Raw genomic sequence first — 72089 nt, 5'->3', positions numbered from 1 at the left:
CCATTCCTCCGGATCTCCAGGTGGGTTCCTGGAAGGAGTTGACGGGGCACCCTGGGTTTTCCCCACTCCCAGGCCAGGCCCGGACACTGACCTAGGGTGGGGCTTAGGGGGTGGAGTTTGATCTGGTGGGTGGTAGATAGCTGCTCAGCTATACTCAGGCTGTCACTGGAAATTTCATACCAGTCTACATTTTCAAAACCGCGCGGGGGCTAGCACCCCCGCGTGAACATTTGCTCCTCCCAACCATCAGTACCCCAGATTTACCCTTCTTAACTTTAGTAACACATAGTTTTAATCTCTGACCTAAGACATACAGTAGTTCTAACAAATCCCAGAACTATTTAGAAGGACACAAATTGAACACATATTGAACACATATATCTTTTGAATATTTTATGGGTTTTTTTCTTTAACTGATGTAACTTTCTATATATTTTTCTTCCATGATGTTTCTATCCACTTTTCATCTTGTCTTTTCTTTGTAAGCTGTTCAGTAAGGATTGTTGTTGGAACTGTCCCTCAGTTTGATGCCTATGATTGAACTATGTCATGGAAATTGCTGGTCTTGTTCCTATTGCCTCCAGATGCACCAATAACGCTTCATGGCATTGATCCTTGTTTGCATAGACACATTAAAATGGGAAAACACCATATATATAGATAAGTTCTTATCTAATAAATCTCAGTACAATGTACCTTACACCCTGAACATTGATATAATGACCTGGCACAGGCCTCAGAAGAATGGGCATCCTCCATTCACGCCGGAACCAGGCAAGCTATCTACGAAACATCCAAGATCTTTTATAGCAACAGCTGGATGCAGTCCTCTACCAGGAAAGACACCACCAAGGGTCTGACATCGACCCCCTAAAAAGAGACTTCCGTTTACACTGAGAAGACTTGACAACAACAATGACCTGCTCTACAGGATGGTTCTCTCTAGTGCCCCTTAAGTGTGAGGTGAAACGAGAGCATGCTCTGCACCACCCTGACTGCAATATGGGATATGCAGACTCCAGGATCTTTAATACAGAAGCATGATACCAACAACAGAGACTATGTGAGGAATGGAGGTGTATTGCCATTACAGACGATGACTTGAATTGGACAAACTAGTTTGCCTGGAGCCTAGAGTCAGTCCTGTGCCAGGAAACTTCAGGGGTAGGGTCTCCTTGTATTTAGACCATAATTTGTCTTTCCATGTCCCTTATGTTTTGGTGGGCCTATGCAAACAAATGCCACTTTAATACCGTTTTTTACTAAGTTCCCTTGACTCCAATCCTTAAGAAAAACAACCCACTAAAACTTTTGAGGTTAACTTAAACTAGTAAGCATGTGCATGGAACTAGAGAAATGTACTTCTCCCTCAATGTTTAAGGAGTTACATAAGTCTAATGTCTTTAGATTATATTGTGTGCTGCTAAGAAATAGTATGTACTACAACTGGGGATTTGAGGGACAAAGTAATTGTATTGTACATGGGTTTAGTTTTGTTTTTCTTAATGTTCTTTGGCTGAAAGTTCAAGGCTGGGATATCATCGATGGGAATACCATGAATTTTGTTTATGGGTGATTGGGCTTCCACTGTAACTTTACCCTGTCCTCTTTCTTTGCATCTTTGTTGTCATAATTAAAATAAAAAATAATAATAATAATAATAAAAATTCATATCTTTAAATCACTTCCTGATGACTTTTGTGTTTATTTGCGCTGTGAGGTAATGGAATTCCAACCTAGTTTAGAAAGCAAATCATTTTTATCAGACTAACTAAAGATAAAGTTCTTTACTTATAGTTTTTGTTCTCTTTTATTTTGTTTTGTTTGGGGAACCAAACCCAGAAATGCTCAGAAGCTGGCCCCACTTCAGTTGGGTGCTTCTCTTGGTTAGATTCTGCATGCAAAGTTTGAACTCCATCCTTTGGTTATCTCTCTCTGACCCAAAACCTAAGTTCTTGAACAGCTCATTCCTTGAGTATACTCATACAGTCAAGAATCTAAACTTATTCAAGTTGAAATAGTTCACATGCTTTACTCTATTACTTTTTTTCAACTCTGTCTTAAAGATTCAGGCACCTGTCTCTCAAAATGATCTTGATGTCGTTTGTTACTCAAGATCACCATTTTGTCCCCTGGTCAGTACCACTTCCACCCATCCATTCACAAAGTATGCAGCCTCTATGTGACTGCTAATTTCTCCACCTTCTTATATATCACCATGAGTAAATACATCCTAACTCTAGTCACCTACTCACACAATAACACACAAGAAATGTCACCAGACTTGTGCAAAAGTCACAATGGGAAAGTACTGCAGAACCCCATCATACTAGCGAGTGACAATGATATCCCTGAACATTCAATCAATAACAGCCAGTTATATAACCTCTCTGATTTAAAAAAAATAGTTTAGAGAAGAAATGTTGAGGATATAAAGGAGCTCAAAAAGCAACAGAACATATAGTCAATAAATTGAACTCCTTTCTGCTGCATGCAGGAAACACACTTAAATAATCAGCAAACACAGAGTCAAAGTCAAAGGCTGCAACAAAACAGTTCACTCAAAAATGATGGGGTTGCCATATACTAATATCAGAATATATAGACTTCATGTTGTTGTTTTTGTTATTGTTCTTGTTTTGGGCCACAATGACAGAGCTCGGGGATTAATTCTGACTCCATATTCAGGAATAGCTCCTAAAAAATTGGAGAAAACATATGAGATGCCAGAGATGGATCCCCTAGCCCCATGGCCTAGTGCAAGGTGAATACCCTCCTTGCTGCACAGTCTCTCTGACCCTGGAAGGTCAATTATTAATGATCATGAAATATGTAAATTATACAGAACTAACACTTCTAAATATCCATATTGCCTAATGAAGATCCAGCAACATACTTTTAAAAACTGATGATAGACCCGAATAAAGACATTTATTACAACATAGTTGTAGCTGAATACTTCACTGCTCTGTTACATCTTAATAGATATCAGCTCACACCACACAGAGGGGTGGTTGTAGGTAGAAAGGGACCTTTATTTACTGTTGATGGAAATGTTTATCCTTCCTGATAAACAATATAGACATTCCTAAAAGAAATCTAGGAGTTGAGCTTCCATTGACCCAATGACTCCATTTCTTGATGGATACTCCAAGAGCCCAGAATTAAAATGGTGAAGAGACATGTATACTTCAATGTTCCTTGAAGAACTCTCCACAATAGTCACAATATAGAAAGAACTCAAGTATTCAAGGTTAGATGACTAGGTAAAGAAAATGTTTTATGGGGGCCGGGCGGTGGCGCAAGAGGTAAGGTGCCTGCCTTGCCTGCGCTAGCCTTGGACGGACCTCGGTTCAATCCCCTGGTGTCCCATATGGTCCCCCAAGCCAGGAGCGACTTCTGAGCACATAGCCAGGAGTAACCCCTGAGCGTTACCGGGTGTGGCCCAAAAACCAAAAAAAAAAAAAAGAAAGAAAATGTTTTATGTAACACAATGGAATATTACTTACAAGAAAAGTTAAGTCATGCAATCTGCTGCTACATGGAGGGACCTGGGGAGTACCATGCTGAGATAGTCAAAGGAAGAGAGACAGACACAGAATGCTTTCTCTCATGCAGGATATAAAGAAACGTAATGGTGGTATAATGAATAACCAAAGACAGTGGAAACAAAGAACATTGATAGCTGGTGTTCTGTAGAAAACATGTCACTCGAGGGGTTTGGGAGATAGGTCAGGGAAAGAGAAACATCTACGGTGGAAGGAAGAGTTCAACCAGGAAGAGGAGGTGATGCGGAAAGGTAATAAAATGTTATGTAAGAAACCCCATCAGCAACAAAACTATTAACCTCATTAAAGAAGTTATAATTTTTAAAAAGTACTCTTTATGAAAGAATACTGGTGTGTAGGAAGCAAATGGGGGTAAGCGAGTAATTGGTGAAGGGACGTGAACACTGGTAAAGGAAACAGTGTTAAAATTTTGTATGCCTAAAATCCAATATTGGAATAAGTTTGTAATTTCTTTTTTTTTAACATAATTTTTATTTTAATTGTAGTGGCTTACATATCGTTCACAGTAATATTCCAGGTACATATTTACATTGAATCAGGGGAATTCCCACCACCGAATTGTCCTCCCACAACCGCTCCCATTCTGCCTCCCATATTCTCCACTCTTCCCCCCAGGGGCTGCTAGAATGCGTGGTCCCCTCTGTGTCTAGTTAACTACTTAGTGGGCTTATACCTGTTTGGTCTTGGTGCCTCCATTATTTCCCCGTCTAGTTGGGAGGCGGGGCTAGAAAGATCGAGTTATGTGGATTTGTTTGAGGAAGAGAAAGGCAATATAATGGGGTAAAAATCGACTAAGCCGACTATGAGCGGAGTCATTCTAGAGGCTCTCGTCCTTGGTTTGAGAGAGGATGGGGAAAAGAAGAAGGTGAAACACCACAGCAGTTCAAAAAGAGGAATCAAATAAGATATTCAGTGAGCACTGCAGCCATAAAAATATGCACCACATAAGTTTGTAATTTTATGGTAACTAAATTTGAAAAACAGATCTTGATTTGTTTTAGCCAAGTCCTCTTGCCTTAGGTCCATCACAATATATAATTTCCCTGATAATCTCGTGTCATATTCACACCAATGACCCTAAATTCATATCTCCTGATCTCGGCTTTGTCCTAAATTTTAAGACTGCCTTTCCTACTGTGCTAGCTTTGCTACTGTAAGATTCTCAAAGCATCTCCAACTCAGAATTTTCTAAATTGAGTCCAACCTTTCCCTAAAGATATATTATTCCTCATAAGCTGTTTTTATTTACAGTAAAATGGGATTTCTGTTGTTTAGCTAAGGAATATAGAGTCAACCTTACCAGGTTCCTTCCTCTCCTCTCTTTCAGACACCCACACGCACTCTGTCTTATGATTATCATGTTCTAAATCTCTCCTTGTCTTTATCTCTTCACCCTCAGCTAACACTTCCTTAGTTGAAGCTCTCATCCTATTCTACATGAATTGCTTCATTAGCTTCCATGTGATCTTCCTGGCTTCTCACCAGGGCTATCAGCACTGAGGATTTCTCCTATTATTGCAAGAGTTATTTCATCAAGCAGATTAGCCATGCCATTTCTTGGTTCAAAAACCACCAGTATTGTCTCATCATATCCCCTCTAAAAACACAATGTGCTCTGAACATTTCACAGTCCAGTCCAATCCTACCTGTCTCACCACCCTTGTTTCTCCCAAACATACAGTGCAACTATTTCTCCTCCAGAACATAATCTGCCATGTCTCTGTGCCTTTTCATGTACTAGATCAGGGGTTCTCAAACTTTTTAAACAGGGGGCCAGTTCACTGTCCTTCAGACTGTTGGAGGGCCAGATTATAGTAAAAACAAAAATTATGAACAAATTTCTATGCACACTGCATATATCTTATTTAGAAGTGAAGAAACAAAATGGGAATAAATACAATATGTGGCCCGCAAGCAGTAGTTTGAAGACCTCTGTACTAGATAGAGTCTTGCCTTTGCTTACAACTTTTCCATCTTCCTTTACTTCTTTAGTCCCTCTTCTCAGAATTGTGAAAGATGAAACTTTTGAGAGCCTCCCTTCTCAATACTGAGTCAGAATTCCCTGTTTGCTGTGAACCTTGATATATGACTCCAGCGTTTCTCAGCAGTAGCAGTCTGGAGAAAACATGTAAGAGCATGACCTGTCAGCGAAGAGGGCTCCTATTCTCAGTTTCCACCAATAAAAGTTAGACATTTGAAGTTATCAGGGAAGATAGCAAGGAAATAACATTCTGTAGTTGAATGTTTGAAAGACCTGTGACACAGAAGATAAAGATGCTTAAAGATTCCAGAAATAAAGTGATGGGTAGCAAGAAAATTCCTCCCAAAAGTGAAGCTGAGAATTTTTTCAGAGATCTAAAGGTGATTTCAGGGTTCAAAAAAACCCAGTATATTTTATGCCTTTCCTTGTGACTAACTTCACTCAATATGATACCCTTTAGATTCATTCATGTTGTGGCCAGACGTATAATTTTGTGCTTTCTTAGAGCTGCATGTTATTCCATTGTATAGACATGCCACAACTTCTTGCGATTATGTGCATGGAAAACTATCAACAGTACTGCAGAACTTCAACCTAAAGGGTATCATGTTAAGTGAAGTTAGTCAGTAAGAAAGGCATAGATATATGATGACCTCTCTCATATATAGGATTTAAAACTACACAGCAAGGTAGCAACATAAGACCAAGTAAGATATTTTGCCCCACTAATGGTGGGATTTCATAACGTTCATTCAAGAATGTGTCTGTTCTTTCTGCATCTGCTTTGCTCAGGACCTGCCCACTCTTGCATCTGCCAATGTCTTTCCACTCAGATTTGTACCACCACCACCACCACCAGGAGCATCCCTTGAGATGCCCCTAGAAAGTTCCAGGTGCTCCCTCTGATCATGTACCCACACTTTGGCCACACAATTATGACTACCAGGTCAAAAAAACAGTGTTCTCAGCCATGCCTGGAGATATAAAAAATATTCAAGTCCAAGCACTTTCCTTATGCCCAGGAACCCCCAGTAGGTTGACAATGTGGCACCTGGCAGCCATGATGTTCCCTTCTTCAGTGTCTTAGCTGGTTCTTCTCTTTGCTATTCCCCAGAGGTTCACTCTCTGGCTACCACTTCTCTTGCAGGGTCATTGCTCATTGGAGTCCTGGCTTCACCATCCCAATGCATCACATAGGACTTAACCACCCATGTTATTCCATCCACAATGTATGTGTGTCAACACACCATGTCCTCCTCCAGGGCCTGCTGGACCCACCCTGTTAGATCCCACGTGGAGGTTTCCAGAATCTTTTCCAGTGATATTACCTTGCAGTTGACCCACTCCAGGCAGGGAGATCGGAAGAGTGAGCACCAACCTCCAAAGGAAACACTATTTTTTGCTCATCCCTAGGCAGCATCCCAACCCTGCTCTGCAGCTCATCTCCCTCCTGGGCATTCTCCCCCCAAAAAACACTCCCCCAAAGAAGAGCGGTGCTTCTAAACCTTAGGCTGTGAGGCTGCTGCACCAGCCAATTCTTCATGGAGTCCACAGTGGGCCACAGGAAGTCTAATAACCTTCCATGAAGTTGCCTGCCCCATGGCCACTCCCAGGGTGTCCCCCCAAAATGATGGAGGCTCAGATTCCAGGCCCCTCTCTTGCTCCCAGCAAGAGTCTGCAACTGTGCTTATTCTAAGGCTTAGCGTGTCTTATCATTTCCTGAGGGAAAAACCTAATATTTATCGAGTGCTTCGCGTGACCCAGATTTTCTGTTCGATGCTTTATAGACTGATGTCATTTTATCTTCCTACCCACCCTCTGAGAGGGGATAAATCATCTCTGTTTTACACATCAGGAAATCACTCGCAGAAGTGCCGCAAAGTCCTGTCACAGGATCACAGGGCTAATGAGGGCTCAGACAGAATTTCGCACCCACCCTGGGTCTGACTGGCATCCGGTTCCCCCCACCCCACCCCTCAGCTTTGCTGCCTCATGTTTATTTATGTGGCTCCCTCCCGCCTCCACCCACTCCCTGTGAGTTCCTTCATGGCAGTGACTGCAAAGCCTCCCTGCCTATCCTCTGCATCTGTTCCAGGCTCCGTTAAGATTCAAACATTTTACCCAAGGGAAAGGGGTGGAAAGGGAATGGGTAGAAAGGCCCAGGCTCTACGAATTACCTTGCACCTCCAAAAGTGTGTGTGCGCTTGTATTCACCTGCGTGGGAATGTAAGGTTTGAGAGAAATCCTCAAAGGCTTCCCCAGATCCTGTTCATAATCTCTGGCAGGCAGGACTCAATTTCACAGCCTCCCCCAGGAAAGCCCTGGAACCCCCAGCAGGCAGGATGGGGCTAAAAACTCATATGGTTTCAGTTGCTATTGGAAAGGAAGTGGGGTGCAGAATTAAAGCACCCTTCATCATTTTTACTCAAGCACAAACGGGATGTGGGCAGTGAAACCCTTGCTATATTTTCTGATGCCTGATCCTCAGGCTCTGGAACCGGTTAGTGAAGGAAAGAGTTTCAATATGGGAAAAAGTCAAAATGATTAAGGGACGTTTCTCACAAGAGAGAAATAAGCTGACTTATGGAACTCTCCGCCAATCTTTCAATGTTATGATGCCATAATTTGGGTAACTGGAGACAGGAAAGAGGAGGTTGATGGAGGGAGGGAGCCAGCCCCTGTCTGTTGAGACACTGTCAGGGTACGAGATTATGGAGAGAATCTATTTCATTGCGCCTGCGCCCATCCCTAGCCATCCAACATAAATCAGTTCCTCATTTCTCTGAACCAGTCAATGTTTCCACGGCTTCTGTGGTCTTGGGTTGATGGTAGGGTAGGAAGCCCCGTGGAGCTCTGCTGATTTATCATGCACAAAGAGATCAAAGGGATGACCCAGTGGTGGTCTGATTTCAACAAATATTGGGGGAGGAGAGAGAAACACAGAGACAGAGACAGAGACAGAGAGACAGACAGAAACAGATAGAGAGAGAGAGAGAGAGAGAGAGAGAGAGAGAGAGAGAGAGAGAGAGAGAGAGAGAGAGAGAGAGAGAGAGAAACATTCGGACAGACAGAAAGAAAGACAGAGACAGAGAAGAGAGGAAGGCAGGCATAGTGTCTATTTCTATTTCCTCCTTTCTGCAAAGGCAATTTTCCATTTTCAAGACCTTATGAACTTTAGGATCAGAGGATTTTAGTAGGAAGGGAATTAGTTTTGCACAGAGTTGATCAGGGTTCTATCCCAGGCATCCCACCAGGAGTGATTCCGGAGTGCAGAACCAGGAGTAACTCCTGAGCATCACCAGGTGTGGCCCAAAAACAAAAAACAAAAACACACCAAAAAAGGAAGCATTAAAAAAAAAAAAAAGAAGGAAGTTCCCTCATTTTGTAGGTGGGGGAGCTGGAACAATGCCCACCCCTATCCCATTCAGACACACCCTAGAACAGTGCCAGTTCCAAGTCACCTAAGGCCAGTCTGGCTCTGCCTGGTCATTCAGAAAGAAGGACAAACTCTCAGAATCCAGCTCCATCCACTCCCATTAGTTCTACCGAAATCTCAGGCTACCATAATACTTGTTGGGAAAGAGATGAGGTAATTGCGTATATCAAAACTCTAAGAGCCAACACTATAGCAAACATGTGTCCCAGGCTCCAAGAATTAAATCCTAAAAATAAAATGAGCTTGATAAGGAGGTGGGGTGAGGGGTGGGAGGATCTCCAGACATTGATGGAAGGACACTGGCACAGGAGGTGGGTTTTTAGTCGGAACATTCTATGTCTGAAACTCTATTTTTAACAAATTGTAAATCATCTTGTCTAAATTTAAAAAAACTTAATTAAAGTTTCCCTTCTACGAACTCAAAATTAAGCATGGCAATGTCTATTTTTTTAGGATCTGTTTTGATATTAAGTGAGATAATAAATGTGAATAAAAATTATTTGGTCAATCTTAAAAATGAAATGAAATCCAAAGCTAGCCCAGAGGACTTAAGGGCATTATGCTAACAGCCTCAAGTTTGATCCCTGGCATGCCATGGCCAGTTCAAACACTGGCAGGTCTGTCCCTAGTGACCAACAGTTCTCACAAGCAATACCACATCATTGCTAAATCAAGCTTTGAACCTTCATCCCAATTTCTTCAAGTGAGGTATCCATGTGAGGTATCTTAGAAGCCCCCAGCACTACTGGGAGGTCCTGGGGAGGCAGATAGAATAAATGAGGTTATTGATGTGGAATAAATGTTATAAATCTAGTAAGATGCAGATAAGTATAAGTCTTATTGTTGACATTACAAAGTACTTACCTCAATTATCTCATCAACATAAATAATAATGACAGGGCTCACTTCATTATTCATGACTTCTTACTCGACATTTTCTTTCCAATCCACAAGAACAATTCTTTTGGGTTTCATTTATAAGTTCTTTTCTCTCATTATGCAAAGTAATATGTGGTCAGATGAGACCAATTTAAAATACCAGTAGATATAAAGAAAAAAATGTCAAGTGTAGTATCCAAATCCAAAGAAAATCACCAATAGTCCTCTCATATATTCCAGTCTACCTTTTCCAGTGATGATTTTAGCCCTTATGATCATATAAAATTACCTTATTTTTAATTTAACATTGCAACACATATTTTTCCATGTTACTAAAAATCTAGTATAAAATGTCATAAAGTCATAGACATTTTAAACTAGATTTTTAGTAACATGGAAATGTTAGTAAAATGTCTATGACTTTATGACATTTTATGGAGACTAAGATATTATATATATATATATATATATATATTGAATGCCTAACATTAAATTGACTGTTCTATCTAACCATTCCTTCTTCTGATACTAGGTAATTTCCTTTTGAAAATTATTATGGATGATATAGCCACTAATTTTGAATGATGGTGCTTCTCTATCGCAATCTACTAACATTTTAGGATAATTTAGTAAAAGCAGGAATCTTGAGAATAAAAATTTTCAGTTTTGATTTTTTTAATTTAAGGTTTTTATCAATTTCCCTTTATTCGTCTGCACAATAATGAGCACAGTGTGAGTACAATAATGAGACTGTGTGGCTTAAACAAACAGAAAGGTATTCAGTCACAGTTCTGGGAACCCAAGTTCAAATTTCAGGTTTGAGGATGAGGAAAAAAACACAAAAATCTAGAGCACATGGTTCAGATACAGGAGCCCAGAGTTAATCCCAGGACATGGTCCCCAAACACCAGTGGGAAAAGTCTCCAGCACTGAGATGGGAGTAGCCGCTGAGCATTACCAGGTGTGATTCCCCCTATCTCACACACACACACACACACACACACACACACACACACACACACATACACACACACACATCCCCTGAAAATAATCAGGTTTCAGCAGGCCATACTCCCTCAATCTCTAGGAAAAAGCAGCTCTTTGCTTCTAGCTTCTGGGGACTGGTAACCCTTGGTATATATCAGCATAAGTCAAATCTCAGCCTCCCTATAGACTTGACCTTCTTCTGTAGTACTTGTATGTCATCAGACCTCATTCTCTACAAGGACACCAGCCTTTGTGTATAGGATCCACCCTGTTTCTAAATGACCTCATCTTAACTTCATCACATCCACACAGACCCTGTTTTACCAAGTAAAGTAACAAGGAGTTAGGAACTCAACCTATCTTTGGAGAGTTGGTTTATCCCACAAGTGGTATGTGAGCATTCCATCTCCATCATTCCCTCCCTTACAACATCATGCTTCATTTCAACTCTTTCCTGGGGGGTGAGCATGTTAAAATGATTACTTTAGGGGACATTATTTTTTAGGTTAGAAGCTTGCTTTTAGTTATGTTAATTTGAGAATATACTAGAATGCTTTTGAAGTCTACCCTTGCTGTGTATGTATATGTTTGTATGTGTGCATGTGTTTGCACTGTGTGTAAATGTATATCATATATATATATATTTATGCATGAGTGTATATTTATGTGCTATGAACTTTGAGGCCAAGCCTACTGCAGACTAGGGCCCCCCCAAGAACCACAAGCAGGAACTTCTATTAAGAATCAGCCTCAACAGGAGCTTGGGAAAGACTTAAGCTTGGGAAGGAGACAAATCCAGATTCAAGTGTCAGCTCTGTCACTTAGCACTGGGACACCTTGAACGATATGCTTCAGTGGGTTTCCATTCCCTTTGTTTAATGAGAATAGAAAACACAGATGAGTCAAGCAATCATCCAGCACATAGCAATGGCTCAGCACCCATCAACTCTAGTTTTTCATGCTTATTAAGGTGGTTGCTGTTCATGAGTCTGTCATCTTACTGCTGACCCTTCTTGATGTTTGTGTAATGAGAATCTATTCCCCGCCTGGGCCTGCCAGTTTTAGGCATGGTCTTAGAACACAAGTGTATTTTCCTGAGAACTCATGCATTTTCTTCTTTGGAGGCAACAAATGGAGGCTTATTCCTAACTTTGCCACAGGGTTCAGTCCTGGTGGGAGTAAGGAGATTATATATAATACCTAGGATCAAACCCAAGTCAATTGTGTGCAAAGCAAGATGCCTTATCCACTGTACCATCACTCCATCTCGGGTCTCAAACATTTTCTGATCCTTTGCTGTGGTATCCATTTGAGTTCCTGCTATGTGCTTCAATTAACCCGACGTTTTCTGGTTTCCACCACCAGACCTGCCCTTCCTGGCAGTGGGCATCCTGTGTTATGAAATTAAACTCTCACAAGAGGGTTTCTCTCTTGTGTCCACTCATATCTTCCCTACAGATCTGACTGACACATCCATGTTTTGCATAGGAGTCCTCCTGCCTAGTCTGACATCAGACATTAGCCCTTCCTTTCTATTCAGTAGGCTACAAAATGATGTTCTAACATGTGATCGGTGCCTTTCATTTAAACAACAGAAACAGTTCGTTTCTCTTAATCTGTTCCCCTCTTTTCTCAGTTCAAGTCCTAGTTTTAGAAATGAACTTTCTTTTTTTATTTTTTATTTTTAATTATGAGAACAAATATGCAAAGAAAGAGGACAAGGTAAAGTTACAATGAAAGGACAATCACCCATAAACAGAATTTTCAGAATAAGTCCCCTTGCTGATATCTTAACTTTGAACTTTTGGCCAAAGAACATTAAGAAAAATAAAACAGAACCCATGTACAATTAGTTTGTCCCTCAAGTCACCAGATTGTAATACATTATAATATTTCTTAGCAGCACACAAAGCAATCTAAAGCCATAAAACTTATGTAACTCCTTGAACATTAAAGACATAGTATTTTTTTTTTACATTTCCATGCACATGCATATTTGTTTAAGTTAACCTCAAAAATTTAAGTGGGTTTTTTTTTGAGAATTAGAGTCAAAGGAGCACTGTAAAAATGGTGTTAGTGGCAATTATTGTTTGCATAGGCCCACCAAAATATGAGGGACATGGAAAGGAAAAGCCTTGGACTAAATATAAGGAGACCTTACCCTGGCATACGACCAACTCTAGGCTCCAGGCAAACTAGTTTGTCCAATCCAAGTCATTGTCTGTAGTGCCAACACACTTTTATTTTTCACACAGTCTCTGTTGTTCGCATCACGTTTCTGTTTTAAAGATCCTGGAATCTTCATATCCTACATTGAAGTCAGGATGTGGAGCGTCCTCTAGTTTCACCTCACAATTAAAGGGCAAAGCAGAGAGCCACATCCTGTAAGCAGGTCGTTATTGTTGTCAAGTCTTCTTAGTGTTAAGGGAAGTCTCTTTTGAGCAGGTCGATGTCAGAGCAGTGATAGGGTCTTCCCTGGTAGAGGATTGCTTCCAGGTGATGTTATAAAAAACCTTGGATGTTTTGTAGATAGCTTCCCTGGTTCAGGAATGAACTTTCTTACGAGCTTCTGCATTCCTAACTTTGAAAGGATTCTTCATGACTGTATATACCATATATAAAAACCATATAATATATAGATATATACCATATATACCGTATACATCATCTCCTCAAATCAAAACACCATAGTCCTTGACTGTGGCATTTTTCTGTTCCTCAAGTAGTTTATACTCAACAGAATTAATGCTGAGAAATGGAATGAGAAAAAAAGGGAGCAGTTGACAGTAAAGTGATCTGGGACTCTTAGATAGTGTTCATATACACTCCCTTTCTAATTGGTTGCCAAATTACTTATTTCACTTTAAAAAGGAAGGGAATTAGAAAACTCACCTATACATATTTCATCCAGTGTATTTATGTTACTTTGGGGTATGTGCTTACAGTAACTACAGTCAAATCCATTAAAGATGACTTTTTATATCTTCTTAATGTCAGGGCCATCTGCCTGACCTCCCCTCATGCATATTCATGGTCTCATTAACAGCCTGGCCTTGCCCCTCAAGATATCAGGCTTTAAACAATGGGTCCTTCATGACCTGGAATTTCATAGTAAAGATCACATTTCAAATGATGTTTCATATGAGTCAGCCTTCGCTCTTTTAGTCAGAAATAGCCTCTTCGTCCTACCATAGAAGAACTAAGTTTGCCTCCTGTGGCCAAATATTCTCGGGCTGGTAGAGGACAGTGAGTTTCTAGTTCTTCCCAGGATTTTGTTGGAATCCATCTCTTAATTAAAGAAAACATCCAGGGAGTTTCAGTTAGTGGTTTAAGATGTCAAGATTTTGTTTCTGATCAAGGCCAATCACTAAAGACCAATAAGAAAGAATGCAATATTAGGTTAGATTTTGTTTTTGCACTTGCTCATAATATGTAACCCAGAATTGGTGATCTTAGTTGAGAGGTCTCTCTGGGTGTCTCCCAGAACCTATGGAAAGACTCTAATATAACAGTCCCATACTCAATGACAATGGTGCAACTCAAGAACTGACCACATGTTATCAGGTAGAGTGATGATAGAGAATTAAGCATCAGGCTTTCCCTCTAGACCAGTGATCCTCAATGGGCAAGCTCACCCCCCAGATGTGCACTGTAGCAATAAAGGAAACAGAAATAGCTCTAGCAGAATTGTGGGGTGCTTTCCGGTGGTATCAGATACAGAGCCTTGAAGTCACCCCATCTTTAATATGAGAGTGACTCAGAATCCTGGTGGTAACAACCACAGAGAGTTTGAATTTAAGATAGTGCCAAGCTCAAATGCAAATTAACAACATAATTCCAAAGACTGGTGCCATAGTACAGAAAGTAGGACACTTGACTTGTATAGGCCAACCTGGATTCCATTCCCAGCATCACCCTAACTCCTATCAAGAATGATCCCCAAGAATAGAGCAGGGAGTAAAACCTGAATGATGCAGCTGGGGTTCTAACAATCTCCCCAAAAAGAGAGAAAATGGAAATAAAATAATTCCAGGTTGCAATTCTAGAAAACTGAGAGTATGATTTTTTTTGTTTATTTGTGGATAGTATTGCTACTTAATTATTTTTTTAAACAGCATCTCAAGGGAGATCAGATACCATGGAGATTCACTTAACTGAAAATAAGGAAAGCATAAGGAATAAAATGGAATTTAAACCTAACTTAAATTAGGACTAAATCAGAACCTGTTTGGGATTTGTTTGTTTTCTTTTGGGACTACATCAGGTTATGCTCATGGATTACTCCTGGCTCCGCACTCAGGAGTTACTTCTGTCAGTGCTCTGGGGACCTTATGGGATTCCAGGGATGGAGCTTGGGTAGGCTGTGTGCAAAGCAGGGAGAGCAGGTATCCCTAATTGTGGTGCTATTGCTTCCAGCCCCCTAAATTTGAACCATTTTAAATCTGACTAAGGTTAAAACTAAGGTGTACAGTAACTCCAAGACTACCTTTTCCCTCTTCCTGTCAATGTTGCTGCTACTTCTGCTGTGTTTAGAGAGTCACACACTTGGCTTAACTACTAAGAACTACATCAATGATGAAATCTGAGGCCTCACACATGCAAAATAGGTCCTCTACCAAGAACCCACATGCCTGGTCCAAGAATACTTAATTGTTTTCTAGAATAAAATTGATTTAGGCGAATAGTATAGAGGCTTAGTGCACCTGCCTTGCAAGTATTATATGATCATAAATCCAAACCCCTGGTATTACAGATTTGCCAAGTACAGTCCAGACACTTTACCATTGAGTCTGGCAGCTAAGCTTTCTATAATTTCCAACCAAATTTACTCCAGGTATATGCAAACTACACAAAAAGGGGTACTTGCAGCCCCTGGTGAGCACCAGAGCTTAAGGAAAAAACAAACAAACATGAGCACCAGGGTCAGAGAGTGACAGCCAGCTAACACACATGTAAGTACAATTGCCACCTTCAGCAAACACCACCACCATAACTTGGGAGTCCGATCAAAAGGGGGAGCCCAAGTAAGCATAGGAGCTGGTACAACAGCAAAAGAAGCCCAAATATCAGTGAACATTGTAAACACCACAACTTAATACAAGCACCATGTTAACATCACAACTTAATGTGTGACACACACACAGGCACACCCACTGAGAATCACAGCTCCTACCACAGTGTAGGAGCACCACAGCCAGTTAGTTGAGTGTGTGAGAGCCCCGCCAACATAACACCATCAACAATAGTGAAGGGAAGGGGGTCTCCATTCAAAGAAAAGGAAATAGCTCAATTCTGATGCATACGCAGTCAAGGAAGCAATTGTAGATTTTTGAGGAAGTGCTGGCGGAAGTGAGCTGTTAGTTCCCATCATGGAGGAGAATAAGGAAAAGGAGCTGGTCATCCTTCAAAGAATGAGGCCATAGAGCAGAAGTTGGAGCCAATGACAGATGGTGTCTTGGCTTCAGAGAAGGTCTGGGGAATGGAATGGGGCTGACAGAGGCTGCGGCCTTCCATCAAAGGGTACATAGTCCCACCCAGCATGTAGTGGCCTCACAAGTCAGTGACCCTTCACACCCTCTGGACCAAATCCCAGCCCTCACGCTGCTCTCTTGGCTCTGTCAAATCTTCCCTGATGCCTCTTTGATACAGTCGGGGGTACCTAGGGGGGTCCACTTCAAAGTCGAAAACATCATTTTCTCATGCCCCTGCCCTCCCTGCTCTGTGGTCGATGAAACGTGGCGCGGACTCTGCTTTGAAGCCAGTAGAAGCTTAAAGTCTGTTTCTGAATTTTCCACATTCTTTCTCTACATTCTAGTCTCTGCGACAGGAATCAAGTTTTCCTTTACTCTTGCCTTTCCTGAAAACCAGTGTCCATCCTTCATCCTTCATGAAGCACTTCTCAGGGTTCAGTGTGACTATGGACTGGCCTGAGAGAAACTTTGTGAAAACTGTGACCAGTTCTGATGCTCAGCACTATTCATTCCGTTGATCTTTTAGTCACATTCGTGTGTGTGTGTGTGTGTGTGTGTGTGTGTGTGTGTGTGTGTGTGTGTGTGTGTGTGTGTGTGTTGGGCCACACTCAGTGGTGCTCAGGGTTTATCCTGGCTATGTGCTCAGGGATCATTGATAGTAGGGTTCCTGGGACTCTCTGGGGTGTCCAGCATTCAAATCCAGTTCAGCTCTGTGCAAAGCAAGCTCCCTACCCACCTTACTTTATAAACCTTCTCACTGACCTGTGGGGGACAAATCAAGAAATACAAATATAATCTGACTCCTCAAAATATTCATATGCAGAAAAATAGGGGAGCTGGGATGTCAAGAAAGTTTAAGGTAAGTCAGAAATAGGAGTTTCTAGATAGTCCAGCTAATAGCATGAGTCTCAGAAACCTTGAGATTTACTGCTTAATGATTGAATTTTGGAAGCTAGATCGGCAGCACACTGGGGCAGGACATTTGCCTTGCACATGATAGACCTAAGTTCATTCTTCCAGCATTCCCTATGATTTTCCCACCCAGAACAGCACTATAAGTAATTCTTGGGCCAGAGCCAGGAATATCCCGAGCACCACCAAGTATGTCCTCCCCCACTCCTATACATTCTTATCCCTATACTAAAATTTCTATACATTCTTTCAAATGCTCTGATTTATGAAACTACAGGAAATTTCCCACTGGGTAGATGGTTCAAAAAAGAACAAAAATTCATTTCTGCAGTGACAGTTTGAATATAATGGGATAGCTTTCTGTGTTCTGTATTACAAAAATTCTATGTTGGCTATACCTCTGTGTAGAGAAAGTACCATGCCTAGCAGATAAAGATGCAAACAGAACAGTTGCATTTGTGTTCCAGATAAATGATGAATACAGTTTTTGGTATAAGGAGGCCCTGTCCAATATCTAGGGAATAGTTTTATTCAAAAATGTTTGTTGTTGAGCCCGGAGAGATAGCACAGCGGTGTTTGCCTTGCAAGCAGCCGATCCAGGACCAAAGGTGGTTGGTTCGAATCCCGGTGTCCCATATGGTCCCCTGTGCCTGCCAGGAGCTATTTCTGAACAGACAGCCAGGAGTAACCCCTGAGCACTGTCGGGTGTGGCCCAAAAACCAAAAAAAAAAATGTTTGTTGTTTATTTGGAACTCAAATTTGAGTGCATATACCTGTATTTCATCTGTTCATCTCAATATGAAAGCAACAGAAAAATACCCGAGCATTGTTCTGAAATTCAAGCATTCAAAGACTTACTACTACACTTTATATTTTTTTAGAACAATAAATTATAATATTCACAATTTAAAGAATTTAAAGCTATGTCTCGAGCCGGAGAGATAGCATGGAGATAAGGTGTTTGCCTTGCATGCAGAAGGATGTTGGTTCGAATCCTGGCATCCCATATGGTTCCCCCGAGCCTGCCAGGAGCAATTTCTGAGTGCAGAGCCAGAAGTAACCCCTGAGCACTACTGGGTGTGACCCAAAAACCAAAAGAAAAAAAAAAGCTATGTCTCTACTTCTTTTTCACCTTTTTTCTCACACCCTCATATCCTTCTAAATAAAGTCCTCCAAATAAAATTATTTTTACTTTGAAAAAAATTAAAGATTGAATAGTAACATTAAGGAAACTAGTAGTGAACATTAAAACTAAGTTTTAAAAATTGAGCCACAGAGGCCCGGAGAGATAGCACAGTGGCGTTTGCCTTGCAAGCAGCGAATCCAGGACCAAAGGTGGTTGGTTCGAATCCCGGTGTCCCATATGGTCCCCCGTGCCTGCCAGGAGCTATTTCTGAGCAGATAGCCAGGAGTAACCCCTGAGCACCGTCGGGTGTGGCCCAAAAACAAAAACAAAAACAAAAAATATTGAGCCAGAGAAATGCTCAATGGGGTGAGCTCATGCTCTACAAGCAGGAGGCCAGGGCTCAATCCATGGCATCATACATGCCCCCAAGCACTTATAGGATTAATTCCTGCTAATTCCAGGAGCAATTCGTGAATATCTCCACTTGTGACTCAAAAACAAAAAATAAACTTAAACTATTTTCTAACTATATAAATACTGTTACAATGCTAGGAGAAACTAGTATAAAAAATTTATTTAAAACTAACAGATATACTAATAACTTATAGTCTACAATCTTAGAAAATGTTACAAAAAAAGCTAGTACAATCAACATATTTCCTTTTATAGTGATCCCTCCATATTTTTTTGTTTTTGTTTTTGTTTTGTTTTTTGGGCCACACCCGACGGTGCTCAGTGGTTACTCCTGGCTGTCTGCTCAGAAATAGCTCCTGGCAGGCACGGGGGACCATATGGGACACCGGGATTTGAACCAACCACCTTTGGTCCTGGATCTGCTGTTTGCAAGGCAAACACCGCTGTGCTATCTCTCCGGGCCCTCCCTCCATATTTCTAAGTGCACCCCAGCAACCATGCAGAGCTGGGGATAAAACTCGGAGTCTCATAGATATTAGACATGTGTGTCGCCACTTGAGCTGTCCCAGAGGCTGGGGACTGTGTTTAGGCCTGTTCTGAGCATGTTTCACATAGTACAGCAAGGTTAGCAGGATCCATCACACCTCCTTACTTATTTTTTAATTTTTAAAAATTATATCACTGAAATCACAAAGTTACACTTAATCTAGATTAAATTTGAAATACACGAGGCCAGAGAAACAGCAGAGTGGTAGGGCTCTTGCCTTACATGCAGCCGATCCAGAACAAATGGTAGTTCGAATCTCAGCATCCCATATGGTCTCCAGGAGTAATTTCTGAGCCCAGAGCTAGGAGTAACCCCTGAGCACCATGGCCAAGTGTGACCATAAAAAAAAAAAAAGAAGAAGAAGAAGAAGAAGAAGAAGAAGAAGAAGAAGAAGAAGAAGAAGAAGAAGAAGAAGAAGAAGAAGAAGAAGAAGAAGAAGAAGAAGAAGAAGAAGAAGAAGAAGAAGAAGAAGAAGAAGAAGAAGAAGAAGAAGAAGAAGAAGAAGAAGAAGAAGAAAAATTCAGATACAAAATGTTCCAACACCAATAATTTCACCAGAGTCCACTTCCCTCCCTCAGTGTTCCCAGTTTCCCTCCTGCTCCCCAGCCAGCCTCTGTATCAGACACTATTTTTTTCCTATTAGGCCCTGTGGTTTACAATATTATTACCAATAGCAGCATCCATATCACTTTACATAGTTCAACACCCAGTCCTCATCCAGAGTGACCACTTTCCTCTGTCAATGTTGTAGAGGCTGCTTTGTTGATTTATCTCTTCACCTCCCCCAGTGACAAGCTGCCCACTAAACACCAGGTCCCCTACTCTTGGTGTCTATTGCCACCAGACTTGAGGGAAACAGAATCTATTCAGTGAGGCATCATGAGGGCTTAGAGACTGAGAAGCTCTTGTCTTTGTCTCTGTCCTTTGCTCTTATTCTAATTGAAGAGTCATTTGCTCCTTCCCCTTTTTTCCCCCTTATTAGACCTAAAAGAATGTAGCTAAGAGTTATCAACAATGATTAGGTTTCTCCATGAATATGTTCATTCCATCTGAGAAGTTCTCTCCACCTGAAAATGAAAGCATCTTCTTCTCCCTTCTCTTAACAAGACTGATTTATTAGTCCAAATACTCTAGGCCCATCCTAGATTTTTTTAGAATTTCCTGTCATGTAAAGTCTTCATATGTTTATTATCAAAAGGATGTTTCTGTGCTAACCCATCTGATACCATCTTGATGGCTAGTCCAACTTGAGAAAATTCCAGAGAAGTGGGGGAATTTCCTTTGAGCTCTTATGAGCACAAATCACCACAAATTAGCTTGAAACAACAGAATATGCCACCTCTCTATGCCAAGAACTACAAGGCTGAAAACAAGGTGCCAGCAGGGCTCTTTTCTCCAGTGGTCACAAGGAGGACCTGACCAATGTCCCTCTGAACGTCTGTGTTTCCAGCATACTTTGGCTTGCAGCCTCATCACTTTAGTTCTCTGTGGTGCTGTCAAATCTTCCTCTGCCTCCCTTTTAAATGAACTTATGTGATAGCATTTGATACCACCAGATAAGCCAGTATTACTGCCTCATAACAGGCTCAACTCTTACCTTCATCATCTGACCTTGTCATCAATTAATACTGGATAGTCCTTTATTTGATCTCTCTGTAAATTACAGATGGGTGAGATCAACTTGGGCTTGTTCTGCTGTCTCTGATTCTTTTCACTTTGCAGAAATGAAGTTGCAAAGCCATGGAGGAAATGAAGATGGTAAAGCAGAAGTAACAAAGGACAGTGGTAGAGATTCATAGACATTTTGATAGTGGTGAAATTACAGTGAGTAAGTAGCAACAAGGTTAACACTATTATAGCCATATTATCCGCACTATAATTTAACATGTTGACACCAGTGACTCACACCATTGATGGCTCACACCTAAGTATGACTTAATTAACACACATTGCAGCATCAATATCGATGTGTCTTCTAAAGTACTTCCTCACACACCTGGTATCTTTGGAGGCCTTATGTCAACTCACCATGGGTGATAGATGGAACAGATCAAATCACAGACCTGGTGTGCTGGATGTCAGGGCTGTGTAGATAAGAGCATGGATGTGGGGAAGCTTCATCAGTCACTATTTTGCTGATCAAGATATTTTTACAGCATAACCAAGGGGAACTCGTGGGATAGAGAAGGAAAGGAAAAGGCAGCTATGAGAACCTCTTCCTACAGGCAACAATCATGAGTTTGCAGGAAGATGTATGTCAGACAAGGTACATGGCATAAAGAGCAATGTCACAACCAGAGAGAAGCCGTAAGAGCTTGTTTTCAAATCAAGATGGAGTTATCCAGTGTGTCTAGGTCCTAGATGAAGAGACAGCCAAGGCAGCTTACAATCCCTGCCTCCTCGGAAACAGTGATAAATTCCTTTCTTGTTTTCAGATCTGGTGAGGATCCTGGTGGGGAGCTGCCAGTAACTGCAGTGTGTCAAAACAGACTGTTTACCACACTTCTGCAAACAGCACTAAGCCCAGGGGACTGTTCTATATTAGAAGAAAACAAATTCTTTCAAGAGAGTTAGTTCCCACCCCAGAAGCCACTAACAGAGGATTGCTTTCCAGTACCTTTTCAGCTGATTAACAGGTCACTGGGTCCTAATTGGCATGTGAGGTTTCATCATCTGCAAACTTGCAAAAAGATTATTCTCTAAGGAATTTGAATCAGAGTCTTATTCCCAGAGTCCTAGCCTAACAAGAAACAAGGTTATTTTGTCTGTGTTTTGGGGGTTAGTTTTTTCTTTTTTTATGTCTTATTTTACTTTTTACTCTTTCTTTTTTTTTTAGATTTTACTTTTTCTTCGTTGTTGTTGTATTTTTGCTAAGCCTGTAGACTGAACAGGAAATTATTTCTTGATGATCCTTTTCAAATATTTATTGGACCTGGGAATGAGCTTCAGTGATTCAGTAAATCAACTTCTAGTACTCCCAATGAGAAAGTGATCTGAATGCTCATTAAAAGTGCATCATTTGACCCCAAGGCCGGAGAATTGAGAGCTAAGATCAGCAAAGCAACTTAAATCCCCTTCGCTGCAGAGATAAGTAATCGCTATGAGGCCTATGTGCCTGATCAGAGAAATCTAAAAAGCATTACAAAGAATTGCATATGTGCAATTTGCTCTTATTACAAAAGTGGAGTTTGTTTGTATAAATACAAGATGATAATAACAGGTTGTGGTAAGGCTGTGCCTCATTCCACTCCACCCTTGATCCCCACAAGAACTATGTAAATTGACTTCATTTTGCTCTTATATAATTGTGGAAGAAAAGTTCAATGTTCAATAGACTCTCCACCAAAAAGCAACTACATCTTGTTCTGCGCAGGCACCTAGGAATCACAGAGTTTCAGAAAAACAGCCCTGGGCCTTCCTGGAGTTAATTTACCAAGGCTCACCTTTTCATTGCCCAAGCAAAAACTATTTTCATTTCATTCCAGTATTGTTAAGAGAATAGGAAATAAAGATTACAGAAAATTCTTCCACCTGTATTTTCTGAATCCCTGTCTCTAGCAAATTCCAGATTTCTCCCTTTTCAGCAAATAATTTACCAGTTTTGATTTTTCTTTGGGTTTGGTGGTGGTGGTTGTTCTTTGGTAGTGGTGACTGGTTGTTGCTATTGTTGGGGAGAAAAAAGGGACACCTGAATTCCCTAAGAAATGAGTAATTGAGCTGAAGCAATAGCTCAAAGGGCTGAAGATTGGCTTTGCACGTGGAAGAAAAGTGATTGAATGACATTTACAATTTCCCAGAACCTTAATTTTCTGTTTGATGCTGAGCTTTGAGGCCTTGCACAAGTTATTTAACATGGCTCCAGTGCCTCTTCTTTCTCTTCCTTATAAATAGGCCAGCAATGGTGCCTCCATCACAGATGTGCTGTGAGTGATATGAGTAATTAAGTGAATTAATGCATATAAAGGGCTTAAGCAGTTTTCTGCATGAAGTAGATGCTATAAAATATCCATTATTTTAATAGGATTTTAGGGAAATCAAATGACTTTGTGCTTGGAAAGTACTAAAATAATGCTGAACATGGATTAAGTATTCAGTATCTACTGCTATTACTATTATTATGACTCTGAATAAAAATATTGAAGAAGTTAAGGAAGGTGAAACTAGTTTTAAAATTCTTTAAAAATTAATCTATATGGGGCCGGGCGGTGGCGCTGGAGGTAAGGTGCCTGCCTTGCCTGCGCTAGCCTAGGACGGACCGCGGTTCGATCCCCCGGCGTCCCATATGGTCCCCCAAGAAGCCAGGAGCAACTTCTGAGCGCATAGCCAGGAGTAACCCCTGAGCCTCACAGGGTGTGGCCCAAAAACCAAAAAAAAAAAAAAAAAAAAAAAAAATTAATCTATAGAACCAGAGAAATAACCCAAGGGTTGACTATAGAGGGTCATTCCCAACTTAATCCCTAAGTTCAGTTTCTGTGTACATGGTCCCTCAAATAAAACTCCCAAACATAAAACCCAATGTCCAATGTCCCACCCCCCAGCACTGCCAGATATGGCTCAAAGCCCACAGAAAATAAATCTATCAATATGAATGTCACTGTCATGTTTTAATCCATCTTTATAAAATTTTGACAAATTTTCACTTTGGGATACATCAATAAGATACAAGTTGCAGTCAGAAAGTATAGCTGGTAAGGGGTGATTGTCTTATACAAAATCCACCCAGGTTTGATCTCTGGCACCTCAAGTGGTTCCCTGAGCTTTATAGGAATAACCTCTGAGCACAAAATCCAAACAGAGTAAGCTCTGAATACCACTAGATGCTTGTTCAAAATACAAGCAAACTGAAAACATAACCTCATCTTTATGCTGTTAAAGTTTTCTACAGTTGTACCCTCTTTTCCCCCCAAATTTAGAAGACTCTATAATGTTACAAAAGCTGAAACATTTTGCCCCCCCCCTTTGTTTTCTTCAAACGGAACCACATAACTTGAACCATTTTGTTCTGCCTCATAAATTGAGGGGGAAATAATGGAGGGTACCAAGACCAAACAGTTATATGAACATTGAGTAGAAATAAAAAATGATCAGACTTAAACACCAAATCCAAAGCCAACAACAACAGAATCAAAGCCCAGTTTACAACAAGCTAGACACAGAGGGGACCACTTATACTAGCAGCCTGGAGGGCAAAGGAGGGGCATATGGGATGCATGCTGGGAAAGGGGTGGAGGAAGGACAACATTGGTGGTGGAAATGCCCTGATTCATTGTCACTATGCACCTAAAATATTACTGTGAAAGATTTATAATCCACTTTGGTCAAAATAAAAATTATTTAAAAAAAAAAAAAAGCTGAAACAGACTCTCCTGGGTCAATTAGTTAGGAGGTACAAGAACTCCTCGCTGGGGAGAAATTACCTTTTGTATTTTCTTGACTCTGATTGGGCCAAGCAGAACTTTTGTTTTTAATATATAGGGACCATAGGCCATATGATAGGAAGTACCTGCCAGGACAGACTGTTCTTGATCTCTAGCCTCCTTCCACTTTGTTACCATACTAAACACAAGCTGACAAAGTTTTCTCCCATTTTCTATACTTGTTTATTTGTCATATTTTCTTAGCCATGCTTAGCCATTCAAAAAGTCAGAATAAAGGCGAGCTGTTACATGACTCTCTTTCTCTGCTGGGCGGCATAAAATACAGACCCCCTACTCTGTCTCTGACACTGATCTCTAGTTTATTTTTGTTTGAGTTGTTGTTTGGGGCCACACTCTGATGCTCATGGGTAACTTCTGGTATGAACTCAGAAATCACTTCTGGCAGTTCTGGGGAGATCATATAGGATGCCAAGGATGGAACTGGATTGGTTGCATCAAAACAAGAGCCAGACCAGCTCTACTATCAATCTGACCCCTGTGCTGGTGAACATCTTTCCCAATTGAAATTGTTTTTATGCCAATAAAGTGCCTCTTTCCTTTTGATTGTTCCTGTGGTTTTTAGGATGACAATATTTAGAAAAGAAAAAATGAGATTTTCCCCTACTTGTTATGTGAAATCTCCCCCACTTTCTCCTTGATGCCCAAAATTTCTTAACACATGACATACATTGACAGGTTACCAGCCCCCTAATTCACTTTAGTGAAATTTAAGAGTTGTTGCAAGTAGACAGTGGGTGAAGGTTGGTAATGTTAAATGGAACTTGGGAAAGACATTTTCTGGAACCCTAAACAGCCCAAAGACTTGAAGGTCTTTGAAATAAAGAACCCTTCTGAAGAGTCCAGAAAAACTCTTAAAATGTTTAATTCCAGGCCACAGCATCTGCTTGACCCTCATCCCTTTGTTCTGTAGAACAAAGACTATGATAAGAATATTATCAACAGGGCTGAAATAGCACAGTTGGGAGGATGTTTGCCTTGCACATGGTCAACCGGGGTTTGATTCCAGGCATCCCATATGGTTACCCCAAGCACCACCAAGAGTAATTTCTGAGTGCATACCTAGAAATAACCCCTGAGCACTGTTGGGTATATCTCCCCCAAAGAATATAATCAATAACTTCAAGCTCTTCCCGTTGATAATAACAGATTAGCAGCATCCTCTGAGGGTAGTTTGGCAAAACTCTATAAAAACTAATTTAGAGAAGCTGTAACTATGCCTACAAATGCAGTCACCATGTTGGCACCAGGCCAGCTCCATAAACTCACTCTTTTCTCTAAAGAGATGTAAACCAAGCCCTGAAAAATCATAAGTACACTGGACACACAGTAGAAAGCTGACAAGTTTGGAGGAGAGAGCAGTTCAAATTTCTGCCCTGCTGAAGCCACGCCTGTTGTATCCATCTCCCAGAATCACCATTTTTCTATTGGCCTTGCCTCACCAATCCTCTACCTCATCACCCCTTTGGGGACACCAATCTGAGTAAACTTAAGGTAAGCCATCCGGGGTCTTGATATCACCAAGATTTTTTGGAGCAAGTGCAAGCACCCTCCCCCTGTATCTTCCTTTTTTCCAGGAGGGCTGGCAGCTGAGAACATGCCCCACAAAAGCAAGAGTAGTGCTTTAAAATTTGGACAACTTCATTTGTTTGACACTGTCACCCCTAATGGAACACACCAATTGGAACACACTAATTTAACAGGATGAACAGGTACAATAAGAGACTACTAAATCTTCTGCTATTGTATTAATGACTTCATTGGAGAGACAATAACTTTCACAAATGTGTTTGCTTTTCTTTTTTTAAACTTTCTTTCTTTTTTTTGGGGGGGGGGTCACACCCGGCAATGCTCAGGGGTTCCTCCTGGCTCAGAAATCACCCCTGGCAGGCATGGGGAACCATATGGAATGCCGGGATTCGAACTACCGTCCTTCTGCATGGAAGGCAAACGCCTTACCTCCATGCTATCTCTTTTTAAACTTTCTTATCTGCCTTTTCTTTTTTATTTTTTTCTTTCTATTTATTTTTAATAACTTTTATTGGAAACAAATGTACTATGGTCAATTATGGCAACCATGTGATGCATTTTCTTCAAATAAAGTTTAAAGAAGTAACTATAGAAACCTAACTTGAGGACCAGAATTGTGGCACAGGGCGTAAGGCATCTGCCTTGTGGGCACTAGCCTAGGACATACTGTGGCTTGATCCCCTGGCATTCTATATGGTCCCCCAAGCCAGAAGCGATTTCTGAGCATATAACCAAGAGTAATGCTTGAGCATCACCGGGTGTGCCCTCCCCCCCAAAAAAAAAGTCTTGAAAGAAGTAATGGTGTTTATTTCCCTGTTGTGTGGAGGAGAGGAAGTTTGCTCACATACCTATCTGAAATATGTATTCTTGGTGCATTTTCCCCAGTTTGCAAGTCATTCTCATCTCCTCCTTTTTTTCTATAATACACATTCTTCACCTTGGGAATTCACATTTGGTTCTACTCAGGATGTGTATTGGAGAAACACATTTTTTCTTGAGCACAAAGTCCTTTCCATCTTTCCAAGATTGATTTACCTTACTGCATTCTTTTTCTACTTCTTGAAATTATTTTCCCCCAACGTAAGGACAGAGAATAGGATTAATTTATATTTTTCTTGTAAAGAGAAATTCCTCACTCCAGTTTAACTTTTTACTTTGATATAATTGCTACTGAAATAAAAGTCTAGCAAATATAACAGTGAGTTTACATCTATGCTGACCAAGCTTCCTCTAATGTTAACAAATTTTAAAGCAATCAAATCAGGACATTAACATTTGTACAACACATTCACTAAGCAATATTATCACATAGCTTTCCATAAAAATTATAATGTGCTAGAATAAAATCTTTGTGTTATTAAAGTGATAAAAATAATTATGATGGGGTTTATGGTTAATACAACAAAGTTACTGCACCTTCATCACCACCACCTAAGTGCCCAAGACCCTTCACCTTTTCCTTATGTCACTTTAGCTTTCCTCTGATCTCCTCCCCATATTGCTTGGTAATCTCAGTTTTGTAATCAAAGACCAAGAGTTTATCATAATTTGATGTTGTTTATTTCTTTATTTTATTTTTTTATATACCACAAATAAATAAGGTCATCCTGTATTTTTTCTTCCTCTTATTTTGTTTAACATAATATCCTCCAGTTCCATCCATTTGTCAATAAACTGCATGATTACATCTTTTTACCATCACATATTATTTCATATCATTATTATTATTCCATATTATTCCACCACATACATATGTGTGTATATACCACACTTATTTATTTATTTATTTATTTATTTGTTGTTGGATATTCAGTTTGTTTTCACATCTTGACTATTGTCTTTAGTGCTGTGATGGCAAAGTGTGCATATTTCACTTTGGATTAATATTTTTAAATTTTAGGGTTAGATTCCAAGAAACAGAGTCACTAAATTATCTGAAAGTTCCATTTTTACTATTTTGATTAATTGAAATACATTCCCACCAACAGTGAATGAGGGCTTCTTTTTTTACACATTTCCATCATCATTGGTTGTTTCCAGTCTTTTGATAGATGCCATTCTAATGCCAAATGATATCTCATTGTCATTCTTAGTTGCAGTTCCCTGAAAAGTGATGATAAACATTTTAATATACCTTCTGGCTAATTGTATATAGAACAAACCTTGAAGAGAATTTAAAAAAATAAAATTTGTGTGGTTTTGAAATAGTCAGTATTTTTGTACCACTTTTTTGTCATTTGACAACTTGATTTTTTTCTCCTTTAATTTAAACACCATTTTTACAAAGTTCTTCATGATTGGGTTTCAATCTTACAATGATACTGAAGCACTTTTCGTGAAGTGTTTACATTTTGAATGATATTTGATCTTTTAAAAACCCTAACATGCTGAAATTCTTCTCTTTTCAACTCCCTAGACTTACATATACCCTTTCCCAGGAAAACAAAGTACTCAATTTTATATTAATTAACATAATAATTAATTAATTATTAAGTAACAATATAATTAATATAATTATATTAATGATAAGACACCATTGGTTCTCAAAATGGCCCCATGTACAACAGGCAACGAGAAATAGAAAAGGCAGCCCAATTCCTGAGAGTTAAGTGGACATTTTAATAGTCAGGAATATACTTACAGAGCCTTCCTGATCAACCACAAGGCAATAGATCTTCATATCCTTCTGTCAGAAACTTAAAGTTTATATGAAAATCTACATGGAGTTTAGTCATGCAACATCCACATGGTTTCAATACACACTGGTAGGGATCATGAGCAGAACACACGTTCCACAGATAGGGTAAGGGCCTCCACTAATCAAGATCTAGAATGAGAGTCAATTATTAGTCATGTCTTCTCAATACATCCTCCAACATAAAGCTCAACTTTAATTTCATATATACACCAAAAATTTTAGCATTGATATTGCTCCTAATATTTGGTACATATTACAAAATTTGATTTTTTTTCTCAAATCTATAATTCACTGACCTTTTATATTATGTTGAAATCCTATAACGAAAGAATGCAAATATCAAGACTTGAGTTTGATATCCCTGCATCGTAGAAAAAAAGATGGCAAGATGTTTTCAGGTAAGATATACAAAGCTATTTTTGCAATTTTCAGTTGCAATAGGGCACCCCAAAGTGGGTGACAAAAGACCCTGGAGTTTTGGAATAATACTGGGAGGGAGGGAGGGAGGGGGCAGAACAGCTGGAATGTAGGAAGGGCACATTTAACAAAATTAAGGAAGTGGTGAGGGTCCGGAGAGATAGCACAGCGGTGTTTGCCTTGCAAGCAGCCAATCCAGGACCAAAGGTGGTTGGTTCGAATCCCGGTGTCCCATATGGTCCCCCGTGCCTGCCAGGAGCTATTTCTGAGCAGACAGCCAGAAGTAACCCCTGAGCACCACCAGGTGTGGCCCAAAAAAACCAAAAAAAAAAAAAAAAAAAAAAAAAGGAAGTAGTGAAAAATAAAAGAAATTTTTCAAAAACCTTTTATATATGCTATATCTGTTGTAATATGGAGTTAAAGTTTACAGTGATATTTTTTCCCCAAAATACACACAAAAATGTGATAAAAATCAGTGAAGTCAACCAACATATTTTAACAAGCAAGTGTTGGCAAGCAAGCACATTGTCTGGAAGTCCAGCATAATTCGCAGGAATATGTTCATGTAATGACTTGTTTACAGTATGATACTAAAAATAGGCAGCATGTATGGAATCTAATTTAAATTGTGAGTTGTGCGATAAGCAATTAACAGTGTGCAAGTGCACGATTTAATTTTTGGTTCATTTTTGATACCTTCCATCTTATAGACTTTGCATCATATGATAAAAGAGAATTGTATTGTTGTGGCAATAATATAACAATTTACATGGGAGTATTTTTATACATTTTCTGTCTTCTAGCACTTGCTAATAATAAAATCATAGCAGGCTTGTGTTGGCACAATAATATTAGAAATGTATAGTCAATATATTTGTCATAGTTTTGTTACAGTAAGAACAAAAACAGGGAAATGAAATGGGAAAAAGCTGTTAACATTTATTTATACCTCTCAAATGGGTGGTAATTGGTAAACAAGGTATACATTAATTAAAATAATTATTATTTAAATAAGAACAGAGACAATCACAACTATTAACTAATTTTGAATTGCACATTGGTATGCTTTTTAACAATCCTGTGAAGGGAATAGACAAGGGCATAGTTGGGATACATTTAGTAAAATTAAGGAGGTGCTGAAAGTAAAGTAAGGAAAACTTTTTAAAAAAAAGAACACTTATCCATGTTTCCTTGGTTGTTATCTGAAGGTAAAGTTGAAATGATTTTCTCCAAGTAAACACAAAAATGTTACAAATATCAGTGAAGCTTGATATTTGATATCAAATATATAGAGTTTTACAACCATTGAACAAAGAACAAAACACTTTTCATTAGTATTTTAATTTTTCTTTTGCTGACTTACCCAAAAACCATTGTGTGGACACTGCCTGAGGTTGTGACTACAATATTGTTTTGGGGGGAACAAGGGGTGAATCACTCCAGGTCATACCAAGGAACCACACAGTACTTAAGACTATCTTCAGCATACCTTGGTCTTCAGCATACAAATTATAACATCTGATTATGTGATAAATCCTGAACATCTCTCCATTCTATGACCACTTTTCTAATTACATAACTATTAAAAAAACATTGAATCTGGGGCCAGAGCGGTAGCACAGTGGTAGGGCATTTGCTTTGCAAGCGGCCAACCTGGGGACCCAAGTTCGATCTCGTATGGTCCCCGAGCCTGCTAAGGGCACTTTCTGAGAACACAGTCAGGAGTAACCCCTGAGAGTTGCCAGGTGTAGCCCAAAAACCAAAAAAATAATTGAATCTGGTGAGACAAAATGTCCTTCTATAATTTTGTAAATTTGGTATATTTCTATATAATTTTTATATCTTTTATATCAGTTTCTTATTTCTCATTTCTACCACTGTCATGATAAACTTGCAAATTTTATTTTTTACAGATAATAACATGGCTGAACTAAAGGTAAATGTAAATAATATTGTTAACTGAATATTTGAATTCTGGTTTTATTTAGTCACTTACAAACATTACCAATGTGGCCAATTTGAAAAAAATGTTATCAAATGAAGTTATCATGCCTTCAAGATTACAAGAACATTTGACAAAAGTTTGTACATATTTTTAAAAATGTAAGAATTAATCTTATTTCAAAACATTTAAATAAAATAATATTGAGAAAGCAACACTGGGGGCCGAAGAGATAGCACAGCGGTAGGGCATATGCCTTAGACGCAGAAAGATGGTGGTTCACATCCTGGCATCCCGAGCCTGCCAAGAGTGATTTCTGAGCGTAGAGCCAGGAGTAACCATGAGCTCTGTGTGACCCAAAAGCCAAAAAGAAAAAGAAAGAGAGGGGTGGGGGAGAGAAAGAGGGGGGAAGGGGGGAGAGAGAGGAGAGAGAGAGAGAGAGAGAGAGAGAGAGAGAGAGAGAGAGAGAGAGAGAGAGGAGAGAGAGAGGAGAGAGAGAGGGGAGAGAGAGAGGGGAGAGAGAGAGAGGAGAGAGAGGAGAGAGAGAGGGGAGAGAGAGAGAGGGGAGAGAGAGAGAGAGAGAGAGAGAGAGAGAGAGAGAGAGAGAGAGAGAGAGAGAGAAACACTGGGTTGCCAGACTTAGCATGCTCAGAGCTTCCTCTTGGTACATCACACAGGTGACCCAGGTTCCATCATCAGCATTCTATATAGTCCCCTGAGCCTTCCAGGAGTAATTTCTAAGCACAGAATTAGGAGTAACCTCTAAGCATGATGAGATGTGGCCCCAAAATTAATAACAACAATAATAATAATTGATGAAATGGTTAGTTGAAGACTCATTATTTTAGTAGTTAAAAATTCCAAAAATTCTCAAAACTACTTCATGAGTCAACTTTGTTTAAAAATAATGAAGCCTTATTTTTAGTATACATACGATTTATAAAAGAAGAAAAATGCCCCCCAATTTTTTGGGGGGGATTTTGGGCCACACCTGGTGACACTCAAGGGTTACTCCTGGCTATGTGCTCAGAAATCGCTCCTGGCTTGGGGGATCATATGGGACTCTGGGGGATCCAACTGTGGTCTATCCTAGGTTAGTACATGCAAGGCAGATGCCCTACCACTTACACCACTGCTCCAGCCCTATTTTCTAACTATTTGGTAACTCGTACATAAAGGAGAATCAATGTTTTATGCATTTTATGAGATTTTCTTTCTAAATTCTCCTGAGTCATATCACATCAATTGCTACCGATGATGTTCCAGCAACAATAAGAGCTTTTGGGGGTCTCTTGTGCATTGTATGAGTTGTTTTCAATGTATTTATTGTAGAGTGTCACTCATCATCAATATTTAATTGCCAAAAAGCTGGGTAAATGCCTACATATGTCATCATGTATAGGCCTACACTATGTCATTAAAGTAATAAACAAATTAGAAGCAAGTCATTGAGTGACATTGTTTGGACAAATTTTGTATTGATAATTATGAAGGCTTCATGTAGAAGTTAGTTGGCTACCAAACGGTTCTGTTTTGATCAGTTTTATTTTGTGTTCTTTTGGATTTCATGTTTGATTTCGTCTTTGATTTTATGTTAAACTTCTGAACTTACTAAGATGAATCTTTGCAAGTCAACTTGATTGATCTCCAAAGTGACATAACTTGTTTGACAGACTTGCTTATTAAATTTAGTGAACCAAATTTACAACTCCAATGTAATGAATTAAATTTTATCAAAACGAGAACATTTTTCTTTTCTTCTTTGTTTTTTTTAAAAACTTATTTATTTGGGGGCTGGAGCAGTGGTGCAAGCAGTAAGGCATTTCTCTTGCAACGCTCTAACCTAAGACAGACCGCAGTTCGATCCCCCGCATCCCATATGGTCCCCCAAGCCAGGAGTGATTTCTAAGTGCATAGCCAGGAGTAACCCCTGAGCATCACCGGTGTGGTCCAAAAACCTAAACAAAAAATTAATTATTTTTAAAAAATGCATAACATAGCTGACATACGATCCAGCTATACCACTCCTAGGAATATACCCTAGGAACACAAGAATACAATACAAAACCCCCTTCCTCACACCTATGTTTATTGCAGCACTATTCACAATAGCCAGGCTCTGGAAACAACCAAGATGCCCTTCAACAGACGAATGGCTAAAGAAACTGTGGTACATATACACAATGGAATATTATGCAGCTCTCAGGAGAGATGAAGTCATAAAATTTTCCTATACATGGATGTACATGGAGTCTATTATGCTGAGAAAAATAAGTCGGAGGGAGAGAGAGATGCAGAATAGTCTCACTCATCTATGGGTTTTAAGAAAAATAAAAGTCATCTTTGCAACAATTCTCAGAGACAATGAGGGGAGGACTGGAACTTCCAGCTCACTTCATGAAGCTCACCACAAAGAGTGGTGAGTGCAGTTATAGAAATAACTACCATAATCATGTGATGAATGAGGGAACTGGAAAGCCTGTCTAGAGTACAGGTTAAGGTGGGGTGGGATAGAGGAAGATTTGGGACATTGGTGGTGGGAATGTTGCACTGGTGAAGGGGGGTGTTCTTTACATGACTGAAACCTAATCACAATCATATCTGTAACCAAGATGTTTAAATAAATAAAAAATATACTAAAAAAAAGAAAAAAAGAAATTACTAAAATGTAAGGGGAAATTTTCAGTCAGAGCCACATAAGAGCCTTAAAATCATTTATATCTTATATTTTTGTATAATTTTTAAATGTTGACACCACAATTCACATTGAAGTTAATAAAAAAAATTTCAGATACTAAAAAAAAATAAGTAAAAGCAAAGTTATTTTTAAAAATAGCAAACAAAGAAAAAGAAGGAAGGAAGGAAGGAAGGAAGGAAGGAAGGAAGGAAGGAAGGAAGGAAGGAAGGAAGGAAGGAAGGAAGGAAGGAAGGAAGGAAGGAAGGAAGGAAGGAAGGAAGGAAGGAAGGAAGGAAGGAAGGAAGGAAAGAAAGAAAGAAAGAAAGAAAGAAAGAAAGAAAGAAAGAAAGAAAGAAAGAAAGAAAGAAAGAAAGAAAGAAAGAAAGAAAGAAAGAAAGAAAGAAAGAAAGAAAGAAAGAAAGAAAGAAAGAAAGAAAGAAAGAAAGAAAGAAAGAAAGAAAGAAAGAAAGAAAGAAAGAAAGAAAGAAAGAAAGAAAGAAAGAAAGAAAGAAAGAAAGAAAGAAAGAAAGAAAGAAAGAAAGAAAGAAAGAAAGAAAGAAAGAAAGAAAGAAAGAAAGAAAGAAAGAAAGAAAGAAAGAAAGAAAGAAAGAAAGAAAGAAAAAGAGAGAAAGCACTGCTGGGTTAAGTTCCTCTTCAGTATAAGGTGTCAAAGACATTGTTAGAAAATCAGACTAAATTTACCCTTGCCCTGATCTTTCTGTGGCAGTGCCTTGCCCATAACCCTCTACTAGGGAACATTTCTGTCAATGTAGCATGAGAATGAATCAGTTTCAAATCTCTTTCACCTTTTATGTGTCAGGATGATGCCTGGCTAGCTACAGACCCCAGATTGCCTGCTAGTGAGGCAGGTCATAACACATTCCTGCATTTCTAAGACAGACAACAAAGCAGAAACAACCCTATACACTGATGTCTTTGAAACATCCAATAGCTCACAAGTTGTAGTGTGACTTTTCTTAGTCCCACGCAAATTCTTTGAGGAAAAGTCTGCAGGCAGGATCAGGACACCCCTTTCATATTCTCACACATCCACCAATTCACTCTACATATTGGAAACTAAAACTATGAGTTTTTGTTTTTGTACCTTTATTTAATTAATTGATGTCTGTGATTTATAATACTGTTAATTATAGTTTCTCATCACATGACTCCAACATGTCTGTGTGTGTCTACTTCTCTCCCCTCAAGGACTTTCGTTTTAAAAACCCCCTCTGACCTCACCACCAACCCAATTATTATGCATTGCCTTTGGCTATTGTTGGTACCTTACTGTGCATATGTCCCATATATGAATGAGATAACTCCTTATTTATCCCTCTTCTTCAGACTAGCTGATACCCTCTGATTCCATCCATGTTGTAGCAAATTGCATGATTTTGTTCTTTCATAGAATTTTATAGTATGTCATTGTATTTCTATAGTGCAGCTTCCTGATCCATTCATTCAGATTTGGACATTTGAGTTGTTTCCATATCTTGGCTATTATACTAAGTGTGTCAATAAACATAGGTGTTCATTTATACTTTTGTTTTTTGTTTATTTTTTGGGTCACACCCGGCAGTGCTCAGGGGTTACTCCTGGCTGTCTGCTCAGAAATAGCTCCTGGCAGGCAAGGGGGACCATATGGGACACCGGGATTCGAACCAACCACCTTTGGTCCTGGATTGGCTGCTTGCAAGGCAAACACCACTGTGCTATCTCTCCGGGCCCTCATTTATACTTTTGAATTAATATTTTTTATTTTGGGTATTGGTATTTCTGGGTCCTATAGAAATTCTATTCCTGTTTTAAATGTGCAGCATGTTACTTATTGTATAATAGTTCTATTATAAGTTCCATTTTCAAAATTATTATATTCCATCCCTTAAAAATGCTTCTAATTTTCCCTACTATTGTCTGCAGCATAAATATTGTTCTGTATCAATATATATATAATTTCTAAGAATATTTGGGTGATTTTCTTGTCATTTGCCTACCTGAAATAATGAAATAGTTTTAGTCTTCCAAATAAATGTAAATTTTAGAGATCTTTAAAAAAAGAAAAGAAATTCTATTCTTGTTTTTTGATCAACCTCCATATTGCTTTCTATAAAAGCTGAGCCAGAAAATACTCTCACTAACAGTGGATGTGGGCTCCTTTCTCACTACAACCCCACTAACACTTGCTGTTTCCAGACTTTTTGAAAGGTGCCATTCTTGCCAGCATGACATGATACCACTTTGTCGTAAAACTAGGAATTTAAAAATACAAGAGCTTTGGTGGTGGATGTGATGTATCTTTATTATCAAGGAAAGGAACCATACCCAGGAAACCTAGAATTGTAAACCAATATGATTTCAATGATATTTTTTCCAATATGATAAGAAAAAAAAATCACTTGGAGAGTGAAGCCAAGATCCGCAGGACAATTGTTAGATAGTCAGAGCCAAAAGAATTGTTTTTCTTTTCCATTTGCTTCCTCTAAAGAGTTTCAGAAAAGGCTGCCTAGAGATAGGGAGCTTACACTTCCCTCTGCCACCAGCAGGGCTCTGCTGCTTTCCAATGGACCCAACAATTCCTGCTGGAAACACTGCCAATGTTGAGAGCTGGAAGAGCCAAGATTCAAGACTCTAGAGATGGCTATGCTAGAAGCAGGTACAGCTTGTCAACAAAGAAACTCACCCTGGTTCCTGAGGGCTGAGCAAGTATGTAATTATCTTTAGTAATCATTCTTTACTCCCTATATTGGAGAGGAGGTTTTTCTGCTTCACACAAGTACCTTTTCTACCTATACTTTTGCTCTTCACCGAAGTGGACACATAAAAATCACAGTTCTAGAAGTAAAAGTCTAGATCTGAAAAAACATCAGCCTGTCTCTGTCCTCCTCACATTTTCTGAGTGAATCTAACAGCAGATGGTAGCGAGTTCTTTCTGTCTGAAAGGCAGTTGGTCTGTGAATGCAGCGTCCCACTGCATATCACACTCGCCTGGGACATTCACAGTCAGTATGTTTGCTCTGCGGAAAAGACACTGTCCATCCTGTGAGGTGTGTGCACAGCAGATGAGATTGGAGACATTCATGCAAGAGTTCTGGAGCATCCTCTGGAAATGTGAAAGAAAGATTCTGTTACATTCACACACTTGAAAGGATGCAGAATGCTGACAGTCCTGGCAGACACAACAGATAAAAACCACTGCTTAAATATGGCAGACAACCAGTGGGATGTGTGTATATGTGTGTGTGTGAGTGTATAAGACAGACTTGTCTACCTTATGTCCTTCAGTAATCATTCAAGTGTTTCTATAATTATATTACATTATTAAATCCTACACAAGAGCGGTGAGGACAAGTATTTAGAATGGTTCAAGAAAATTCAACTGAACGAAGAGAATAAAAATGAAAGAAAGAAAAGCAGAACTATGAGCTGAAGATTTTCTTGAATAATTCGTTTAATGAGAAAGTCTCTCAAAGGGAAATAGCTAGAAGTTCCCTCATCCACAATGATGTAAAACAGATAAAAATCATTCTATAGCACTTCATTAAAAAAGTCTTCATTATTCCATTGACAAGGAACACAAAAGCAAAAAACAAACCAAGAGGGCATGGGAGTGATAGCACAGTAATAGGGCATTAGCTTTACACGCTGCTGACCCAGGACAGACCTGGGTTCAATCCCCAGTATCCCATATGGTCCCCGAGCCCGCCAGGACCGATTTCTGAACACAGAGCCAGGAGTAACGACTGAGCACCACTGGATGTAGCACACAAACAAAACAACAAAATAAACAAGAGAAATCACCAAACCTAAAATCTTGATCACTGAAAAAGAAACTAGCAATAAAACAGAAAGACACCTGGGCAGAAAGAGACTCTCATTCACTGCTGTGGGAATGCTAACTGGTCCAGCATTTTTGGAAAACAAAAAATTCAAAAATCTAGAAATTGAGCTTCCATATGATCCAGCAATATCCCTCCTAGGGATATACCTTAGGAATCCAAAAACACAATGCAGAAAAGCCCTCTGCATTTCTATGTTCACTTCAGCACTATTCATAATAGCCAGAATCTGGAAACAACCCAAGTGCCCAAGAACACAAAGAAACTGTGAAAGATCTACACAACAGAATACTATACAGCTGTTATGAAATTTGCTTATGCATGAATAAATATGGAGACTATGATGCTGAAATGAGTGAGAGGGATAGGGATATACATAGAATAATCTCATTCATTTGTGGGATGTAAAAAATCTAGGATGGTAATAATACCCAGAGACAATAGAGAAATAGAGTTGAGGGTCACAAGGACCTGTTCATGGTAGGAAGCTTACCTCAAATAGTAAAACAGTGCAGTTAGAACAGAGAAGGTACCCATATGACATTGGTAGTTGGAACTGATTTCTCTAGACAATAACTGGGTGCTGAAAAGAAATAAAATGATATGTGTGGCACCCCTTCATTAACAATAGTGCAAACCATGGTGTCTAAAAGGGAAGAAAAAAAAAAAGGAAAGAGGGGGAGAAAGAGAGATGCTAATGTCTTCCCCAGAGGCAGACAGAGGGAATGGTGAGAGGATAACTGGGGACATTGGTGGCAGAAAATGTACACTGGTGAAGGGTGAACATTGTATGACTCAAAGAAACTCAATTATGGACAACTTTATAACCATGGTGTTCAGATACATGTTTAAAAACTCAACAAATTAATTCATTCTAAAACTGTCATGAAGATGTTAAAAATAAGCATGCTCAAAATGTTCATAAAAAGATACCGTACTTAATTTGGGGGTATTCACACACCATATTTTTGACAAAGGAAGATAAAATACCCACACACTCAACAGCAATAAACAATCCTGTCAATAAATGGTGAGAAGAGTTGAATAACACTTTCTCAAAGAAGACATGTGGATGGTCAACATGCATATGAAAAAATGATTATCAGGGAAGTGCTAATCAAGGCAAAAATTATCTCATACCAGTGAGAATGGCCTATAATAAAATATCCAGAAGCAATCAGTGGTGTGGGAATCCATGGGAATCAATGAAACAATGGTGGCATTGTCATCTAGTTCAGCCTCTATTGAATATTCTAGCATTATCTCAAATAAGAACTATGGGCTAGAGCAATATTACAGAGGGTAGAGTGTTTGCCTTGTACACAGCATACCTGGGTTTAGCCTCTGGTATCCCATCTGGTCCGCTGAGCAATTCCTGAGTGAAGAGCCAGGAGAGGAATCTCTGAGTATCACCAAGTATGGGACCAAAACAAAAACACCAATGTTTATTTATTACAGTTCTGTTTACAATAATCATAATCTGGAAACAACCCACATATCTATAAATACATGAGTGAACAAAGAAGCTGTAGTTATATACACAAGGGAGTATTAATCAGCTATGAGAAAAGAGAAAATCTTACTACAACTTGGATGGAACTAGAAAGTATCATTCCAAGTAAAGTCAGAGGATAGAGACAGAGACCAGCTGAGCTCTTCATATGTGGCGTATAAAGATCTAATGTAAGAGACTAGACAATGGACAATGGAAACAAATTCATATTTTTCTAACACAACTGAGGCTACCCATGGAGGCAGGGGTATGGACGATTAGTAGAAACCAGAGAAAAAGTTCTGAGGGAGAGAAATAGTATCACTCTAGTAAGTTTGTTGTGCATTGATTGCAAGCCTAAAACAATATTAATACTATTATTAATAATGATTCTTTGGCTTGCTCTCTTAAGCCCTCATTCTCTCTTGAACATGTATCTCTTTTTTTTTTTTTACTTTTCCCCCACATTTGATAAGCTTGTTTTCTCCCTTGAAGATATATTCCTCTTTTTCTCTCCCCTCATATCATATTGCTTTTGAGGGCCCAAGCAACAGTATAGAGGATAGGCCACTTTCCTTGCACATGCCAACCCGGTTCTATCCCCCACATCTCATATGGCCTCCCAAGCCTGCCAGGCATGATCCTGAATACAGACTCTGAGCACCTCAGGGTGTGGCACAAAAACAAATACAAATCCCTCCAAAAATAAAAAAAAAACCTGTTTTGCTCTTGAAAATAATAAATAAAATAAAAATAAAAATAAACCATGATACCTCAAAACTTATAAAGTGAATTAAAAAAATTTTAGGCTATGAGAAGGAATGAAAGAAGTAAAGGACAGTGTCAGGGAAATAGGGTCACGAGTAAGCTACTTGCCTTGCATGTGGCTGATCTGTGTTTGATCCCTGGTACCCCATAGGGTACCCTGAGCTTACCTGAAGTGATCCCCGAGTAAATCCTGAGCACTGTCCAAAAAGGGGCAGGGGGAGTAAAGGACTATATGATGCTTCTCCTAATTAGCATGGGCCTCTACCTTATCTCTACAAGTCTAGAAATCTCAATCTGCAACTTCTGGGATTCATGTCCCTCCCCACATACCATGTCCCTCCCCTCATACCATGTCCTTCCCTTGAGAAGAAAGATGTATTAATTTCTGCCTCTTCCTTTCAGTTTACTCTGATGTTTGCCCGATCTGACATGAGGTGGACCCTGTATCAGCACTTGACAGTCTTTACGGTCTTTCTATTTGGTAAATGACATTTACAAGCTTCTGGCATAAAGACACCAACTTCCATAAAGACCTGACTGACTAGAACACTGTTTCAGATGCACTTAAATGGCTTTCAAAAGAAAATCAGCCCAATAACGCTTTTGATCCTCACCCACAGGCATATGTAGCAACGATTCATTCGCTACTGACTTCGGGTGCCTCTCAGTGTGATCAAGACCATGACCTATCTCTGCTCTTGATGCAAATTCATATTCACACCTGGTCTATAGAACAGAATGTCACTCTCACTTCTGTGTCATCCTTAGCATGGATGATCCAGGCAATGCTGGTTCTAAGTTAGGCAGAGTGTTGTGAGCAGAAGTTGCGAGATAAGACACTCTGAATTCATACTTCACCTCTTCAGAGCTCCTAAACAAGTATATTTTAATGGAAACCTAAGCCCAGGAGTTGCTGAGAAAAAGCATTTATAAATAATAGATGTTCGTTGGCAGGTCCTGTAAAATAAGATCTTCTGGTGCCTTTTCCCACAAATTGATGTTTTGACAGGTGCCATTTCATTTAGTTGGCAGGATTTTAAAAACTTACTGTTTTTCTCTTCAACCCTCTTTGAACTTCTTTGACAAGGCCCAAATAGCAAGCTGAGGTAATTGGTGGAATTGTGGGCCTGAAATGATCATCAAAAGCCAAAATGAGTCAATAAAATTAAATTAAAGTTAAAAAAAAAAGACAAAATGAATGCTTTAGTGGTTTCCGTAGACGCTATGTTGCAGGGTATTTTGTTTTGTAATGTGCTTTAAATTTCGTTTAGTTAATTATTTTTCTTTCCTCTGCTAATTATTGATCTCTCAGCCATGAAATGAAAGTATAAATAAATTCTTGGCAGAACAGTTGTGATGACCACTATATTCTATGAAAGGGAAACATCCGTCCTCTCTCTAACTGGCTGCTGGCTTTACTGAAGTGATGTTGAATAACTTCTGCAGAAACAACACTCACTCTGTCCTCACATATAACACCAAGAGGAGAATTCTGTTTTCCACTTCCCTTTAATATAAGGAGAAGAGTTTTGGGGCCGGAGAGATAGCATGGAGGTAAGGCGTTTGCCTTTCATGCAGAAGGTCATAGGTTCAAATCCCGGTGTCCCATATGGTCCCCCGAGCCTGCCAGGAGCGATTTCTGAGCATGAAGCCAGGAGTAATCCCTGAGCGCTGCCGGGTGTGACCCAAAAACCATATATATATATATATATATATATATATATATATATATATATATATATATATATATATGGAGAAGAGTTTCATGGAAGAAAATATTATTGGAACAATACTTGACTTCTTCCCTTGATGTAAGGCACAAAAATAAGATACATTGCTTCACTAATATTTCCAGAGATAAAAAAAAAATTTGTCTGTTTCCTTTCTGAAAGAGAATTTGTCCATAGCACTCTTTCTTCCCCATTTTTAAGGCTTTTTCTTCACAACAAAAACTGCGTTTTCAGTTCTGGCATTTAGATATCTACTAATATTGGATGTTGGATCCTAAATTCCTAAGCTTAAATGAATTTCTTTGCTCTCCTATGCCAAGGATATTAGAATATGGTCAGATCTGTGAAACTTGGTGTTCTTTGGATAGCTCGGAATTTGGGGGGGGGGTTGTTGGCTGATTTGTTTTGTTTTGTTTTGTTTTTGTTTTGGGGACACAACCAGCGGTGCCCAAGGGTTATTCCTAGCTCTGCACTCAGAAATTCCTCCTAGCAGGCCATGTACCAGGCAAATGCCCTACCCACAGTGCTATCTCTCTGGCCCAGAATCTGTGTTTCTTTTACATTCTCTCCTATCAGTCACTCTGACCTTGGTTCAAGTTATTTTGAGAGGTTTTTGCCTTCTGTCCTTCTTTCCTCATAAATCCACCCACACTGGCAAATGCTCTTCAACTGAGAATATAGATCAAACCTTCCCCTTGAAAGACATTGTATATCTTCTGTACAACTCACTCCCTATCTTTTAAGATAGGGCTGGTAAGAGAATGAGAAGGAACTAGATGATGTTGACATTCTCTGTATCTGGGATGTCAGGAAAGCCCACCAGCAGAGAAAAAGCTCCTCTTCATAGTTTTCAGAGCTTAGAGCATAGACCATGATGCACTTCCCAGACAGATCCACGTCTTTGCAAGAAGTCAGGGGCTCTGACTCCAGGCCTTCCCTGGGTGCCAGTTCAGATGGCCAGAAGTGGGTTCAGGTGGACTCTTAGTGGTCCTCAGGTTCCCCCCTCCCTCCGTACTCCAGGGGGGAGGTGCATAGGGAGGAGGGCGGGCAGACATTTGGCTTCCAGTTTCCTCCTTGATTCTGGAGACCAGCTCTTGCCAGGTATAGGGTTTTTCTCCCCTGGACTTCAGTCTTTTCCTGGGCAACGGTCTAGGTGAATTCTATAGGGGTCAACAGGCTTTTTCCCTATCTCTCCCTACACTAATGGGAATGCACTCTGGGAGGAGGGCAGGCTGTTCTAGCACTGGTTTATATTGGGACAGTCACTGGAAATTTTTTCTCTTTGTTTTCATATTGATAGTATTGTGTGCATATATTCTATATATCCATAATATCCATCTTGTATTGGGACCTTGATACTGCCCTACAAAGCTCATTTCTAATATTTTACCGCCTCAGTCCCAACCCTTACTTTCCCCCATCCTCCCATGTAGGTGCAGCTAATGACATGAAGTTCACCACATAGAGTGATAAGTGCAGTTAGAGAAATAACTACACTGAAAACTATCATAACAATGTGAATGAATGAGGGAAAAAGAAAGCCTGTCTCGAGTACAGGTGTGGATGGGGTGGGGAGTAGGTATATCTGGGAAATTGGTGGTGGGAATCCTGCACTGGTGAAGGGGGGTGTTCTTTACATGACTGTAGTCATACAACTACAATTATATTTGTAATCACGGTGTTTAAATAAAGATAATTAAAAAAAAGTCAGGGGCTCAGCTGCAGAGAACACCCTTAAGTAAAGTTAGTCTCCATCCTTCACACTCTGCCCCTTCCCAAGTGCCCTGACAGATTGGTGTAGGACTATAAATATTAGGTCATTTCAACCTCATTTTGGATGTCTCTGAAAGGCCCTTCTTATTCCAACATTCTCGGGAGGCTAGGCCATAGTGTGACCTGCATGCTGGTAGTGTTCTTCTAAGCTTACAGTCTTCCTTTCCTAAATGATGACCTCCCGCAAAGGCATTTCTTAATGTCTTTTCATTTTCTAAATGACACTTCTGCACACCAAACTTGGTGAAGTGAACCTGTGACAAAGTGTAAGGTCATTGATTTGGACAAAGGAAAGGATGTCATCACAGACTGTTGTCTTCTTTCTCACCATCCTATACTCCTCTATTTTTACTAATAATTAACATTTTTAGTGTGGGGGCACACATGGAGGTGCTCAGAAATTACTCCTGGAAGATTCGGGGGACCATATGGGATGCCAAGGATTGAACCTGAGTCAACCGAGTGCAATACAAACACCTTATCTCGGTGCTATCACTCAGGTTCCTATTTTCACTAACAATTCTAAATCAATTCCCTAGCAAGAGACAACTATGATGTGGAATCAGAACAAATGAATGACAAATGAGAATCTGTAGTTGTTTTGTTTTTATTAAGATCAATGTGAATTACAAAAGTGACAGTGAATTAGGGCCATTCCCACCACCAGTGTTGACCTTCATCCACCATGCATGTTCCCAGCATGCATCTCATAACTCTACCCCTATCCCCCTAGACTGTTAGTGTAACAGTCCCATTTTGTGTATAGCTTGTTATAGATTTGGGTCTCTTGGAGATAGTGGTGTCAACAGCAATAGATTGTCATGATTTTCATTCCTATTACTTTTCCCTCACAAAAGCACAGTGAAGTAAGAATTCTCAGTATTGTGTGAATAAGAAAATGGACTTTGGAACTGTGAAATCAGACACATGTATTTAAAACTCCTCTCAAGTCTTAAATTTACCATTCTCATCGTTGGCAGAATGCTTCCCCTACAACTTCTCCTATTTAGCTTACATGCTGTTGTATGCAACATAGAGTTAACTCAAATTATGCCTTCTGTGTATAAAATTGAATCACTGGGCCTTGCCTGAAAAAGATATTACTCCCAAATAAAGCAATATAACACTGTACTCTTGTCGAGTTTATTTCATGGTTTAAGATACTCTCTAAGTTATGCACTTGAATGAACTTGTCTATATAACAAGGAGATCTAATTGAGTTGAATCCTTTAAAAAATCAAAATATTGAGCAGAGACAACAAAAGTAATAACTTTTTTATTCTGTCTCTATATTACTTCTACTTTTTAGTACTCAACAAATTGTCTATAAGGATAAATCAGAATACTCATCTCAGGATGATTTTGTAAAAGTAGTCTGGTTTGTTATTTTTTTTACATTCTATAAGTAGGTGTAATTTCATCCTGTGTTGTGTTATGTGCCTATCTTTCCTCTGACTTCCCTATTATATATTTATTGCTACTTCTTTTATTTCCTTAAGTATTTATTTGTTTCATCTTTTTGACTGTGCATGGTCCTCTTGGCTGTTTTAAACTCTTTTTAGAAAGTCAATTCTGTGTTTTTTTTATTATTATTTAGCTCCTTCTTTTCCCTGATCTCTTCCTTTATGAGAACAATCCAAAAGCAATGACTTCTCAGTCTTCTAGAAAATTACAGATACATGAATCAATAGAGTAAAGGAATAATATACATACTCCTGTGACACCTTTGCTAATATCCTGGGATGGTATTGTAGAGCAGAACAAGCATAGGAGCTTCAGAGTCAAGCAGACCTAAGTTCAAACCCTAGTCCTATCAATGATGTGACTTTGAATGTAATAGCCTTTGTGTCACTAACTTTTTCAAGCTTCTTTTTTGTTTTGTTTTGTTTTGGGGTCATAGATGGTGATGCTCAGGGGTTATTCCTTGCTCTGCACTCAGAAGTCACTCCTGGCAGGCTTTGGGGACCATAGGGGATGCTGGGATTTGAACTGGGGTCCATCCTGTATTGACCAGATGCGAGGCAAATGCCTTCCCAACTGTGCTATAGCTCCAGCCCCCTTTTCAAGTTTCTAATGATGCTTAACTTAATATGTTTGATAGACTTTCAATTCGGTTTTCTAAAAATAATTATTATATAATAAATTTACTGATGCATTAAATAGCAAGATCTAGTATTTTAGTAGATATGCCTAATAACTGCTTAAATTTTGAAATGATTGTGGAATATAAGCAATAATTTAAAGTAGGTGTAACTTCCATAATGTGGTATGCAAAAACCTATGATTACCATTGGCTTTAATTGGGAATTGTTGATTGCACTCATAAATGAAGGAACCATTCATTTCTACATAGAGGTTGGTAAAAATAAAGATGCTTTTTTCTTTTTTGCATCCAATCCAATTGGGGATTTTTGACTATACTCATAAATGAAGGAAAATTCATTTCTACCTAGAGGATGGTAAAAATAAAGATGCTATTTTTTTTTTGCATCCCAGTTGGTGGACTTCCTGAAATATCTTCAGAGACATTGAGAAAAAATGTGGGTTCCAAAATAAGAACTCTTTGAAATAAAAAGACTCTTTAAAATAATCTAGTTCTGGGGCTGGAGCGATAGTACAGCAGGTAGGGTGTTGCCTTTGCATGTGGCCAACCTGGGTTTGATACCCAGAATTACATATAGTTCTATGAGCATAACCAGAAATTACTCCTGAGTAGTGAGTGAGCTATGAGTAATTCCTGAGCACTCCTGGGAGTGTTCCCAAAACAAAAAATATATATAATTATTTGCCTTTGTAGTATTTGTATGTTTCATACACATTTTTGCACACCTACTGTGTGTTAGACATTGCATTAAGTAGTAGTTATATAAGAATAAACTGAAACCATGTGCCCTGTCTCTACCACCTACTTAAAGAATCAAATGTTGACACATACCTCACAACATATAATGCCTATAATATAGCACCAATATGCAAACAAATTACTGAAAATGTAATTGTTTGTGATCTCTAAGTATAAACTATAGTCTGTCCATCCTCTCTTGGAAAGCAATTTAAAATAGACTCCAACAATAATATCACTTCTTCCTCTTATTTCTCACCAACTGCCTTTTACTATGATGGTAGGGGTTTTCCAAGTAGCTATTCTCTTTGTCAGGATTTGGTTATGGAAGAAAAAGAATAAAAAACCAGGATAGTTAGTGTGGGTGATTGATGATGGGAGAGCTTGGAAGGAAAGAAATAATGACACAGATGAGACACTGAACTCATTAAGCCTGAGTTGAGTTGACTGGAGGAACAAACAAAGCTACCACAAAGCTCAGAGACTGGGATAGCCCCCTTAGAAATTAGAACCATTACGGGATTGATTTCAGCAGGAGTTGGAGTTACGACAGAAAATGTTCAGCCATGTTGGCAGGGAAAAGGGAGAGAGGGGTTGGGTTGGAGAAAGAAGAAAGTAAAAGATAACTTGGCATTTTCCTTTCACATCTTTCAGACTCCACACAGTGTGTCCAGTGTACAAACTTATTTGACATAAAAAGACAAGTAAGTACTTGTCAAAGACACTCACAGTATTGCTTTACTTGACATGTGATGCTACTTCCGATCTCTTCCAGTATAGACTTTGTAGAAGAATCTCATATCTACTTCAGTTACTTCTAGAACTATTAGCTAATATCAAACTGACTTTTCTTGACTCTAGAAGGGGGTTTCTCAAGCATACTAGTACCTATGAATCTTCATACTATCTAGAACCTTTAAGGCACTACTATCTTCCTTTGAATATCTGAACTACCCAGTATGAAGCAAGGTTTACTTGTTTCTCTACTCCATTGTTTGCATTCTCAACAGAGAACATTCTCAAGAAAACAGAAGCTTGGGAGAGGGCAGAAGAATGGAAGGGAGGAATATTTTACAAAGGTTTATAGGTCTCCAAATTTAACCCTAAATTACAAAGCCTTTTTCTTTAAATTTTAATTTCTCTTGTCACGCAAAAAAATAATTTTATTTGAAACTTTAAATAATTTTTTGTTTTTTTTTTTTTTTTTGTCACACCCGGCAGTGCTCAGGGGTTACTCCTGGCTCTATGCTCAGAAATCACCCCTGGCAGGCACCGGAAACCATATGGGATGCCGGGATTTGAACTACCATCCTTCTGCATGAAAGGAAAACACCTTACCTCCATGCTAGCTCTCAGTCTCCAATTTTAAATAATTTAATTCTTCTTAGGAGGCAATTATAAAGAAAGTTGAACTAGAAATTGAGCTCTCATATGATCCTGCCATACCACTCCTAGGAACACAATACAAAAATACCTTCTGCACACCTATATTCATTGCAGTACTATTTACAGTAGCCAAAATCTGGAAACAACCCAGATGGGCCTCAACAGATGAGTAGCTAAAGAAACTGTGGTATGTATACCACAAGAATACTATGCAGCTATTAGGAAAAGGAATACTATGCAGTTCTTGGAAAAATAAAGCCATGGAATTTTCCTATACATGGATGGACATGGAAACTATTATGCTGAATAAAATAAGTCAGAAGGAGAGAGAAAGTCACAAAATAGTCTCATTCATCTAATGCACAAGATAATAAAGATGAGGGCTGGAAGGATCAGCCATGGTATGAAATTTACCACAAAGAGTGGTGAGTTCAGTTAGAAAAGTAACTACACTGAGAACTAACACGACAATGGTAGTGAGTGAGAAAAATAGAATGCCTATCTCGAATATAGGAAGGGGGTGGAGGAGAAAGGAAATGAGAGGTATTGGTGGTGGGAAGGCTGCATCGGTTAAGGGCGGGGTGCCCTTTTGTATATCTGAAACTCAACTACAAACATGTTTGTAATCATGGTGCTGAAATAAAGATATTAATTTAAAAAATAAATAAAAAGAAAGTTTGGGGGTTCAGGAAGTGGCTCAGCAATAGAGAAACAGGCCTCATTTGTGAGGGGTCATAGGTTCAATCACAGGCACAGCAAAAAGAATAATTTAAAAAACATATTTAAAAATTTAAGTATATGAGGCCAGAGAGATAGTATGAAGGTAGGGTGTTTACCTCGCATGCAGAAAGATGGTGGTTCAAATCCCGGCATCCCATATGGTCCCCCGAACCTGCCAGGAGCGATTTCTGAGCATAGAGCCAGGAGTAATCCCTGAGTGCTGCCGGGTGTGACCCAAAAACCAAACCCCCCCCAAAAAAAATTTTAAGTATAAAAACATTACCTCAGGGGCTGGGAAGGTGGCGCTAGAGGTAAGGTGTCTGCCTTACAAGCGCTAGCCAAGGAACGGACCGCGGTTCGATCCCCCGGCGTCCCATATGGTCCCCCCAAGCCAGGGGCGATTTCTGAGCACATTGCCAGGAGTAACCCCTGAGCGTCAAACGGGTGTGGCCCAAAAACCAAAAAAAAAAAAAAAAACATTACCTCAAAAGATAAAAAGTTGGGGCCGGGCGGTGGCGCTGGAGGTAAGGTGCCTGCCTTACCTGCGCTAGCCTTGGAAGGACCGCGGTTCGATCCCCCGGCATCCCATATGGTCCCCCAAGCCAGGAGCGACTTCTGAGTGCATAGCCAGGAGTAACCCCTGAGCGTCACCGGGTGTGGCCCAAAAAAAAAAACAAAAAAAAAAAACAAAAAAAAAACAAAAACAAACAAAAAAAAGATAAAAAGTACTTTTTTCTAACTTTCATCTCTTTGAAGAATTCTTATCTTATTATTGTTTTCCCTTCATTTCTGAAGCTTTATTCATGAAACATTCTTTTCATCTTATTAGAATCAAGAAAAGTAAAACGGAATTGAACAAAGAAAAACATTTCTTTCATCAATAGGGGGTTGGGATCATAATAATTTCTCAAAAACAACAAAATAAAGGAAACTAAAAAGAATAATGAAATAAAAAGCAGAAGTAAAAAATAGAAATAAAAACCTTAGAAATTCAAAACCACTGTTTTAAAAGGAATAATAATATAAATAATTATAAAACAAAAAAAGGAAGATTAAAGTAATTGTAAGTGAATACTGTATGCAACTTCATGGAAGAAAATCCAAGAAGAAAGTTTGAATAAACCAGTTAAAATAAAATATATTGGAAGGTTATTAGGGTTTACCATTGGACAAAATACCAAAACCAGAACCAAAGCCAACTGGCTTCATAGCTGAACCTTATCTAATCTCTCAAGAACAAATTATTTCAATGTTATTTAAAATATTATAGTTCTTATAAAAGCATAGAAGCACTGTCTAATTTTACCCAAAAAAAGCATAATTTTAGTACCATCCTTGGAAATGTATTATTATAGATAAGGCAAATCATAAATTTAATTTTGATTAAAGTTATCACAACTAAATCTTCAGATTAATCTTATCAATCTTACATATGTAAATATATAAATTCCCAATAAAAACATATGGCAGAGAGAGCCAGTATAGTGAGTTATTGTGTCTTGTATTACCCAATTTCAACCTTCAGCACCACAGCTAGTCCTCTTGAGCACTGCCAGGAGTGGTCGCCATGCACTGAACCAGATGTAAATTCTGATCACCACGAAACGTGGTCTGAGAACAAAATAAATGAATAAAATGCAACTTGTCCAAAGAATAGCAATCATGAAAAAGGTAGTGCTAATCTGAAAATCTAAAAATAATAAAGCAGACCTTCCAAAGTAAAGTGTGAATGACTATCAAGACATATTAACATCATCTGCAACACTGAGCAAGTTAAAAGTGATTGGACACTTATAACTTTCCACATTTAAGTAAGGAGGATGTAGCATATCTAAACACCCCCATCACTACTGAGGAAATTGAAACTGTAATCAAACATCTACCAAAAAAGAAAAGCCCAGGCCCAGATGGTTTTCCTAATGAATTTTTTCAAATCTTTCAAGAGGAGCTACTACCAATCCTAGCCAGACTCTTCCATGAAATTGAAAAAAAGGGAGCTCTCCCAAACAGCTTTTATGAAGCCAACATTACCTTGATACCAAAACCAGACAGAGACGCTGCCAAAAAAGAAAATTACAGACCAATATCCCTGATGAATGCTGATGCAAAGATCTTCAACAAAATCCTGGCAAATAGGATCCAATGCATCATCAAGAAGATCATACACTACGACCAAGTAGGCTTCATCCCAGGAATGCAAGGATGGTTTAACATCCGTAAATCTATTAACATCATACACAACATCAACAACAAGAAAAATAAAAATCACATGATCATATCAATAGATGCAGAAAAAGCATTTGATAAGGTCCAACACCCATTCTTGATCAAAACTCTCAGCAAGATGGGAATGGAAGGAACCTTTCTCAATCTAGTTGAAGCCATCTACCACAAGCCAATGGCAAATATTATCCTCAATGGAGAAAAACTAAAAGCCTTTCCTCTAAATTCGGGTACAAGACAAGGCTGTCCTCTCTCACCACTCCTCTTCAATATAGTACTGGAAGTTCTTGCTATAGCGATCAGGCAAGAAAAAGATATCAAGGGAATTCAGATAGGAAAGGAAGAAGTCAAACTCTCATTGTTTGCAGATGACATGATACTCTACTTAGAAAACCCTAAAGACTCTACCAAAAAGCTTCTAGAAATAATAGATTCATATAGCAAGGTGGCAGGCTACAAAATCAACCTACAGAAATCAATGGCCTTTTTATACACCAATAATAATAGGGAAGAGATGGAAGTCAGGAAAGCAATCCCATTCACAATAGTGCCACACAAACTCAAATATCTTGGAGTCAACTTGACCAAAGACGTGAAGGACCTATACAAAGAAAACTATAAAGCCCTGCTCCAAGAAATAAGAGAGGACACACGGAAATGGAAACACTTACCCTGCTCATGGCTTGGCAGGATTAACATCATTAAAATGGCAATACTCCCCAAAGCATTATACAGATTTAATGCGATCCCCTTAAAAATACCCATGACATTCTTCAAAGAAGTGGATCAAACACTTATGAAGTTCATCTGGAACAATAAACATCCTCGAATAGCTAAAGCACTCCTAGGGAAAAGGAAAATGGGAGGCATTACTTTCCCCAACTTTAAACTGTACTACAAAGCAATAGTTATTAAAACAGCATGGTATTGGAATAAAGACAGACCCTCAGATCAGTGGAATAGGCTTGAGTTCTCAGAGAACATTCCCCAGGCATACAATTACCTAATTTTTGACAAAGGAGCAAGAAATCCTAAGTGGAGCAGAGAAAATCTCTTCAACAAGTGGTGCTGGCAGAACTGGTTAGTGACTTGCAAAAAAGCGAACATAGACCCCCAGTTAACATCATGTACGAAGGTAAAATCCAAATGGATTAAAGACCTTGATATCAGACCAGATACCATAAGGTATATAGAACAACATGTCGGTAAAACACTCCATGACATTGAGACTAAAGGTATCTTCAAGGAGGAAACTGCACTTTCCAAACAAGTGGAAGCAGAGGTTAACAGATGGGAATACATTAAACTGAAAAGCTTCTGCACCTCAAAAGAAATAGTGCCCAGGATACAAGAGTCACCCACTGAGTGGGAGAAACTATTCACCCAACATCCTTCAGATAAGGGGCTAATATCCAAAATATACAGGGCACTGACAGAACTTTACAAAAAAAAAAACATTTAATCCCATCAAAAAATGGGGAGAAGAAATGAACAGACACTTTGATAAAAAAGAAATACAAATGGCCAAAAGACACATGAAAAAATGGTCCTCGTCACTAATCATCAGAGAGATGCAAATCAAAACAACGATGAGATACCACCTCACACCACAGAGATTGGCGCACATCACAAAGAATGAGAACAATCAGTGCTGGCGGGGATGTGGAGAGAAAGGAACTCTTATCCACTGCTGGTGGGAATGCCGTCTAGTACAGCCTCTATGGAAAGCGATATGGAGGTTTCTTCAAAAACTGGAAATTGAGCTCCCATTCGACCCAGCTATTCCACTCCTAGGGATATACCCTAGGAGCACAAGAATACAATACAAAAACCCCTTCCTCACACCTATATTTATTGCAGCACTATTCACAATAGCCAGGCTCTGGAAACAACCAAGATGCCCTTCAACAGACGAATGGCTAAAGAAACTGTGGTACATATACACAATGGAATATTATGCAGCCGTCAGGAGAGATGAAGTCATGAAATTTTCCTATACATGGATGTACATGGAATCTATCATGCTCAGTGAAATAAGTCAGAGGGAGAGAGAGAGACGCAGAATAGTCTCACTCATCTATGGGTTTTAAGAAAAATAAAAGTCATTTTTGTAACAATCCTCAGAGACAATTAGAGGAGAGCTGGAACACCAGCTCACTCCATGAAGCTCACCACAAGAGTGGTGAGCACAGTTATAGAAATAACTACACTGAGAACTACCATAATCAAGTGAATGAATGAGGGAACTGAAAAGCCTGTCTGGAGTACAGGTGGGGGTGGGGTGGGATGGAGGGAGATTTGGGACTTTGGTGGCGGGAATGTTGCACTGGTGAAGAGGGGTGATCTTTATATGACTGAAACCTTATCACAATCATTTATGTAATCAAGATATTCAAATAAAGAGAAAAAAATCAAAAAAAAAGTGATTGCATTGAATCTGAAAATTACTTTAGATAAAAGATCATTTAAAATACTATTATTTTTAAACCAGAGCAATCATACAGTGGGAAGGGCACTTCTCTTGCATGTAGATAATCCCGGTTCAATCTCTGGCACTCCTTATGGTCACCTGAACCCTGCCAAGAATGATTCCTGAGTGCAAAGTCAGGAATAAGCTCTGAGCACTAAAGTGGGAGGGTGGGACTAAAACAAAAAAATGAAAATTAAAACGTATTTTTCCAAACTATGAATATGGAAATGACTTTCCATTTCTTTGTGTCCTTTTTTATTTATTTGTTTATTTTTCTTTTCTTTTCTTTTTATTTTGTTTTGGGGCCACATCTGGCACCCTCAGGGTTACTCCTGGCAAGCTCTAGGGACCATATGGGATGCTAGAAATCGAACCCTGGTCCATCTTGGGTCAGCTGAATGCTAGGCAAACACCCTGCCGCTGTGCTATTGCTCCAGCTCCTCTTCTTTTATTTCTTCCATTAATGTCTTAGAGTTAGGCTTATTCCCAGGTATTTTCTCTTTTTTGATGGAATTATAAATGAATTTTCCTTTTCTCCATCGCATTTTTGTACATATAAATGAAATGGATTTGTGTATATTTATTTGTATCTTTCCATTATATTGAACTTATTAGTTACTTCTGGCAGGCTATGGTGGGATCTTTGAAGGTTTTGTTTGGTTTTGGTTTTTTTGTTGGGTTGGTTTTTTTTGTTTTTGTTTTTTTTTTTGTATATTCACGTTATTTGCAAATGACAATAATTGTATTTCTTGTCAAGTTTTAATTTCTTTAATATCTTATTCTGTCCATTAGATTGATTTCTAAGCTATAATAAACAGCAGTGGTGAGAGTGGACATACTTGTCTAGATACAGGTCTTAAAGCTAACAGTTTTAGCTTTTTACCATTCAGAATGTTAACTTCAGGTTTGTCAGTCTTTATTATTTGAGTTCGTGTTCCTCCTATATCCAATTTATTGAGCTCCTTTGTTTGTCTTTTAGTATTATTATTTGTATTAATAATATCTTTATTTAAGCACATGATTACAAACATGTTCGTAATTGGATTTCAGCCATAAAATGTACACATCCCCCTTCACCAGTGCAACTTTCCCACTACTATTGTCCCTCCATTCCCTACCTATCCCCTCTCCCTGCCGGTCTTCAAGACAGGCATTGTATTTCTCTATCATTGTCATATGATAGATCTCTTGATAAGAGTTCAATTTTTTATTTATTTTTATTAGATAAGAGTTTGATTTTTATGTTTATTTCAATCTGCACTATTTATTTATTAAGACTTCTCTTATATCTCAAGATATGCTATACTTTTGAGAATATTCCATGTGCACTTTGGAAGACTGTGCATTCATTTCCTTGAAGATGGAAGCTTCTGTTCATATCTAAGATAATCTTAACTTTTTCTTTTAATGACATTATTTTCTTCTTAATTTTTTGTCCAAATGATCAATAAAATTCCATTTTAATGCTTGTTTCTTTATTATTTATTTAATTCTTTTTTAAATATTTTTATTTTTTAACTGAAACCCAACTACCAACATGCTGATAATCCAGTGTTCAAACAACGACACTATTATAAGAAAAGAAATTAAAAATAAATCTTCAGAGCCAAAGAGATAGCATGGAGGTAGGGCATTTATTTATCTTGCATGCAGAGGACAGTGGTTAGAATCCCAGAATCCTATATAGTCTCCAGAACCTGCCCAAAGCGATTTCTGAGCATAGAGCCAGAAGTAACCCCTGAGCACTGCTGAGTGTGACCCTCAAAAATAAATAAATAAATAAATAAATAAATCTTCAGTTAATTTTTCTTTATTTTCTTCTCTTCTTTTTCTTTTTTCTTTTTTCATTCTTCTTCCTCCTCTTCTACTTCTTCTTCTTCTTTTTCTTTCTCCTCTTCTTCATTTTCTTCTTCCTCTTCTTCTCCTCTTCCTCTTTTCTTGTCTTCTTTCTGCTCTTTTTTCTTCTTCCTCTTTCTCCTCTTCTTCCTCTTCTTCCTCTTCTTTTTCTTTTCCTCTTCTTCCTTCTTTTCTACTTCTTCCTCTTATTCCTCTTCTTTTTTCTTCCTCATCTTCCTTTTTCTTCTTATTCTTCTTCCCCTTCTTCCTCTTCTTACTCCTCTTCCTCTTCTCACACTTCCTCCAACTCTTCTTCTTAATATTCTCTCCAAAGTATCTGGAACTCCAATGATTCCTATATTCTTTCTGTTGAGTTTATCAAAAATTTCTATTTTCATCTATTCAAATTTTTGAGTAGTTTATTCATTGTCTGATCATTGCTTTAAGGTTCTTTTCCAATCTCTTCTGCTGTATGAAATTGTTCTGCATCACTCATCCTCTGGCTCACTGACCTCATCCTAAGTTGCTGTTAGTCCCTTTTAAAGGCTTTCCATTGAGGTTTTCAATTCATCTACTGAGTTTTTCAGACCTGTTGTTTGAGTTTGGAGTTTTCTGAGTTATAACATTGTGGTCTGTTCAGCTCGATCTATACTTGCTTTGAGTTCTTTGAGCATCCTCGATATTAATACTCTAAACTCCTTATATGAGAGGCTTTTCACATCATCTTTATTCTCTATGCATGGTGTTGTCATGCATTGCTTTCCCATTGCAACACTTGTATAGTGGTTTTTACTAGGTACTGTGCTGGACTTCGTGGGTTAGAAGATACACAAGAAGCAGAGTGGCCTCGCTCCTCTGGTACACCTTATTGGGTGGGGCCCTTACCTGGTTTGGGCCCTGGAGATTGTGTTCAATGACGTCATCTTCTTGCTGTCTTGTGCAGGAAAGCAGACCTGAATGATCAACAAAATTCAATTATCATAGAGAATGTTTAATATTTTTAGAATTACTGTATCCCATCAGGTCTATTTATAATTGTTCCACATTTCAGGGCTAAAAGTCTTTTTTATCAGATATGGGACCAGAAGTTTCCATTCCTTCCTCGGCATTATTGACTTGGATCACCTTGCTTTAGTCTTTCCCTTTGAATTTATATATGAAACTCTTGGGTGCTTAGTACAGTCAAATCCTGTTCTTGTCTCAGTCCAACCACTCTGTGTTTTTTTTTGATTGGTGAGTTCACTCACATTTAGCATGATTATTGCTATATGGCAATTACTGCCATCTTAATATTCATTTCCTAGTTATTTCCTAGTTCTGTTCTTTCTTTTTTTTTTGGCCACACCCAGCGGTGCTCAGGGGTTACTCCTGGCTGTCTGCTCAGAAATAGCTCCTGGCAGGCACGGGGGACCATATGGGACACCGGGATTCGAACCAACCACCTTTGGTCCTGGATCGGCTTTTGCAAGGCAAACGCCGCTGCGCTATCTCTCCGGGCCCTAGTTCTGTTATTTCTATCCTGTTCATTTCTGCATTTTTATATAGATAATTTCTTTTTCATTTCTTATTATAACAGCGTGACTTACCAAGTTACATAATACAGTTGTCTTAAACATTAAATGATCCAACACCAATCCCACCACCTATGTGGCCTTCCCTCCAGCAGTGTCCTCAGTTCCCTGCCCATCACCTTAGCCTGCCTCCTTAGAGACCCAAACAAATTTACTTCATATTGCTTGTTACAATATAAAGGCAAATGGAATTAACAACATTTGGATCAATAAGGTCAATGAAATAATGGTTAAATCTCTCAATGTTTTTACTAAAGTTATTGTCTGAGAATTTACTAAGCTGTGGGTGGTGCCAGTTGAGCCTTCTGGGTTACTATTTAGGATCGCTGAGCTTGATGTATTCTATGTATGTAGCTTTTCATTCTGGTTTGATTCTGGGTTAACACTACTGAGAAATGTTGAGGTGTTGTACAGCCTCTTTCAGCCGCATGGTCTAGGAGCTACAGAACTGAAACAAGTTTGGTGGCTTGGTAATTTGATGAGGTTAAGCTGTGGATTGTTTCTGTTGAAGAGTGTCAGGTGTGGCTGTGGGCTGCTGTGACTTTAGGCAGAAAGGGGAAACTACCAACCCTGCAGACAAGGCCCCAGAGTTTCCTGAACCAGCCTACCTACGACAAGTTGACAAACTTTATTTTCTTTAGGAGCTTATTAGAGAAACTGGGCCATTTTTCTCAGATTGTTTTATTATTTTCTAAATGTCCTTAATCAAGCTTTTTGTTTTGTGGTAACCATGGGGATTGTATCATACTTTCTATATCTGAGAAGTTTTTATTTGCACTGCTATCAACTCATTATCATTTGACTCTACTTGTTCTGTTCCCCCCCCCTCCCCACTTTGATCTTTCTTGCTGTTGCCTCCTGTCACTGGTGCTTTTGTTTATGATGCCATTTTATTATTTAAGTTTTGCTTTGTAGTTTTGTGGCTTTATTTTTTAATATCCTGAACTTGTTTCTCTGTGCTTATTTCCCTATGCTTATGATTTTTTTTTTTTTGCCAAACATCAATGAAAATCTGTATTGTTGTATGTATGTGTGCTCCTAAGCTTTCTTGCCATATGCTTTTGGAGCAGCTGTTTTTAGACTCTTTGGAGCTTTTAGAGATGCCACTGCCTTCTGGCTTGCAGCTGCCTTTGCTCTGGAATCTTTATAGTAGCACCAGCACTAGTAGCAACTCAGCCAATGGCAGCAGCTGCTTACTGGGGGGAAGTTTTCCAGAGAGCTGCCTTTGAAGTGTTCTAACTTCCAGATGAATTATTCGGTTCCTCATTTTCTTTGCCTTCATGACTTTACAACCATCTAAATCTGTCATTTTGGCTTGGCTTTCTCTGGCTTTCTCTTGGCCCAGCTGGTAGCTGCCCCTTTTGTACTGATATCTGCTTGGTCCCAAGCTTTCCAGACAGACAGACTTCTTCTGCCGAGCACTGTGTGGGACTTGAGAATGAAGTTCGTGCACTGCAAACATCAAAATGGAGCAGCCTATCCTCTTAGCTGAGTGTATAGCCCAGCAACCAAAGCCGGGGTTTGATCAAAAATATTAACTATCTTTCATCACCAGTTTCTCAGCATGAGGCCCAGATGAGCAAATTCCACAAAGTGGCTGAACAACATCTTGATAGTTTTTAGTTAAGCAAGACGCTTATTTTTTTTTCCTTTTATTTAAACACCATAATTGCAGCATTGTTCTTAATTGGGTAAATCTCACTCATGAACATATTCACCCCCACCAATGTCCCCAATTTCCCTCTCTCCCACCCCCTATCTGCATTTGTTCTCTCTCTCTCTCTCCCCTTTCTCATCCTTTTTTTACTTTTAGACACTGGTTTACACTATTATTAATGGAGGGATTCCACACATATTCCTTTATCTCCTTTTAGCATCCAGTTATTGTCCAGAGTGATCAGTTCCAACAATCATTGTCATAACCCCTTCTCCACCTTAATTGCACTGCTCCATTATTTGTAGCAAAAAGAGGCTTATTAATTGTTTTTAATGAAGGCTCCTCTCCATTCTTGGTTAACTCCTTCAGTTCTCTCTTTAAATTTGCCCTCTGGAGATTTGTCATTCTTTTTGAGGAATTCCATCCTATTTTTACATTCCATCCTATTTTTTTTCTGCATAGGCTTTCTGTTTTCCTTCAGGTGATGTGGTGCTTTTGAATTGGTTACTATGACAATAATAAGGAGGAAGGTGATGGGAATGAGAGTTAAAGAAAAACTTCAGATGTCAATCAGTTGGTCACAGGTGTGTGTGTGTGTATGTATGTATGTATGTATGTATGTATGTATGTATGTATGTATGTAGGGAAGAGCAGAAACCCACAAGGAAAGATCTATATTTTGCTCATCATCTGTTACCAGGTAAGTCTCCAATTCCTGCCAAAAGTCAAACATCCAGTCTCTACTTCTGGGTCATAGCAGGATGCTAGACCCTTTCCCTAAAACACCAGAGCTCAGTTTCACATTTTATCCCAGTTTAGGATAGAGAGCAACACAGTGGGAACCTTGAGAGGCTTTTTCCTATAGTCTTGTTCCTGTAACTGTATGGTCAGCACAGGGCCATGGCAGCAACTGTGCTCTTAGCTCTGACATCTTCACCAGTTAGGTTTGTCCTTCAGCTTCCATTTCATGTTTGATACTTAGTCTGTCCAGGAAAAGCAAGTTATGAGCAAAAATGAGTTTTTTTTGGGGGGTGAGGAAGGTGAGGGCCCCCATACCCAGCAGTCTCAAGAGTTACTCTTTGCTCTGCACTCAGAGATCATACCTGATGGGCTCAGGGGATATGTGGTACCAGGTATGGAGCCCAGGTTGGCCATGTGCAAGGCAAGCACCCTATCCCCTGTACTATTACTCTGCCCCACATATGCATACTGTAATATGTAACTGATTATGGTTATGTTTTTTGTGTTAATTTTACTTGCCAGCATCTATTTCATCATTGGATTTGAAGCCATTTCCTCTAGTCTGCTATTTTTGTGGGAGAGGCTCCAAAGTACTCCAGAAGGCTCAGGGGCCAATCCTAGGAACCCCAACCATGCCAGTGTCTCCATGTGAAAATACTGTGTGACTCAAGTCCTGAGGTTCTGGTGGCTCTTGGGCCTCCAGAACTGCACCATGGCTGTTAATGTGGTGCCAAGGATAGAATCAGGGTCTATTATGTACCTTAACTATCTCCAGCCCCTCTCAACTCTTTAATTAAAAGCCTTTCAGATTCAGTTCTCTGTTTGATACTTATCTTTCTGTACACTTGAGTGCCAAATGAAAAACTCTTTTTAACAAAATGATGGAAGTCTGGTTTTCAGCATGCACTTCGATCGTAGAGTATAGAAATTTCAACCTGCCCTTCTCTTTATTTAAACTATCAATTTTCATTAGAAGTCACCTCATCCCACAGTCCTTGATTTCCCCGTGACCTTCGTGATATTAATCACATTGATCCCTTGGTTACTTGAAGCTTTGCTCAATGGCAATCCAGTCTAGGAGCACGCAGGTGACAGTTTGATGAACTGCTTTCCCAGATTGTGACAAGAACACTTAAACACACCAGCTGGATGCTCATTGTCTCCAACTTCAAGCAAGGCAGAGAACATTTCCGTACTCCCACACACTTTTCATCATTCTCTCAGGCTATGGATTGCAATCACTCTCATCCAACTTTTGAATCATTCCATGTTCTCACTTGCCAGGACTAGAAATCAGCTCAGTTTTAAATAAAAACTGAATTTATTAAAGAATATTAGGTGGTGCACAGAACCTCAATAAAGACTCAAGTATCAGAGCTGCAGCTAGGGAGACAGGAAAGAAACCATGTAAACTGAGGAAAAGAGTAATGAATATTATCATTTATATAAAGGGAAACTACATTCCATCTGTCACTGACACGAGTGGGAAAATCCAAATATAGTAAAAAGATTTTGAATAATGAAGGACAAGAGGCTGCGGAGATAGTAAAATGGGTAGGATACTTGTTTTGTACCTGGCCAACCTGAGTTTGATTCCTGACATCTTTAGGAATGATCCTTGAGTTCAGAAACAGAAGAAAACCTCAACCATGGATGGCCCTCCCACCACACACATAAAAATTTTAACTTCTAATAAACTAGAAAAGTTGAGCTTCTTTTTCTTCATCTCCAATAGAGAGACAAAATCTGAGGCAATAGAAAGACAAAAATAGCTCACCGGAGGTGAGCAAAATACTCCCGATGTGCCTATTTTCTGGGTATCTTGTTGAATTAGAGCTTTGGAAAGTTCCTCAATGAGTTTCATAGCCAATTCTCTCCTCTGATCTGTCATAACACAAGAGCTCATTATTTGGCTGCTTCTCTGTCTTTGGCTTCCACCCTCTGTCTATTATCTACTAGTACAGTACATTGATTTTTACACAACCATGACTTTTCTTTACTTTCTCTTAACTTTATAGCATTTTTCTTTAGCCAGAATTTATTGAATATCCTTATATGCTAGACAAAGGGAAAGGCTTTCAGGAAACAAAGATTCAACAATCAATAAAGAACAGATATAAGACCTGGGCCATCTATAGATTTTTTTTTAATGTAAGTGTCAAATCGTTGAAAGATATATCCAATGTTTAAAGTTCTGAGTCTGAAAACAAGAACAAAGCAAAGTAAAACCTCAGCTCCTCCAGTAAACTCCCCTGTTGGTCATATAAAGTCCTACAAGACTAAGTTTAGTTTTTCAAAGTGATCTCAATCCCTGTCCTAGTTCTATGCGAGCTTTGCTTCAGCCTGATCAGTCATCTTTCTATGCCTTGAACTGGCCAATATTGCTCTTCTTCATGGCTTTTTCTGGGGATAACTTCTCAGAGAGGTTTCTGTATAAAATAACCACTGTCTTCTCAGTCACTCTATCTGATCAACCATAGTTCTACTCTGTTGTATATCTATCCCACTAACACTGCTCACACCTCACCAAGAATATGTGCTAACACAGAGACAGATATTTTGGTCATATTTATTGCAATCCACAGCACTCTGCATAATTTTTTCACCTAGAAAACTGTCAAAGAAAGTATATCTAAAGTACAGTGAAGTAATGGCAGGGTCCAAACATAGCAAGAGCCACTTGGGGATCAGGACCAGGATACTTATTATGCAGAACTCCAAGATCTATTAGAATATCCTGGATTCTTCTTCCTTTGGCTCTTCCTTCCTTTCACAAGTTTTGTCAACAATATAAAAAACATGGAAGTACCTTTGATTCAACCCAGGAGAATCATATGGACATAATAGCATCAAAAAGCTAGAAGACTTAATTAGTTAATCCAAAGAAGACTTTGTATTAATCATCTCTGAAAAATACAATCTTGGGGACCAGGATACAGCTCAGTGACTACAGTAATTTCCTTCCATCTGTGAGGTCAAAATTGCAGTCCCTGGCATTGTCTACAATGGACTGAGTGAAATGTTGATAGCCCTGTTGTTTGTGATCCCCTGAGAGAGGGACCAAGGAGTGACTTGGTGGTTAAAGAACTTGCCTTGCAAATGGGAGGCCACGAGTTTAATAACCAGTGCCACTCATCGGCACCAAGATTATCCTGCAGCTCTGCTACTGGTACCTGACTATTCTATGGTCTATAATTTGTAGCATCACAAATGATTTCCAGCTGCACCACAGGTGAGTATGTGTGAGTACCACCAGTTACAAAACAAATGTATTAACACAGCCGACAAGGAATATACTTCCACCCCCCAATGAGCATAACAGCTAAAGTAAGCAATACCCAGGGAGCACCACTGGCAAAAATGTGTGAACATCACAATTTGATGCATGATTGCAGTTGTGTAGCACAACCAAATATGTCAACATCCTGATGAAGCATGTGTGTGATGTCTAATCATTGCAACAACATGAACAGAGAGGGGAAAATAAAGGAAAAGGGAAAAAATAAATGCATAGCAATAAAATTTTTAATATAATCTTTTTAAATTATAAAAAAAGCACTTGACTGCTAAGCAAATCCCACCAAAAGGACTGGGAAATTAGGAAGGCCTGTTTGGGCCTTTTGATGTAGTTAGACATGGTAGCATCTGCCCTTTTAACCAGTCATGTGAAAACAGCAGAATACCCAGACTCATTAAATTTTAGGACTAGCAGCAAAATCGTAACATAGGCTCCAAATCGGCTGCTTCTCTTGTCAGTGTTAGCAACAGCTTTGGCAACTTTCTCTTTATCTCGGTACTCCATAGCTATTTATACACTGGCAGAGGAAAACATATTATTTGCAGAAATGCCTCCGGATCCTATGTCATTTATACAGGGACAGAAGATGTTTTCAAAGAACCATATTTCTGTAGTATTTTTTGCGACAAAGACTGTACAGCAATGATCTGCCAGGTTGTGTGGGTGTAAAAACAGCCTCCATTAACGAATCTTCGGTTCTACTTTGGCTGTTGAAGTATCTATTCAAGTTGTTCAGTCTGCCCATATTTAGATTTTGGGTTTTGCTCATGATCCATTTTCAAGTCTTAAGAATCTCTTAAGTCCCTCCTCTCGATTGGGTTTTCTTGGAGTCCTGCCAATATTGGGGCATTTGGGGACTCTTACTTTAGATCATCCAGAAATAGGCGATTTTCGGGATAGCACAAGTCTCACTTGTTTCACTTCCATGAGCTCCTGTGTTCCTTTGGGTCCTTCTAGAAGCAGATGCCGAGATAGGATTAGATACAAGAAATTTAAATTAAACACACAAGCAATTTATCAAGGGAAATGCCAACGAGAATGAAGGGAGAAGAGCTGAAAGAAAGTGAGGGACCCTAGGAGGGATGAGTAAGAAGTAATAGGGGACACTGGATTAGTGTCTCACACTGTAACTCTCTTCTAAGACCATCTTAACCTGGTAATGGAAAGTCTTCAAGCCAACATGGCCCAAAAGAGGACTCTGACATTTTTGAAAAACAGGCATCAAGTGTTGGCTGCCAGCAGCCCTGGGGTAGCAAGACTCAAGCAAATGCTACAAAGGACCTTCGATTTTCACTGTAGTGTCTGCAACAGGAACATGGACTGGTGCATTTCCACAATCCAAAAGCTCCCATCAAGTTTCTGTAGAAAAAAATAATCTGTAGTTTCCAGGAAAGAGTAGGTCTGGCTGGAGGTGGGTAAAGCAGGTAAAAGAGAATGGTAATGGAGAAAGCTAGAACTGGAGTTCCAGTGGTATTTCAATGGAGGTTCAGATCCTACTGCAGTAAACATGGGTGAGGATTCAGAGTGATACACACTTGAGATTTGCATAAGGGATCATGAGTGATACGTCAATAAAAATATTTTTAATTAGAAACTTTGGGGGCCGGCGAGATGGCGCTAGAGGTAAGGTGTCTGCCTTACAAGCGCTAGCCAAGGAAAGGACCACGGTTCGATCCCCCGGTGTCCCATATGGTCCCCCCAAGCCAGGGGCAATTTCTGAGCGTGTAGCCAGGAGTAACCCCTGAGCATCTAACGGGTGTGGCCCAAAAAACCAAAAAAAAAAAAAAAAAAAAAAAAAAAAAGAAACTTTGTAATTACTTTTTTTAAGCTTTAGGGTTATTAGGCATCCCATCAGTCCACACTGGGAGACATTAAGAGATCAAGAACAATTTCAGAATGCCTAAAGTCCAATCTTGAATAACTTTGTCATTTCATGGTGACTAAATAAAAATAAATTAGTTAAATAAAGAACCACTGTAGAGACTCCTTCCCCAGAGAGGAACTAAGTGTTGCATTGTTAGGAGCTTTAGAGAAGACCTCTCTTTTTGTTTTTGACCAAAGTGGATTACAAATCTTTCACAGTAATTTTTTAGGTACATAGTGACATTGAATCAGGGGCATTTCCACCACCAGTGTTGTCCTCACTCCACCCCTATTCCCAGCATGCATCTCATATCTCCTTCCCTTACCCCACCCCAGGTTGCTAGTATAAGTGGTCCCCTCTGTGTCTAGCATGTTGTAGATTGGGTGTCTCTTTTTTGAGAGAAAATGACTCTACTGTTAAGTAGTATCTACTTAGGTCAATACCAGAGGTGGGAGGTCCTTCTTAGAATTCAATCCTTTGTTCATTGGTTATGGAAGGAAAAAAAGATAAAGTCTACTTGCTATTTATTCTGCCGTTCTGCCACTCACATGTGACTTTCTGTGTGCTTATTTATGTGCCTGCATGACTTCTTCCTTCTCTACCTAGAAAATTCTTCATTCTCAGCTACCACCTTCCCACTGGCACTTGCCCTGTCTTCCTGAGGCACGATGGGAGTTCAACATTAAAATAAACACTCAAACACTCTGTCTGGACACAACACAAGTAAGTTGACACTTGTGCCACAACACAGAAAAACACACATAATTAAAGCAATTAGTTCTGCAGCCCCTGGTTTCATTCCAATTATGTTCTTGCAAGAAACACACATGACTTTTACCTTGCTTTCTGCTCTCCACTCCCTAATTATTGTGGGACTAAACTGAGCAGAGACAAGAGGAATTTCTGTTTGGAAGGTCTGAAAGACTCAGGGAACAGAACACAAAGTCTGATCTTAGTTGGGGCTCTTTTTCTCTTTTCATTGTTCAACTCCACCTTTGTAAATTAAAGGCGAGATGGAGTTGAGTAGTGAGTCCTAAGCACATGTACTCATTAGAATATTCTGTTTGAATTCAGAGGGGAAAGGAGCTGAGTGTTGTCTGATTAGTTAACCATCTGTTGTATTAAATCATCTCTACCTTGACAAGGTAAAGGTTATTAATTGAGCTCCTTCTCTCCAGTGGAAAAGTCTCAAATGTCTTTACCATCTTGTTGCCAGAAGGCTAGAGCTGACAGATACTACAATTGTGTGTCTACCCTTTTTGGGAAAGAAAGATTTTAAGACCTCTATATCTCTTGCTTGCTTGTTTCCTTCCTTCTTTTCTTCCTATCTTTTTTCCTTCCTTCTTTCCTCTTTGTTTCTTCTTTTCTTTCTTTCTTTCTTCCTTCCTTTATGCATTTTTCCTTCCTTCTTTTTCCTTTATTCTTTCCTTCCTTTATTTCTTCCTTTGTTTCTTTTCTTTTTCTTTCTTCCTTCCTTCTTTTCTCTTCCTTCCTTCCTTTCTTCCTTTCTCTCTATCTCTCACACTCTCTCTCCCCACCCTAAAGAATAAAGTTCCAGTTATTTATGCATACAAGACCTTCTGTCTCTCTCCCTCTCGACTCTGACCCCTACTCTCATTGTGCCTTTTGCTTTATCAAAACTGAGGAAGAGAAGGCTGAAGAGACAGCACAGTGGATTAGACACTTGCATAAAGTTGATCCTGATATTTAGCACTATATACAGTCCTCCAAGCACTACCAGGAGTGACCCCTAGGCACAAAGCCAGGAGAAACCCCTGAGAACCATCAAGTGTAGAACAGTCACTGTATTTTCCAATAGGAAGCAAATCCCGCTGTCCCTATCAAGTGACTTTCTTTTCCTGTCTAGTAGCTTACTTTCATTACCCAATAATGCCCAAAATGCCTCAATTCAAGTTGTATCAATCTCCCCTTTTGCGTGCCCATAAAGTAATTACCTTTAAAGAATGGTCCCCCTAGGACCCAGAGGAAATGATGGGAGAGGGGAGTCCCTGGAACATTTATGAAAAAACCATAAGGTCAAAATTATTTTCCTAATAATGGAATGTTATTTGCCTTTTCCACTACATTGACATTGGTGAGAATCATGAAAGGGCAATAAAAGAAGTAGTTGGTATCTCAACACAAATTCAGGCAGCAGCACCAAGTGTTGTTAATCACTGTCTACACAACACAACCCAGTTCCAAGGGGAGGGGAGGTATTAAACCAGTTGTGTTTAACAATATCACAGATGAAGCAGTAAAAATTGTTTATTGTATTAAATTTCAATCCTTAAATACAGAAAATTTTCCCCAGTGTGGTTTTTGGTTTTGGTTTTGGTTTTGTTTTGTTTTGTTCTGTTTTTTGGAGGTGGACCATTCCTGGCAGTACTCACGGCTTGCTCTTATCTCTAAACTCATGGATCACTCCTGATGAATGACCACATGTGGTAAGAAAGACCAAATCACCTTCGGCATATGCAAGTCAAATGCCTTTTCTGCTTCTCTCTCTCTCTCTCTCTCTCTCTCTCTCTCTCTCTCTCTCTCTCTCTCTCTCTCTCTCTCTCTCTCTCTCTCTCTCTCTCTCTCTCTCTCTCTCTCTCTCTCTCTCTTTCTGTCTCTCCAGCCCTGACTATATAGAACTTTTCAAAGAATCTGCTTAAAGAAATAAGAAAAGCATTAAAATACTTGAACATACATTCAACCTACAATGGCTGTCCTGAAGGAAAGCACTTGTGTTTAGGTATAAGCTAAGAGGATGACTTTTCTATTTTTTTGCTTTTGTTTTCACAGCACAAGTAAGCCCTCTCTTAACAGCATGGCAGGTTCTTGGAAATTTGGGCTATACACAAATGACATAAAATGAAACCAATTTGACCAGAGATTAATGGATGTAAACAAGAGTTAAGTTCCTAGGGAGTGTTTCTGAGCACAATACTTTTAAATAAGGGCTCAAAACATGTTCAAATATTAAGAAATCAAGTGTGTTTATTCATTCATTTTTCCATCCCATAATTGTGGACTGCCAGATCTTCTCCTAGCAGCTCAGAAAGCAAAGTACTGGCCATCACTGTACCAGTGTTTCTCCAGCATAGTCTGTCTCTCTCAAACACACAATCAACATGGACAATTTAGACACACCAGTGAATCCACATATGTTTGGGCTGTGGAGGGAAATATGGGACACTGGAGAGAACCCATGTAGATAGAGGAGAACATGAAAATTTCACTCAGAGAGTGGCTCTGACCAAGAAACTATTTTTCATTAATTAATTGACTTTATTGCTGTTAATTTAAAAAACATTGAAAAGAACTATTCAAAAGCAAGGTAGGCATATTTAGACGTGGGTATTTGAATACATTCAGGCAGATGTTTCCTGGAAAAGGAATCTAATAAGCCTATCTTCTAAAGGAAAACTATTGAAATTGTCCATTGCCCATGATAAAATTTAAACTCTACAACAAAACATCCAAATGTTGGGGAGGCATGTACTTACCACTGTAGGCTTTAAAACTTCCTGGTACTTAAAGATTTTTCTAATGATATTGATTAATAAATAGGCTTTTAAAAATCTAAAAAAATATATAAACATTTGGAAAATATGCATGACTCAGTGAACCAATATTATTCAAATAACACATATGTTACCAGATCACATATGGATTAAGTCTGTAAAATAAATTGATGCATTTGGGTTGGGGTGCTGGGTCATACTCAGATGTAAACACACCATTCTACTCTCTCCATGATCAGGGATTATTCTTACAAGGCTTGGGTGACAATCTGTGGTACCAGGTATTGAGCCTGGATAAGCCTCATGCAAGGCAAGCACCCTGTTATACTTTCTCACCAATCTTTATGTATTGCAAAGTAGTAAACTATAAAACATACACTGTTGTCACTAAAAATCTAAATAAACAATACAATCACAATCAATATTTCAAATTTTTTTAATTTGACACATAAAATTCTAAAATACATAGAGAGAAATGTCAAGAAATAATATTAGCTAAAACTGTTTAAAAAAGAAAAGGAACTGGAAAATTTTTTAATATTCACTAAGAAGTAAATTCAGAATATAATTCAGAATAGTATGGTATTCATATAAAAATAGACACAGATGATAGTCTAGCTGGATAGTTTTCTTGGTGAAGTGTTCATATCACTGAAGTTTTGTTGTTTTTTTTGTTTGTTTGTTTTTGTTTTTGGGCCACACCCGTTTGACACTCAGGGGCTACTCCTGGCTATGTGCTCAGAAATCGCCCCTGGCTTGGGAGGACCATATGGGACGCCTGGGGATCGAACCGCGGTCCGTTCCTTGGCTAGCGCTTGTAAGGCAGACACCTTACCTCTAGCGCCACCTTCCCGGCCCCATATCACTGAAGTTTTAAAAAAAATATTCCACTCATTTTTCTTTTTGTAAGTAATTTTCTTATTGATTGAGATCCTGTGATTTACATTTACATGTAAATGCTACATTTATATTTACATGTTATTCGTGGTTTTTCATCCACATAATTCCAATATTCCCTCACCAGTATACTCACCTCCTTCCTCCAGGATGCCAATGTCCCTCTCTCTTAAGCTCTCTCAAATCAATTGTGCAGACCATTTGTCCCATTGTGTTGCCTTTGGCCCATTGTTCTACACCTAATATGGCTCCCCAAACACCACCAGGAGTAATCCCTGAAAACAAAGACAGAAGTATGCCCTGTGCACCTCCAAATATAGCCTAAAAACAAAAAGGGAACATATATCAATAGCCAAAGGTATATGAAAAATTATTTGCATGACTTCTCATCAGGGAAATGCAAATTAAGACAACAATGAGATTAGCATCACATACCATCGAGACTGACACACATCACAAAGAACAAATGCAACCTGTGTTAACAGCGATGTAGGAAAAAGGGGCCCTCATTCACTGTTGTTGGGAATGTTAACTGGTCCAATCTTTGTGGAAAACAACTTCTCAAAAAAAAACTAGGAATTGAGTTGTCATATGACCCAGCAATTCCACTTCTTGTCATATACTGTAAAAACCCAAAAGCTATATTTAAAACAGACATTTAGACTCCTCTATTTATTGCAACATTATACAAAATCACCGGAATCTGGAAATAACCCATGTCCAAGAGTAGATGACGGAATAAAGAAACTCTGCTACATATACACAAATACTTCTTGGCTTTAATAAAAGAATTAAATCTGGGCCAGAGCAATAGCACAACAGGTAGGGCATTTGCCTTGCACATGAGTTGACCCGGGTTTAATCTTCGGCATCTAAAGCTAAGGTGTGGTGCTTTTCTTCATGCTAAAAGAGATACAAACGATGTAGCCAAGAGTGTGAAAGGAAGACAGCCCAGAGCATATGTGTGAGCAGCACAGACAGCCAGCAGCAGGCACTGGAGCTAGAAAGATCCATGATCCCTGCTGAGTTTATGGGCATGGGCAAGAGGTGCAACAAAAGTGTGTGATTCCCAGCAAGATCTGTGGTCAGGTGTGCAAACTCTGCTAACTGACATGTTCCTGCCAAGGGAATACCACAGCCAAGCATCGTGCAAATCCCATCTCTGTAACAGCAACAGAGGAATGGGGAGGAAATGAGTTGCCAGTTAGTGTTTTGAAAGAGCTAATGCTTCTGGCAAATACAGAGTGAAGACTTAGTTATTGAATGTGAGTTCTTGGGGGTAGCAAAATCAACTGGCCCCAAAGGGCTGCTAGGCCCCACCTGTGGACATAGGAACTAAGGCCTGAGATGACCTTTAACTGGCATCTCTGAAGGTCCAGAGAGGGCTGTCCCCCCAATACATATATCCCCAGAGAAACCTACACACGCACACATACACACACACACACACACACACACACACACACACACACACACACATCTCTCCCCAGAAAAGCTCCAGAAGGAACCAAAACCAGGAAAGAAATGTTCAAGACATTTAATTGCTTCCAGTTCTCCTTAACACTTACCCTAGCAATGGACTCTCACCTAAGTGGAAGCCCCTCACCTGGGGCAGCTAGAGAAAAAGCCTACACAAAAAAGCCTACTTGGAACAAAGGCGGTACAGGTATGCCTAGGTTCATGATGCCCAGGTACATTGTGCCTGCATCTCCCCTCTGAAATACTTTTCTGAGAAAGGCTTGAGTATGCTCTAGGTCTAGGACCAATTTTCCTCTTCTACAAAGCGAGACTCAAAGTTGACTTTTATCAGTCCCAGATTTCCTCAGTGGTTCCTTGGTGGCAGAAGTAGAGAGAAAACACTAGATCTCCTTTTCAAGGATGCTTATACTCTCCTCCATTCCACAGAGGTCACCCAGAGACTCCCACCCTGAATAGTTATTATGGGATTTCTCTAGTATATGGTCACCCATTCTGACCACTGGTCTTTATCTTTCTGTACAGGGTTCTGGCATATCAACAGTGGGCAACATCATGCCATTCCAGGACCTTTGCAGTCTTGGTTATATACATTCCAAGGAGTATCTGGCCAAGAAAAAGTAGACCATCAACTACAAGGAAAATTTAAAAGTCGGGCCAGAGAGAGAGAGAGAGAGAGAGAGAGAGAGAGAGAGTAAAGGAGCTAAGGCAATTGCCTGGCATGCAACCAACTCTGGTTTGAATCCCTGGAACCACATAGAGTGCCCTGAACACTGCCAAAAATCACAGCTGACCACAGAACCAGGAATAACCCCTGAGCACTGCAGGGTGTTGGCCCCAAGCCCCACCCCCACAAATAAAATTAAACAAAGTCCTTTTGGTTTTTAATTAAAGAGTCCTCTTTCCCTTCTCCCACCTCAAAATTTTAGATGAGGGGAAGAGGGATGAAAGATGGAAGGGAAACCAAAGCTCAATTTCAGAAGTATAAAACTGTTTAGGCAATCTATACTCATCAGTTAATGTCCTGTAAACATGTTCCTCTCTGAATAAAATCACTTAAAAATAGTAGTATTCTAGTCGACCGCCAGCCCCAGACAGTTTCAGGGTTTGAAACACTTGGTTTCTCCTCCTGCTTTGTAATCAGCCAACTTTATCTTGAGTCTGCTTGATAATTATAGGCCTTATTAACAGCTATGGGTATAATTCCATAAAATAAGAGGCATTGCAAATCACATACGCCTCCAAAGGATTTAAGATTAGTGCCAGCTTATATACCCAAATGAAAAAACTTGAGTTCTGTTTAACCCCAACACTGGAATTTCCTAAATTTACTAAAATGATTTTGTTTCAGAATTATGTCAGCTGCACACATCTTTTCTGAGAAAGCCTTTTTTTTTTTTTTTTTTTTTTGGTTTTTGGGCCACACACGGCAGTGCTCAGGAGTTACTCCTGGCTGTCTGCTTAGAAAGAGCTCCTGGCAGGCACGGGGGACCATATGGGACATAGGAATTCGAACCAACCACCTTTGGTCCTGGATCAGCTGCTTGCAAGGCAAACACCACTGTACTATCTCTGGGCCCAAGAAAGCCTATTTGATCCTTGCTTCAAGGAAGTAAAAATGGCCTACCATATCTGTCCTTGGGTTTCCTTTAGTTTTTTATTTTTTCACACAATCCAATTCATACCTAACCAGTAAGGAATGTGCCACTGTCTTCTGAATTTTTAGTGATTTTTATTGTACTGGCAATGGTGCCATTGTGGAAAACTTGGGAATCAAGGAAATGTATATAAAGAAGAAAAAAATTACAGAGGACCAGAGAGATAATAGATTGGGTAGAGAGTTTGCCTTGCATATTTCTATCACTGGCAGCACATATGATTCCCCACCCCCAAGTCAGCCAGAAGTAATCCCTGAGCATAGTCAGGAGTAAACCCTGAGCATATTCAGGTGTGGTCCCAAAACAAAACAAATA

The sequence above is a fragment of the Suncus etruscus genome, chromosome 18 (genome assembly GCF_024139225.1).
Source record: "Suncus etruscus isolate mSunEtr1 chromosome 18, mSunEtr1.pri.cur, whole genome shotgun sequence".
Lineage (NCBI taxonomy): Eukaryota > Metazoa > Chordata > Mammalia > Eulipotyphla > Soricidae > Suncus > Suncus etruscus.
This window is presented reverse-complemented; position numbering follows the sequence as displayed.